At 37.6% G+C, this 71,833-nt stretch overlaps 5 protein-coding genes across 16 annotated transcripts; 1 reads left to right on the forward strand and 4 right to left on the reverse strand.

The window, feature by feature from the left end:
• Window positions 1-3,336: 3,336 nt before the first annotated feature.
• On the forward strand, window positions 3,337-7,408 carry LOC110739689 (ACT domain-containing protein ACR4-like). Of its 10 annotated transcripts, XM_021920148.1 has the most exons (6): window positions 3,337-4,352; window positions 4,479-4,700; window positions 4,991-5,036; window positions 5,716-6,228; window positions 6,397-6,567; window positions 6,732-7,408. In XM_021920148.1, the coding sequence occupies exons 2-5, from the start codon at window positions 4,672-4,674 to the stop codon at window positions 6,448-6,450; spliced, it is 642 nt and encodes a 213-aa protein (XP_021775840.1). In that variant the 5' UTR covers window positions 3,337-4,352; window positions 4,479-4,671; the 3' UTR covers window positions 6,451-6,567; window positions 6,732-7,408. The 10 variants fall into 10 exon arrangements, 3 of the variants coding, with proteins under 3 accessions (XP_021775840.1, XP_021775839.1, XP_021775841.1); XR_002514866.1 differs by having other exon boundaries at window positions 3,337-4,700; window positions 5,326-6,228; XR_002514865.1 differs by having other exon boundaries at window positions 3,337-4,592; window positions 5,326-6,228.
• On the reverse strand, window positions 7,217-12,799 carry LOC110739688 (SWI/SNF complex subunit SWI3A-like). Of its 3 annotated transcripts, XM_021920145.1 has the most exons (8): window positions 12,596-12,799; window positions 11,937-12,487; window positions 10,013-10,543; window positions 8,800-8,969; window positions 8,673-8,719; window positions 7,837-8,000; window positions 7,511-7,694; window positions 7,217-7,434 (listed from the first exon to the last, which is right to left on the reverse strand). In XM_021920145.1, exons 1-7 carry the CDS (start codon window positions 12,708-12,710, stop codon window positions 7,524-7,526), a joined length of 1,749 nt encoding a protein of 582 aa, XP_021775837.1. In that variant the 5' UTR covers window positions 12,711-12,799; the 3' UTR covers window positions 7,217-7,434; window positions 7,511-7,523. The 3 variants fall into 3 exon arrangements, with proteins under 3 accessions (XP_021775837.1, XP_021775836.1, XP_021775838.1); XM_021920144.1 differs by having other exon boundaries at window positions 7,217-7,694; XM_021920146.1 differs by having other exon boundaries at window positions 7,217-7,694; window positions 10,013-10,540; window positions 12,596-12,797.
• Window positions 12,800-27,356: 14,557 nt separating this feature from the next.
• LOC110739623 lies at window positions 27,357-30,562 on the reverse strand. The gene is made up of 4 exons (XM_021920073.1): window positions 30,540-30,562; window positions 29,703-30,440; window positions 28,733-29,228; window positions 27,357-27,479 (listed from the first exon to the last, which is right to left on the reverse strand). The coding sequence occupies exons 1-4, from the start codon at window positions 30,560-30,562 to the stop codon at window positions 27,357-27,359; spliced, it is 1,380 nt and encodes a 459-aa protein (XP_021775765.1).
• An 892-nt stretch (window positions 30,563-31,454) lies between these two features.
• On the reverse strand, window positions 31,455-33,899 carry LOC110739625. Its single transcript, XM_021920074.1, has 3 exons — window positions 33,037-33,899; window positions 31,796-32,403; window positions 31,455-31,693 (listed from the first exon to the last, which is right to left on the reverse strand). The coding sequence occupies exons 1-3, from the start codon at window positions 33,897-33,899 to the stop codon at window positions 31,455-31,457; spliced, it is 1,710 nt and encodes a 569-aa protein (XP_021775766.1).
• Window positions 33,900-37,807: 3,908 nt separating this feature from the next.
• LOC110739626 lies at window positions 37,808-40,550 on the reverse strand. The gene is made up of 3 exons (XM_021920075.1): window positions 40,235-40,550; window positions 39,691-40,174; window positions 37,808-39,608 (listed from the first exon to the last, which is right to left on the reverse strand). Exons 1-3 carry the CDS (start codon window positions 40,548-40,550, stop codon window positions 37,808-37,810), a joined length of 2,601 nt encoding a protein of 866 aa, XP_021775767.1.
• Between the last annotated feature and the right edge of the window lie 31,283 nt (window positions 40,551-71,833).

The following is a 71,833-nucleotide window of genomic DNA, read 5'->3' on the forward strand; positions in this document are numbered from 1 at the left end:
ATCGACAAGGAAGGAAGATCAAGAAGCTACGAACGGACAATGGGCTAGAGTTTTGCAAAGACGAGTTTAATCAGTTCTGTGCAGATGAGGGTATAGGTCGGCATCATACTGTCAGGAAGACACCACAGCAGAACGGTGTAGCAGAACGGGTTAATCAGACACTGCTAGAGAGAGTTCGATGCATGCTCTCTAATGCAGGGCTTGGGAGGAGGTACTGGAGTGAAGCTGTGTTAACAGCTTGTTATGTCATTAATAGGGGTCCTCATTCTGGAATTGATTCCAAAATTCCGTTTGAGATCTGGAGTGGTAAGTTGCCTAATTTTTCGAATTTGAAGATTTTTGGTTGTGTTGCTTATTATCATGTTATTGAGGGTAAGCTGGATCCACGAGCCAAGAAGGGGTGTTTTGTTGGGTACGGGGATGGTGTGAAGGGGTTTAGAATTTTTTCACCTTCGGAGGGTCGGGTCATTCTTAGTAGGGATGTTACTTTCGATGAAAACACCATGTATTCAATTAAAAATGCAGAGATTTCAGATTTGAGAAGGGAAGGAGACAATTTATTACAGACAGATGGGGTACTTGAGGTACATCAGTCTACCATTGCTGATTTACCTCGGGTACAATATATTGATGATGATGCTGATGTTCCAGTGCCGGGTACTCCTGAACCTGAGATTACTCCTACTCATTCTAACTCTGGGGATGAGGTGGAGCAATCTAATCAGGGGTCATCTAGTCAACCTGACACCATTCTTGAGATGCCTAAACGAGTTATCAAGAAGCCTGTTAGATTGATTGAAGAGATGGAGGGAAGAAATTGCTGTGTTGATGCGATGACAGGTTATGCATTGAGTGTAGCTGATGATGTAGAGTCATTTGAACCTGCCACATATAAACAAGCAATTAGTTGTAGTGAGTCTGCGCAATGGCTTGCCGCAATGGGTGAAGAGATGCAGTCCCTTTACAAGAACAGAGTGTGGGAACTAGTAAAGGTACCGGAAGGGAGGAAGCTTGTGGGTTGTAAATGGATTTACAAGAAGAAAGAAGGGTTGTCGGAAACTGAGCAAATACGTTTTAAGGCTAGGCTAGTTGCTAAGGGGTTCAGTCAGGTAGAAGGGGTTGATTTTGTTGAGATATTCTCACCTGTGGTTCGACATACTTCTATCCGTGTGTTATTGTCAATTGTAGCACATTTTGATCTTGAGCTGGAGCAGTTGGATGTTAAAACGGCTTTCCTTCATGGCGATTTGGAGGAGGAGATTCTGATGAAGCAGCCCGAAGGATTCGAAGTTCCTGGAAAGGAACACTATGCCTGCAGATTGCTAAAGTCATTGTATGGACTTAAGCAATCCCCCCGACAGTGGTACAAAAGGTTTGATTCTTTTATGGTTTCACAAGGTTTTGACAGGAATTCATATGATTGCTGTGTGTATCATAGTAAGCTGGATAATGGTTCCATGATTTATCTTTTGTTATATGTTGATGACATGTTGGTTGCCACAAAGAATAAATCTGATATTGCTAGATTAAAGGAGATGCTTAACTCGGAGTTTGACATGAAAGACTTGGGTGCAGCTAGGAAGATTTTGGGTATGGAGATCTACAGGGATCGGGCTAGAGGTAAGCTTTTCTTGACTCAGAAAAGCTACATTGAAAAGATTCTGTCTCGTTTTGGGATGGAAAAATCGAAGCCTATAAGTACGCCAACTACTGTTAGTTGTAAGTTGTCTTTGTCTATGTCACCTCAATCAGAGGAGGAGTTGTCTTATATGTCTAGAGTTCCATATGCAAACGCGGTTGGTTGTTTGATGTATGCTATGGTCTGTACTAGGCCGGATATTGCGCATGCTGTTAGTGTTGTAAGCAGGTTTATGGCTCGACCTGGGAGGGAACACTGGCAAGGGGTGAAAAGGATTTTTCGCTACCTGAGAGGGACAACTGATATTGGTCTTGTGTACGGGAATGGTAGGGAATGCTTGGTCACTGGGTACAGTGATTCTGATTATGCAGCTGATGTGGATACCAGGAGGTCTGTGACTGGTTATGTGTTCACTTTGGGTGGTTCTGTGGTTAGTTGGAAGTCTACATTGCAGTCATCAGTTACGTTGTCAACTACTGAAGCTGAGTATATGGCTCTAACTTCTGCAGCTAAGGAGTCTATTTGGCTCAAAGGCCTAGTAGGTGAACTGGGTATTGCACAGGATTTTGCTACAGTGTATTGTGATAGTCTAAGTGCGATTTGCTTAGCTAAAGATCAAGTACACCATGATCGGACGAAGCACATTGATGTCAGGTATCATTTCTTACGTACTGACAAGAGGATTAAGGTGAAGAAGATTGGGACTGCTGACAACCCGGCTGATTTCTTCACTAAGCCTGTTCCGTTTAGCAAGTTTAAACATTGCTTAGACTTGCTAAATATTGATTACTACGTGATGTAGTAGGCCCTGAGGGGCGAAGTTGGGGAGCTCCTGGTGTAGGTGTGTTGGCATTAAGGTGGAGCTTGCCCGGGGCTTGTGATGCAGGTGGAGCATTATGAGTTGTTATACTTGGAGACGAGTATGTGATGGGTCTTGGTTGAAGACTTATCGGGATGTATGGCTTATGCATGAGTCCTGCATCGGGTTTGGCTTGAGATGTTTTTTCACTATGTCTTGATGGGGTCGTTTGCTGACTACGAGTTCTCGTCAAGGTGGAGATTGTTGATAAGTATATTAGGTGACTCGTACTTCGTAGCTTTGTCCGCCCGATCGGGCGGACATTGCCCGGTCTGACCGGGCGGAAGAAGAAGAGGTGCCTGGCAAATTCGTTGAAGAAGCTGCTCTCGCGCCCGACCGGGCGAGCCTTCGCCCGACCGGGCGAGCCTTCGCCCGATCGGGCAGACCTTGCCCGGTCTGACCGGGCGGTGGGGGTTGGATACGTTGAAGCATTCGTATGGAGTTTTCTTCTCGCGCCCGATCGGGCAGACCTTGCCCGGTCTGACCGGGCGGAGAAGGAAAAATACGGAACGCGGATTTTGCGGTTTTAGGTTATCTTATTTTATTATCTTTTTGCCCAAGTATCTTTTAATTAGGGATTAATATAAAACCTCCCTAATATCAGTATTAGGGTTAAGAGAGACAGAGTAAAAGCCGTTCTTGAGAAATACAAGAATCATCTTTGTAATCTTTGCAGTTTATAGTGAAATCATTCGATCTCGGTGCCCGTGGACGTAGCTATCACATCGATAGTGAACCACGTAAATTCTTGGTGTTGTTCTTATTGTTTGCATTGAATTTCTTTATTGTTTTCTTGTTTGTTTCCGACCTTTGCTTCCGCTGTCGCACAACAAGAATGCCTGCACTTTGTGCTGCAAGAGTTTTTCAGCTAACAAGAGAATTGGGTCATAAAACTGATGGTGAAACTATTCAATGGCTGCTTCAACAGGCTGAACCTGCGATCGTTGCTGCTACTGGTTCTGGTACTATTCCAGCTTCATTTCTTACCGCCTCGGCTTCTGGGGCATCGTCTGTGTCGCCGCAGGGCGCGTCTGTATCACTGGGGTTGCACGCTAAGATCAATGAATTGAGGGCTGGTGTTGAGGTGGGGAATCGGGCGAATTGGGCGAATTTTGGTGATAGTTTGGGAAGATCTCAAGTTGCTGGTACATCGATTTGGCCGTCTATTGGAAGTGGGTATGCACAAGTTTTTGATGGTTGTTCTGCTACTGCTTCGAATTTAGTCAGTCAAAATTCTGGTTATGTCACAAATTTTCAATTGCAAGGAGTTGGAATGCCTACTGCTAATATGGGTTTATTGAGTTTTACTCCGATTTTGGCTCGGGGAACTCAGGTTCCCGGCCTTCAACTCGGGCTTTCACAAGATGGGCATGGTGGTGTTATTGGACAAATTTATCAGCAGCAGCAGCACCAACAGCAACATCATCACCAAGCGCAGGATCATGAACAAAATAATAATTCAGGTGCTGCTGCTGCTGAAACCGTGCACCCGCATCAGCACCAGCATCAGCAGCAGCACTTGCAGTCGCATTCTAATGATGACAATTCAAGAGAGCAATGAATTCATATTGCTTTCTTTGTTGTTTGTTTGCATTTTATTTTTGTTTTTGGTTTATATATATTGTAAGTATGTTTTGTGAATTGTGGAAATAGGGGGATTGTTGAGGAATGTTTTCATTTTCGGAAAAAAAAAATGGATTAAGAGGGTTGCATTTAATTCTCATTTAAATCCAATTTTTTAGATTATGATTTGACTATTTTTGGGATTTTTTTATGGCTTCTTGGTTGTTGTGTGTGCCCCTTTTACAACTTTCATGGGGATTATCAGAACTGTCCTAAACTTTTATATTTAAGGTAATGATTTTTCTCTTCTTTCTTTTTTATTAATATTAATGAATTTTTTTAATGGTTTATACCATACTAATTTTTGTTTATTTAAATTATCTTTTTGACTTGAGTTATTATATCATATCTTCACAGCAACAAATGCCTGCATTTCATTTTCAATATTTTTCGAGTGTGCGTAAAGCTGTGGAACTCTTGAAGTAGTCAGATGTATTGGCAATGTTATAAGTACTAAAATTATTACTCAAGGTAGTTTATTTTCTTGCACAAAAACGATTTGAAGTTGGTTTTCTTGAATTACTATTTCTGGTTATAAACTTTGCACAAAATGGTAACATCTCAAGATCAGAATAAATGGTGTGCTTATGCTACTCTTCAATACTAATCTTCTCTTGTTTATTGCTTTAATTTCGTGGAATTTCGCATCCTTCTCTTTGATTAGAAATATGTCTGATATGTTTTGGGAATTTGATCTTTTAGGATTCACATTCGTTTTTTTATAAAAAATTATAGATTTGTTGGCCTTATGTTGTCTTCCTGGGAATCTTTTGTATAAAAAACATTATATTTTCGGGTTTCGTCTTTCCTACTTAACCTACAATTGTTTATGATATTCTCACATGATTTGGCTTTTGGTTTCATTGCAGGGTAATAATTGACAATGATATTTCTGAGAGTGCCACTATAATACAGGTAGATATATCCTTAAATTTCCAGCCTTTGTTTTATCTTTATAAATGGTTTATTTTGCATCTTTAGAGAACTAGCTCAACATCTCCTAAATTGGAAATGTGGAATATGTCCCATTGTCCCAAAAGGGTGCATAATAATTCGGCCTTTTGCTATTTTGGTTGTTGATCAAGAATATGTTTTTAGGCCAAGGAATATCACTTATTGTAGTTTTGGAACATGTTTGGATATTATATTATAGAGGACTAACAGTTTGATGTATCTGAAAGTTTGAAGTTTCGGTCCTATTCAGTTTAGCAGTGTGAGGCATGAGATTTTTTTCGAAACAATCCAAACCCTCACCGATTTTAGTCTCATATTGACTAAAGCTTATGTTTCAGGCGAGGATGGATGGTTCATGGATGGTGAGTAATATACCTAGCTTGTTTAACTAGCAATCAATTTTCAGGGTTTATGATGACCTTCTGAATATACTTCTGATTTACCAGTATGGGCAGAAAATTCAAGATAAAGGACTCATTGACCATTTATGCCAGGCTAGATTCTAAACATTCAATTTTTGCTACAAATTTGCTTCTCAGGACTAATATAATGATGATCTGACCTTTTGCCATTTCAACTAGTTATAAGCTCATTCCTCTGACCAACCCTTTCTGATATAGCATTTACATCAATGTTTCAGGCTCTTGCGGCTAAAAGTTGTTTGTTCAATTCCGCAAATGAGACAGTTGAAATGTTTCCACATCAAGGGTATACTATGATTCTGATGAGTGGCATTGATAGGCCAGGGTTACTGTATGAGTTGTCTGAGATTTTAACGCACCATGGAGTTCATATCGTAAATGCTGACTTGTGGACTCATAAGCATCATGCTTCAGCAATGATCAATGTTGTAGATGAATCTATGGGATTAAAAATCAATGACAGTAAAAAGTTATCTGGGATCAAGAAAGATTTGGGTCATATAATTAAACCGTCAGTCAAGTTCAGGTCTCCGGAGAATTGGAATGTTGAAGACAGGAGTTCTAGAACACGTGTCACCGCATCAAACTGCAGTTACCGAGACTATACACCCATAGATATACGGTCTGACAACAGAGTAAATCTCTTGCTTGATACGATAAGTACTCTCATGGTTATGCAATATGTTGTGTTTCATGGATCTGTAGCAGTAGGAAAGATAAAAACTTTTCAGGTACGTATGGTATAATTGTACTAGTCTTGTGTTTCAATTTTGGCAATTTCAAGTTCATGATGTCTTATTATAAGGCTTGGTTTTTATGTTGAATGGTTATCATATCCTAGAGCAGCTGTGTCATGATCACTGATTTCTCTCATTTGGTGTAACTATTGTTCATGGTAGCATGAGGCTATGAGAACCACTTATAGATTCGTGGAATACAATCTCACAAGGTGAAAAAGATACTTATATTCCTACAAACGCAGACACGTCGATGGGCGCTCAATCAGCATAATTGAGGAACGTGAGGAACTGGAGGAAGCTCTTGAGCAAACCATTAGCCCAGACTCAGAGGTGACCTCAAGATTACATATAGACTAACATTTTGGCACTTTCTGAAATTGGATATGACGATTCTCCATGCTAATTGCTACAAGAAACTGTTCAATGCTTCTTTCTCAAGTAGGAGACTATGATGTTAAGCTTGAAAGAATCTAAAATGGCTACTCATTCTGCAGGGGGTTGAATTTGCTTCGACGGCTGGCTGATACAATTGTCTAAATTTATGACTGTACTTAAGAGATATAGGCTGTTGGATTAAGAGAGCACACATTTCTACTGTTGATGCGGAAGTAAAACATATATATTGGGTCACTGATAATAGTGGTGAAGCTGTCGATCAGCGGACCATTGATTTGATACAGGAGCAGATAGGAGAAAGCACGCTACCGGTGAAAAAAAAGCCGGTACAGTCCCGTGGGACTCCAACAGAAGGCTTAAGGCTTCTTGTTTGGTAACTCAATGAGGCGTCTAGCTGCACTAATAAATGATTTCTTCACAGCCAACTGTTTTGCATGATAAGATTGATACTGTATTTTCATACCATGGGATCAATAATTTTAGGGGTGACAATTTTGTTAGAAGTTCATTGTTAATTTATAAACAATAATATCGCTACAGTTTTTGGTGTTGGTAATGTGATTTTGTGAAGCAAACTGAAAAATAGCAACATAATTGTAATATTTACATGATCTGTTTGCATTTTGAAGCTCAAATATTACATTGTTACTCAAACTTGTCCAGCAGTTCTAAATGGAAAATTTTATGGATACAACACGGAGGAGATCAAATTTCTACCTCCCATGGCATTACAGAGAAAAGAGGCAATCACCTTTCAAAAAAAAGAAAAAGAAAAGAGGCAATCACAGGAGCTCCGCATTCCTGGAAGCCAGCCAAAGCTTAGAATAATTATCTTCAAAGCAAAAGCATTACCAGAAGCACAGGTGTTTTAGACTACCTGACTGCAATTTTTACAAATTATGATCCCTTGGACGGAATATTCCGGCATCAAATTTTTTTTGCAAAGTGGCCAATCTCTGTTCAATTATATCGTCTTTTGACTCCTCTATTAGTACATGTTCCTTCTCCATCATATCTTCTAGATCTTCCATGTACTTCACTTTGCATTGCAATTTCTTCAACTGCTCAGCATTCACAAAAAAATATATAGGCATAAAAGAAGCGACACATTGCAATTTGTCAAGAAAATTATATAAATCTGAAGTTCAATGTTAATCAAAACAAGTTCAAGAGTTGAAGAGGAATTAGTGACAAAGTTTCTACCTGGGCCTCAACAATGAAGGCCATCCAATGTTCAATCTCCCTCTCTTCCTGGTCAGCCAATATCTTGGCATGAGCAGCAGCTGCTCCAAGTGCTGTAGCAACTGCTGCTCTCATCCTTAGTGCTATAGGGATAGAATCTCCAATTTGCGATAGTTTGTCAATCTCTACAAAAGGCATTTGATTGACTGAGATAACGGATATTCAAAGAAAACATTTAGGATATGATAAGTAAATCTCACGCAGCAAACAAACCCCATTACTTGGACCATTATCCTACACACACCTTAATATGGTACATACACACCTCTTCATATGGTTACAGGGGTATCGGTTAGTCATAGGTCATATAATAGACTGAAATTACAAGGGCGTAATACTCCGCAAATCATACCAAATTTTTTGGTGGTGGAAAATAGAGGTGGAAGAAAAAGTAAAAAAAAAAAAATATAGGAAGGGAAACTTGCACAACATTCTCTTCATCTGAGGGGGGAGCTGGGCAAAAACGGTTAGAGACCAAACAAGAGAAATGGAGTCATAAGGTGTTGTTGTTTAAAGTAAATGATACATTAAGGAGTTACTTCAAATAAGGAAAAAAAGAGAGAAGTACAACTGGTAGAAATTAGACTGGAACTATAAAGTGAGATGCACACACCCTTTCTCTCACTTTTGGTAATAATTTATGTATATTTAGCTACATGCATAAAACAATATGCCACCTGGATTTGTTGAAGGTTTTTATTTTTTATTTTTTTTGAACACTAATATGACGATTGGCAAGCCCCTTTTCATAAATAAATCAATCTGGTGATTCAGTCATAATATACTGTGTAATATACCTGAAGGATGAGAGGTGTCCATTTCTTGATCTTCAGACTGAAAAGCCCTGGAAGTTTCAGTAAGAAAGCATTAATAAATAATAATATAGCATTATGATTCCGAGTCTGTAAGGAAAACACTAGATACCTTTCCATTTCCATATCAAGATTGCCACTTTTATGCTTGTCTATGGAAATATGGTCATCTGAATAGAAAATCTCTCTCAACAAGGGGTTTCCATCACATAGAACTGAAACTGCAGCATCAGCAGCTGTGGCTGTTATTTGAGGAGCAACCATGGTCGAAATGAGAGCTACCTGATTGAAGAAAATAATATAAAAAGTCACCACACATGAGCAGAGCTACTAGTCACTACCAGGGAAGTTTTAAGCTTAGAATTATAAGAGGATATATCGAGAACCTTGGTGAGAACCTATGTTTCTTATTGTTTAAGAAGACAGCTTCTGAAATCATGAGTTATTAATCTTTCTATAGTTGTTGATGAAAGGCAACATGCACTTGCCTCCTTACCCCTCCAAAAAGAAGGAAAAATAGCCAGGAAATCTTAAAGGGGAAAATAATACATACTTCATGATGTCAAAAACATTTATGAAAACTATACAGACTGTTACCATGAAAACTATAAAGGGGGAATTATTATGTAAAAATTAATTACTGAATACTATACAGAGTGTATCATACAGCCTACGTCTCAAGCGTTGTTTCATGATGTCAAAAACATTTATGTTACCATGAATTTGACAATGGTCAATGAATATGCACATACATACAAGTAAAGAATTTACCATGACTTTAGTAAGACATTGTTCAACTTCTAAAATAAAGAAAGCAAGTTCTCTATAAGGGGTTTTGCTATTAAGGATAACTGGATAAGCTCATAAGCACATACACTAACTAAATAGACACTGAATTTTCACCCAAACTACTAGAGCCTACAAGAAGCTCAAGGTCAAGAAGAGCTCTCAAGATAACCCATTCCTCCATTTCATTTATGCTAATCCAGTAACTTTGGCGATGTAATTAATGATGGTCAAGCACAGTGCATGAAAATTCTAGTGATAAATGAAGGTGAAAAAGGTAAGTGTATGTTAAGAAGTGAAGACAAAATTTTCTATTCCATTTTGTATTTTAAGGTAGCTGGATACCCCCATGGATTTCCATCCAAGCGCTTAGGCGTAACAGAAACAGGTTGCAAGGTATGACTGGATATGTTTTACTGTCATAAGCTCATAACCCATGAGCAACATAAATTTTACTGTTCCTACCCGCCCTGTAGAGTTAAGTTATGGTAAGACAAAAAAGAAAATTGGTAGAAACCTTTGAAATTAAATGCTCTAACCTGCTCCATTAAAGATCTACTAGGATCTGAAGAGTCAATGCGACTTTTCTTTAAAGGAGGCTCCAGGTTCTCAATGTCCTCCGCATTTTCTCTCACAACAATTTCCTGCTGATGATTATTCTCCTCCTTATGATGATTGTTCTCCAGATGTTGATTGTCCTGATGATGGCAAAGCTCCATCTTGCTATTTTCTTGGTATAGACCAGAGGCCTTCTGCTCTTGACCAGCATCAAGTGCCCTGGCAGAACACTTTCCCGAGGAACCCAGCATGAGCTCCCCAAATGGCAACTCAATAAGCCGTGAAATACATTCAAGTTTTGTTTTGGTCTTCACATTTTGAGCAACAAGTTCCCAATCATCTCCATGCTTCAGGATGGCTTCCAAAAGAAGAAGTGTCTCTGTCTCAGTCCACACACCACCTTGATCAACACTGCTTTCTATGCTGTCATTCAACTTGAAATCATCTGAAGATTTGTTTTCTCCATATTCACCTTTCTCAAAGCACTTCAAGCATAGTATACATTTATCCTGCTAAAATTAACATTCTATGATAATATGTTCATTCTATGATAATATGTTCAGAAGTACATCAATTATAATTCAAAAAGTAAAAATTGAGCTAAACAATGGTGGGAGGAAGGGTCCCCCAGCAGTCCATAGAGGCAACTGTGAAAAATAAACTGCTGGGAGCTGGACGAAAAATCAAATTACCAAAGCGAGAGTTTCCTCACAAGAAGTCCATGGGATATGAAAAATCCCCTCATTGAAAGGCAACAAAGAGAAATGAATATTAAACTGCTGGAAGCTGGATAACAAAACCAAGCAGTTCAATCAACAAGAAAATTTCCTTGTAAGAAATTAATGGAGATGAATCAATCCACCAAAAAGCTATGAATCCAATTTCACAATAATTAACTGCTTCCAATTGCACAAACAAAACTGAGCTACCAAAGCTCATAATTGAAGAGTAACACAACACTAACTGATATATGAACCCAGATAAAGACCTATTTAAAATAAAGGAATTTTATTGGAAAATACCTTTAAATATCAGTTTTTGCGAGAAACAACCTTACAAAAAAAGGTGGCATGAAACTACCTTCTATCAACTTTTTTTGCGAGAAAGTATCTGACATCAAAATCCAACCTTCAACAGCAATCGGCATTGACCCTCATGTGCATGGCACGTAACCTCATTGAAACCCCAATTTCCCTCATTTTTGGCTCTTTTTCTTCTTGTTACTCTATCTCTCTCTTCTATTTTGCAGACTAAGACTCATTAACACTGTTTCTCTTCTTCTCAACAATTAATTCAATCTACCATGGCTAACAAACTTCAATGAAATGAAGCTTAAATCGATTACATCGGCCCTACAAAGCAAGGGCACATAATTGGCCCTAAGAAGATATGACAGATTTGTTTGAATCAACTGCATGAACCAAATAACAGGTTCAGTCATAGAACAGGACCCAACATTGACTTCCTAGTGTGTTCACCACCTCCGTTAGCTTGAAATAGAGCTTCTATGATTCGGAATATGTAAGGATATGTCACAATATTACACAACCAGATTCCACCGATAAAACCATATGTGCATGTCTCATCTCTAGGCTAAATTTCCACCAACACTAACTAGATATATCATATAATTCCAAGATATTATGTTTTAACAAACTATAGTTCAATGAAAATCATTAACATTTTCAATATACAAATCGAAATTTCAAATTAGAAGCCCACAGTTTCGGAAGCATGATAGCATGAATGTACCTCAAACTTGAGAATATAACCAATCAACCAAAAACTCTGGCCAATTTCCATCACTTATAGCAACATTTACAATCAAAACTAAATGCAAATATGGGAAACTCAATAAAAATCAATTCACACAAATAATCATAAAAACAGGAGAGAATAAATTACCTTAGTGCATTCATAGTACTTGGATTCACACTTCTCCTTACAATTCCCACATGCCACCCCTTTCTCTCCCTCCAAATCCTCGAAAACAACCGAATACGAAGCCAATGGCGGCAACTTAAACCCATTATCAACCCCACCACCACCATCGGCTCCGGGCGCAGACAGCGGTTCCTTCAATGGTTTCAAAGTATTCGGGGTTCCGACAACCCGAACCCCAATTGGGGGTCCCTCTTCAACCCTCACCTTCACCTCCTCATCCACCCCTTCCACCACCGCCGACGTCGGCGGCGGTGGCGGCGGCGCACCAAAATTAATCAAACCCCATTTATCCAAGAAATTAAAAACTTTATTAAGAATACAAACATCACCCACTAATGATTTACGAACCTCAGTAAATGTGAGCCTTCTAGAAGGATCTTCTCTATACTTACAAATGATGAAATCCCTATATTCTTTGTAGATTTTAGGGGTTCTTGTGAATGAACTCCCATCGAAAAACTCTCTCAATTCGATTCTTTCTGTGTCGTGAATTGAATCCCATGAAAACCAAACTGCAACAAAAAACAAACAAAATAAAATAAGGTTAGGAAAAATAAAATTGGAAAATGGGATTTGAAAAGTTAGGGTTTAAGAAAAGAGGAGAGAGAAAGAGAGAGTACAGGAATGACTGGGGATAGTGTAGAGGTCGAGGTGAGAGGAAATGTCGGGGGGAAGAGAAGAAGATTTAAAAGAAGAAGAAGATGAAAGTGGGAGACGATCTGTGTTCGGCTCCATCTTACACACTCCCAATTTTTTTTTACGAGTTGTGTGGTTAACTACTTGTGTTAGACTTATGACCTTGTTCTACGCTGTGTTAGTCATTGGTAGGCCCCGTTTATTTTACTCTATTTTTGTTGAATTGAAATTATTTTTATTGAAGTTAAATTAATTATACTGAAGTAAAATTATTTTTCCTGAACTGAAATTATTTTTATTGAACTGAACTTGATTTTACTTAATATTATTCTTTTAAGGTGAAGTGAACAGGGCTGTAGTCATTAATTATTTTCTCCGTTTTTTTAGTTGACATGTTTTAACTTTTATACTTTACACATATTCTAATTTTGACTTACTTTTGTGATTTATAGTTACGGTAAAACATAGTCACGTGGGATCTTGTTAAAACCGTCAATATATTTTCAAGATACCAACTTTTATAATTTTAAATTTTTTACATATCGATAACTAGGGATATTAAGAATTAAAATAATGCATCACAAGATATGAAGTACCCATAAGGAATATGGTTAGCACGAATTGTTATTGGATTGATATGGTTCAACCTAATAGACGTTTGATTTGTGGCTTCTGTGAATGATATATAAAATTCTGATATGATTTAAGTATTAATCGTTTAATGTGAATGATCTTTTATATTATTTATGTGTAATGAAAATAATTAGTTTGAATGTTAGAGGTGTCAAAAATTCTTCGACTTTAAGTGAGGTGTTTTCAATAAGAAAAAGTGTAATAGCCATATAATTGTAGGTGATTTTCAAAATTCTAATTTTGACTTGCTTTTGTGATTGATTGAAAGAAAAAGTGTGATCCATATAATTTTATTGCTATAGAGAACCACGGTTTTCTCCAAATGGAGTAATAGCCATCTTTGTAGCAAAACTTTGGAATATGAATATTTTCGAATTATTTACCTCAAGGCCATTGCAGTGGCATGTGGGTTTATTAGAATTCCTCAAAAATCTCTGCAACAATAATTGTTTTCAAGCACGAAATTGCTTCACTTCATTAATAACTTATTTAGCTCTTAATAAATCATTTATGTCCTTTGTTATTTATAGTCCAGCTCAAGAGATGTTAATGACTTTTTTTTTCCTTTTTTTTTGGAAGGAGGTAGGGGTTGCTGGGTAGGGGTTATAACTTTGTTCTCTTCACCTTAATTTTATTAGTTGTTCTTGTTAAAATCAAATCAAATTAGAAAATTTTAGATTTTACCTGACAAGATTATTAGATTAGACCAGAAATTCAAACCTCATCAAACCAGACTTTAAATTCATACTAGAATATCTTATTTCAGGTGAAGAGAACAAAGCCTAAAGACTATATATATCTTAGAAATTACTTACTTTCTACTACTGTAGTATATACAAGTAAAGGTTGGATTATTTATATCAATTTTTTCTAAAGTTCTAAAATAAATTTACTCCAATACATAAACAACAATTTTTACTTACTAAAATGATATTTGGGTTGAATCGTAGTTTAGTATTTATTCTTTTTATAATGTTAATAATAAAACTAAGAGTAATGCTATATGTAAACAAATTAGCATTAAATATATTTCATTAGTTGCCTAGTTGGTATTAGTTTAGGAATGCATGATAAAATCACGCACAAAACATTAATACTTTCCTCTTTTAACTTCTTATACAGAGCTCTTAGAAGTGTGTATACTTGTAGAAGTCATTCGAAACACGCCTACCTAAACATGTGTGAATATTTTTGGCAATCATAGGAAGTGGAATTTGACATATACGATTAGGGACAACGATGAGGGACAAATAAAGTAGGGAGCCGCCAACAAATTTTTAAGGAACTTGTAAACCGTTCACGGATCATTTAAGGCAACCACGAATAAGGGACAACGATAGGCAACAACGATTGACCCGTGAAGGTTACTCCCCATTCATAATCCATGAGATTACTAACTCCATATGGTTCGGAACCATGAAAGGAGGATCGGGGATGATTGTACGAAGTGAGTCATGGAGTCACATTCGCCCGTATTGGCCTCTACTCGATTCTTATCGTGAAAAGTATTTCCTGCGATCTCAAAGGCATAAAACATAGATTCAATTTGCTCCAAACTAGATTAGGCTAAATTGGTTGAAATTAGTGCAACACATAATTCTAATTATTAGTGACCACTTGATTAAACAACAAGATTAAAAAGGAAGCTGAATCGGTCGTCCAAATTATCTTATTAATCATGATTTTCAATTACATATTCCCTTTAAACATGCAATGTGGTGATCAACAATATATAAATAAACAATAACATTGGAAGCAATTTAACCATAATATCGTTAGTAAAATCATTAAAAATATAATAATAAACCTAAACATGATACTAGCAATAAAAATAATAATAGTAAGTAATTGAATAAATTACTCACGTTCCACGCTTCTTTAAATTGCTACATCATGAATAAATCGTTAGTAACTTCAAAGAATAATAAATCAAATTGAAATCAAATTAAATTAAAGTAGAGTTGATTTGGTCCAAACCCTCAATCGATTCTACCTTTCAAGCCTTGGTTTAAGTACGAAACTTCGGGTATAAATCAAATCAAATAAGGTACCAGTACCGTGACAAGACACCCAGTATCGTGCCACGACACCCATTGGTGTGCCACAATACCTTTTTTTTTTTCAGCGGCGCTCATTTTCTAAGGTTCCGGACTGCATCCTTCACATTTCCTCTATAAATACGAAGCTCATTTATGAGTTTCAAGGCAGCAACATCAATTCTCTCTTCCTTCTCTCATACTTATAATTATTATTCTTTCATCATTCATCCCCCAAGCACTCCAAGGAGCCCATACAATACCCGAAGTTTCGAACTTAAACCAAGGCGTGAAAGGTAGAACATATTGAGGGTTTGGACCAAATCAACTCTACTTTAATTTAATTTGATTTCAATTTGATTTATTATTCTTTGGAGTTACTAATTAACGCTTTATTCATGATGTAGCAATTTAAAGGAGCGTGGAACGTGAGTAATTTATTCAATTACTTATTATTATTATTATTATTATTATTATTATTATTATTATTATTAATATTATTATTATTATTTTTATTGCTATTATCATGTTTAGGTTTATTATTATATTTTTGATGATTTGACTAATAACGATATTATGGTTAAATTGCATCCAATGTTATTGCTTATTTATATATTGTTAATCACCACATTGCATGTTTGGGAATATGTAATTGAAATCACGACTAATAAGATAATATGGACGACTGGTGTAGGGAATTTTTCACCTCTGCGCCCTACGTGTGGGTCATGTTTTTAAGCATGACTACGCTCCAAGGAAAAGAAGCTAGAGAAAAAGAGTCGCCAACAAGTTTTAGGCACTTGTAAACCGTTCACGATTGTGAAAGTTACACCCCATTCACAATCACAGAGATTGCTAACTCCATAGTGGTCCGGAAACATAACTGGATGTTCGGGGATGATGGTACGAATTTGACCTAAGAGAAGCTAAACCCGCCCTAAGTAGGCCTCTACTTTATTCTTATTGATATTTATGCGCGCTTTTCGATCAACATACATACATCAAATTAATTTTAAACATGTTTAATCTATGTTGGTTGATTATTAATGCACAATTAAATCTAATATCGATGATCACTTGAATTAATATCATATTAAGCCTAAATCAAATTATTAGCTATCTTATTAGGCATGATTTCAAGTACAAATTCCCTTTAAACTTGTAAAAGGGGCGTGATCAAGCAATGTCAATAAATCATGAATAATCAAGCAACATATGATTAATATAACAATCATCATCATAAGAACATCATCAAAACATTGTTAGTAGTAAGATCCTAGGTATGATACTAAACAGGTTAATAACAACCCTAACATGTCACTAATAACAAAATCAAAGCGTTATCTTAAACATTTTACTAGAAATCAAAATAACATCCTAAACATGATTTCTAATAATCAAGCGTTAATCCTAAGCATGATTCTAGGAATCAAAATACACTAGTAGAAAAAATGCTATTTGTAACTAACAAAAACGGGCTATTTGTAACCAACATTGGGGGTTACAACTGCTGGGGTTACAAATAAACAGTCATTTGTAACGGACATTGTTCGTTACAAATAATTACCTATTTGTAACTGACATTACAATTCTCCATTACAAATAGGTGCCTATTTGTAACGAACAAATTGATATGTCCGTTACAAATAGGCACCTCTTTGTAACGGACATATCAATTGTCAGTTACATATGCTTATTTTGGAAATTAAAAAAAAAAATACCTTGCAAATAATGTTAGGTTGAGATGTCACGTTGAACCTGAACCCGAGATGCGCAATACCCTTGCCCATGACCCAAACCCACCCCACTGCTCCAACTACGATCCACTATGCCACACCACGAACCATCCTCACTACCACCACGACCCACCAGGCCCCAACCCCGTAACCCACACCACTACCCACTACCAAGATAGCCCAAATGCCCCTACCCAACCCCGTAACCCACACCACTATCCACTACCAAGATGGCCCCAATGCCCCTACCCAACCCCGTAACCCACACCACTACCCACCACCAAGATGGCCCCAATGCCCCTATCCACCCACGAATCCCACCACCCTAACTCGTACCCCTTCTCCCTTACCCACGACTGCTGCAAACACCACTAATACTCACCAAGCGCCACCACCAAACACAAAAAAAAAAACAGATCCATCATATACAAATAAAAAAACCAAAAAATTATACACAAATATTACGAAATTAAAACAGAATTATCTACAAAATTAAACAAAAAAATTCAAAAATTAATAGAAATTATATACAAAAAAAAGTCCAAAAATTCGAAAGGAATAAATAATTATACAATCATCTAAAAATTATAAATTAAAATTACAATTACATCAAAAAAATAATTATAATTAGAAATTTAAAATAAACAAACCTAGATATGATGTCTAATCTAAATCAATATAATATCTAAAATTCAAAAACCTTGGGTTGACAACGAAATCTTGCGTTGATAGTGGATGGTCGGCTCTTAAGCGGTGTGTGCAAGTGCGGTTGTTAACAGGGTGGATTGACGGTGAAGCTCCATTATTGACGATAACAACTCATGGGTGGCGGTGTGTGCTCGTGGATGCTCGTGGAGGAGAGTATTGCTAAGACATTGAGGGAAAGAGGAGAGAGAAAGAGGGAGGAGGATAGAGAGATTCGAGAGGAGCGAGAGAGGAATAAAGGAAGAGTGAAAGAGGGGAGGAGGATAGAGAAGAGAAAGAAAGAAAATGAGAAAGAAAGAGAAGGGAGGAGGAGAGAGAATAGAGATGAGAGAAAGATTGAAAGAAGGGGGGCGACTATTTGAGTGGTAGTTAGGGTTAGGGGAGTAATGGGCTTTGGGCGAAAAAATATCCTTCCTATATATTGTTCGTTACAAATAGGATGTATTTGTAACCAACATTATGATGTGCGCTATAAATAGGATGTATTTGTAACCAACATTTATGTTGTCCGTTACAAATACTATCCTATTTGTAACAAACATAGCTAATGTTGGTTACAAATATAGTATTTGTAACTAATAAAAACTTGTTTGTTACAAATGAGGCGTTACAAATAGCATTTTTTCTACTAATGATAACATCCTAAATATGATTCCTACTTCAAAATCAAAAGAATAATAAGAAGGGTAATTGAATTACTCACTTTGATTCCTAAACCTTCTTGCTATTAAAACAATACACACGTTAGTAAACTTTAAGAAAGTTAAATCAATAAAGTAAATAAATCAAATATGAATTGAAATATATATTTGGGACCAAACCCTCATAACTATCAACCTTTCACGTCGAGGTAGAAGGCAACGTCGAGTATAGCTTGGAGTATTCGAACCATGTAAAGGAAGTATTGTGTTTGTTTTGGGGGTGTTTAGACTAAGAGCATTGGAATTGATGATGAGATTTTTGAGGCTAATTGTGACTGATTTTTGATGATTTGAAAATGGGGAAACTGACCTCGATTTATAAGAAAAAAAGAGAGTCTGACGATTAGAAAAGATCAGAAGTTCTAAATAAAATAGAACAACTTTTAACGCGACGCGACAAGATTGTTGCGCCACGCTGGGTGCTGTCGTGCCGCGTCAGGATTATCACAGTGCGATGGTCCTGACGTTGTGCGCTTATTCTATAAGATTGGAAAGTTGTACGGAGTTTGATTTCTAATGGAATTATGTTTGCAGAAGATAGTCGAACGTCTTCGCATTTGAATTGAACAGGGATTATTTTATGAGAAGTTTTATTCAATCTCGAACTTCTTCGATCTTTATCTTTTCAAAAAGGATAGATTGAACCTTCTAGAGGATTCTAAAAGACCTTAACTGATTTAGGATTGGGAATATGATCATATAGGGTCTAAATAAAATATTTGGACTCCATATAATCATTGGGTCGTAACTAAGGATGGTCCTAGGCTCGCTCGGTTTGGGCTTGGTTTAGTATTTTGGCCATAACTTAATTGTTTTAAGTCGGATTTGGGCTTATTATACATTGTTCGAAAGATCTTTTCAAGCCCTATCCAACTAATCAATAATTAGACTGAGAAAATGGCCACGTCAGATTTTATCGCGTGATGATAGGTCTGTCGTGACGCATCAAGTTTGTCGCGTCACGCTGGAATCGCGATTCCAATTTTTAAACCCTTTCTTTTTCCTTTTTTGGGTTTTCATTTTTGTTCTGCTACTCGTTTTGTCGCTGCTTTAAATCACTCGTTCTCACTCATTTTTGCACTAAATCGCCTCAAATTTGTTGCAAATCTTCACATTTTCTATCCCTTACACCGATCCATGTAAGTTTTTTGAATTATTTTCAACTTTGGCTGAAATTTGGCTGTGTGAAAAAACCCTTAAAAATCGAATTGGGGTTTCTTATTTTGTTGATTTTTGTTGAAATTCTTGTCCCAAATTTGCTTGTATATGATTGTATGTTAGTTTGTGAGCAATTTGAGGCTAAGATTGCTTGATTTGGTGAAGAAATAAGCAATTCACCATTGTTGAACACTCTTAGTTCGTGAACACAATGTGGCTTGTTCTTCATGATTCTTCTTGTTTCTTTGCTCTTGAAATGTTGCAATAATTGTTGTATACTTGGGAAAAAAAAATTACTATGTCATGCAAATTTGTTGTTTTTGTGCAAATTGAAATCATGCTCTGTTTTGCATATTTGTTACTCTGTTTCGAAGAACATAATATCATGCGGCTAGGCGAACTTAGACTTTCTTAAGAATTGATTCATTGTTTCTTCATTAAAATAGTATGCCTCGTCGTGTCCGTGGTTCTGGTTCGCGTTCTCGGTTTACACATCGAGGGGATTTTCCCATTCGGGAGAATGAGGGTTGTGCCTCCACTAGTCGGTCGTCAGGGTGGACCCCTCCTCCTTGGGATAGGCACATGCTGGATTTCATCCCGACTCACCACATTTCTCACCGAGTTTTCTCGGGTTTGACTGAGGAGGGCTTACGTCGCCATTGCTTGGGCAACGAGCTCATTATGACTTTGCACAAGCGCATCACCTGAAATAATGCAACTCGGGTGCTTTGGGAGTCTTGTGGGTTGACTCCACTACTGCGCGTTGTTGAGGCTTTCCTGACCTTCAAGGAGAGCCCTTTCATTGTTCGAGGTCTCCTGGAGTTCTTCTAGGATACCACAAACACTTTTCACTTTCCATGGGGTGAGATGACTATCACCCCGCTCGACTTCTCTATCATCAGCGGACTCGAGTTCCACTCCTCCTCGGTTCCTATGAATGATAAGATGTAGCTGACGTCACCAGAGGTCGAGGGTCTGCTGGGTCCTATAGTGCGTAAGGCCCAAGTTGAGGCGAGGGTGAAGAGGACGAGCATGAGTTCAGTTCGCTCCAAGCTGTTGGCCAAGAGTTTCAATGACCAGAGTACTACTCCGGAGCAAAGAATCTGGATCTTTCTCTTCATCCTTCTGTCGGGGACTATCTCTTCTGAAGAGGGAGTTATTCTTTGCTGTGCTACTTGGGCGCCTTGCGCGATCTTTCCTTGGTCGGCACTTTTGACTGGGCCACTATCGGTTATGGTAACTTGCTTTTGAGTCTACGGCAGGGGTGCTGTCAGCTCAACAGGAGCACAGAGGTCACCGTTTCAAGTCTTTGGAAGGCCGTAGAGGTGCTTCTTTCTCTAATCTTTTGATTTTTTCCCGAGTTTCATCATTCTCATCCTTAGAATTCTTTGGTTCCTCGGAGGTTTGGTTCTATGAGTACTTTCCTACCTTGGCCCAAGGAGGCCCAGTGATAGGGCGTTCCTGGTAGCCGTTAGTTGGCATGGCCGCCCAGCTGAATCTGCTTCTACCACAGCCGCTGTTAGAGACGCTATACTTGAGGTAAGGATGTTTCTTAACATGCCTTTTGGTTTCAGCGCCCTAAGGTACGATATCGCCCATGGGCTGATTTGGGTGATTTCCGATGAGCCTTTCAGATGACGGCAAAGAGGCGTATCTTCTAGGGCACAGCTCACCCTGTGTGGTATCTGGGTGAGAGAGTGGCTAGGCAGCACTCTTCAGATGTTCCTTTAGTTCCTGATGATCCCCCTCGCTCGATGATGAGCCAGGAGATGCTCGCGGAGTACGCTCGCAAGGGCGTCCTATCCATGGATTTTTGGGGGCTCATCGTCTTTGACGATGTCTATGGGGAGATGCTGATCCCCAGATTGGCTCTTCTGCCTTATTGTGATGAGGTTTGTAAATCATCCTTTTTCTTCTTTTGTCTTTCCAATAGCCCCAAGAGGCATTGATTGTTTGATCACTTTGCAAGAGGAAATGGACCCTGATGTATTCGAGCCCCCAAGAGGAATGGTCCTATCGAGACGATCCCTCCAACTCCTGAGGAGTGGCGGATGGTTGAGCGATCTATTCTTCGTTCGATGAGATCGGTGAGCTTAAACCTTCATCTTGGTTATATATATATATATATATATATATATATATATATATATATATATATATGCTTTCTGACCTTTTCTGGTTGTTGTAGTTTTCTCGGGAGATCGTGGTGCGGTTGGCGGCTGTTGTTGATGCCTATAGATACCAGCTGGCAAGGTGGAGCCATCGGATTTCTTGTCGGAGTACAGACGTTGTTCAGCCAGTATGACTATACTCACGAGTTATTTATTCATTTTATTTATTGATCGGTGGATAATAGGTCGTTACTACTACCTAGATCAAATATACAATTTTTGTCTCCTAACCTAGATCTATCAATTTTAATTTAGATAGTGGCAAGTTAGGGTCGAATCCCAAGGAAACGGGGGTATTGCACAATCAATGCGAAATCTAGGATATATTGCAAGTGACAAAAAAAGGTTATTATGGTTTGTTTTTGAAGAGTTCTATGATCAAACTATCTACCAAAAGGGACTAAATTAAACCAACATTAAGAAGATTAAACAAGACACTCTAAAATGAAGATGAAGAGCAAGATTATAGAGATAATAATGGCAAAAAGCACTAGGGAGAGGGGGTTCCAATCATGACCACAAGGCACTAATGAAAATCAATAAGGAAATATACCAAGGAGTTCAAACTCTAATCAAAGCAATTCATTCTCACGCAACTACTTAAAGCAAGTCGATGAAGTCAATCAACCCTAAACTAGATCATTCTCATGCATCTAATCTAGGACTAAAACATTGGGGTTATAGGTGCACACAATAACTCCAAGCATATTTAAGCACACATCATCAACTCAAGGTAAAATCCAATTAATAATCAATAGGAACTCAAATAAACATGATTTTCACCCTCTTCCCTAGCTAAAAATCTAAGCTTGAGAAAGGGGAATAGCCATGACAACTAAACCTAACATGTATTCAATCCTAATACAACCTAACATGATTCTATGTCAAATAGAAATCAATGAAACCAATAAAGCATGGAAATTTATGGAAGAAAGCATAAATAAGAGCAATAGAACTAATAAAACTAAAACTAGAGAATAAGGAGGAAAGATTACTATTATTAATGTTGAAAGATTACCCAATCATCAAAGTAGTTGCAACCATCAGAAGAAAGCTTAAATATTTGATTACAAAGATTAAATCTTGAAGACTAAGTGTTTTCTCTCTCTAAAAGACATGCATTTTCTCTCTCTACAAAATGTTTTGATGCCAATGGAATAGTTGATGATTAAAAATTCAAGCTCAAGACTATTTATAGTCTTCTTTTATAATGAAAAAAATGGGCAAGGGAGAGGGCTCTCCGAACAGGCTGCCGCGCCCTCTCCAAGCTGGGTAAGAAGTTCGTCAAACTCAGATCGCCGCGCCCGCGACCCTGATTATCGCGCCCGTGGGTCTTTGCTGCCGCGCCCGCGGCTGGCCATCTCCAGAATCTGCTTCATAGCTCAGTATCCCCCTGTCCGCGCCCGCGGCTAGCTGGAGCAGCGCACCCTCTCGTTTGCAGCATCTCCTCTTCCCTTGACGAGCCTCCTTAGCAACTCCACTCCGTCTAGCAATCCAAAATTCGCCCACGAGTGCTAGGAGCTATCAAAACACACAAATAAAAGGTAAAAAGTAAAAGAAAAGATAAAAGGAAACGGAAAACATGAGAGGGAGCTAAAGTAACTAAAATAGGAGTAAAAACGGTAAGAAAAGGTGCAAACAAGTGACAAATCGGGGGAATTTACTAATGATAGAGGTTGAGATGGTGGCATAAATGCCACTCATGAAAATCCCCCACACTTGCCTCTTGCTTGTCCTTAAGAAAAACCAAGAAAAGAAAGACAAAACAAACACTACTAAGACAAACATAATATGGCATGGCTTATTAAAAAAACAATATCAAATTCCAGGGTGGACAAATGCTTTATTCGGACTCAACTATGATAAACAACGTCAAAGAATACTAGCCCTTCTCAATTACATGATGCATGCACGCCTCAAGATGCTAATGGTTGCAAGAGTCAAGCCTAAGCTAAGCATAGAGAACTAGTGAGTCATTCTCCGCCCTAGTCCCCTCTAAACGGTCCGCGTTCTCCCCACTAGTTTCAAATCATCCCCCTAGATGGCTCCTTATGATTCTACGAAGGAATCGGGAAAAGATTCATTTTGAGGAGGTAAAAGATCAATCCGATATCTCAACTATGCACGCTCTCTCCATAGGGTTGAATACCATCTCCCTCCACCGGTTATTGACCACGCACTCCTAAAGTCTAAGGGTCTTTATTAGGGTTGTAATGACACGGCTCAAGGTAGAGGTAGGGAGAACATTTGAAAAAGTGGTGGCAAGTCCTAAGTGAAGCAAGAGAATGGCCAACTCTCATAGACAAAACTCAAGAAACAACCACAACTCAAACGAACATCCGTCATTTCGATTTCAACACATTACCAACCTTATTCAAATATATACAATTTTTTTTTTTTTTTTGTTGCATCACTCTTCTTAAGCTTTTCTCGCATGCTCATATTCAAGCTTACATTTCAAATCTTTGTTCCAAACCAACTCTCCATTTAATTCACGCTAATAATCACAACGCTCATTACATTACCCTCACATGCCAAATGCTTCACTAACTAAAAGGGTTGGTAAAACATAGGTCATTAGGCTTGTAATGCGGTTGAGACAAGAATGGGAAACATTAGGCTCAAAGTGGTTGGCAAGAAGGTTGATGCAAAATAGAAAATCAAATTTGTAACTAAATAAAAGAGAAAATAAACAAAAATGAGAAATGGTGCCCTTTTCCTCCCCTAAAAGTGCTAGGTCACGATCTCGGGAGCTAGTAATCAACACAAGGATTAAGACACGCATAGTTGAGGATCCTAAAATGCCGCACAACAAATTGATGAAGGCTTGAACAAAATGCCAACTAGAGGGCTTCAAATCCACTACAGGGAGCAACTCCATCTTACCACATCCCATGAACTAAGGGTTCAAACGCCCTCATAAGTTCTTACCCTTGCTACCTTAGCTAAAGTTTGTCTAATTCAACCAAAGGCAATCTCAAAACGTGCATCTCATCATAAAGTTAAGAAAAGACAAGCATTCTAGGGTGCATCATCACGGAGATAGAGTCCAAATGTAACAAGCAAATTCCAAAACACAACCATATCATCATGCCATAATCATGTTTGTCACACAGAAGAAAATGAAAACGGAACAAAAGAAGGAAGAAATCAAGGAGGTTCAAACATGAGGCATATAAATTCAGATAAATCCCAATCGACATACAAGTGATCGTTCGGTATCAATACCAACGATCCCAGGTTCCTTGGAAGCGCATGCAAACATCCTCGAACCATTCAACTCCTTCCTAAACTAAATCCTAAACTAAATACAACACAAGAAAGAAAAGAGAAAGTAAAGGAGAGATCTCACCCATGTCTCTTGAAGAAAAGAATATAGCAACCTTGCAATTTACCATTTCTCCATATGTTGCTTCGAAATTTCTTCTAAGCTACAGGTGAGAGAAAAGAAAAGAAAACAAACACTAGAGAGAGAAAAATGTTAGTAAGAGAAAGAGAAAAATCTATGAACTCAAATATTTGGGTATAACCTACTACCCAACACATCATTATCATTATCAAATCATCATCATCATAAAGATAGACATCGTCAACAACTAACAACAACAATGCTACCAAAAGCTTACCAACAACACCTAAACCCAAACCCCTAGACATTCCCCTGAGTCTTAGGTGCCTTCCCCCACACTTATCCAAAGCATACCCTAACACTCCCTTTTGACTCAAACACCCCCCCACACTAGATTAAAGCATCGTCCCCGATGCTTCACATGCACATGGAATAAAAGGGAGGGACAACAAAGGGAGGGAACAAACAGACCGAGAGGGAAACTAGTGGCTACTAGGGCCGGCACCACCGTCATCCGCACTCCAACTATCGTAGGAGAAACCCGAGGGGGGGCCATGGGGGTCCCAACCTTTGGTGTAGCCGGGGGGCCACCTATAATGACCCTTGAAAAGGTCTAGTTAGGGTGCGGACAACTGGTCATATGGCTCGGGTTGAATTAGAGGTGATGGGTGAGAGGGATCAACATAGGGGTAGTTAGGGTCATCCCGATAATCACTCCCACCCGAAACCCGGTATTCATAATGACCGGACTCGTCGGGGAAATCAAGTCTTCGCATATTAGGGTCCGAAGGACCCTGCCAATAGGGGTACGTAGGTTGGTTATCACCCCCCCAAGATGGCACGGGCCCTTGTTGAGCCGGCACATAAGGGTAATTAACTGGGGGAGTGATATCCCCTCTACGTACACTAGCATCATATAAAGCGTTAGTTTGGAAAGAATGGTGTTGTTGGGAGGCGAATATACCTTGCATGTCGAGTTGCATGCTTTCCATTTGAGCCCGCATCGCTGCCATTTCTTGTTGGTAGTCAAATTGTTGTTGATTTTGTTATTGTTGTTGTTGTCGATGTCTTCCTTGCCCTTGTTGAAATTGCTGTTGTTGTTATTAACTTAGAGGGACGACCCTCTCCTCGTTCTCATCCTCCTCATGACCAAGACCTTCGCTAGATCCTTCACCCATCTCCATCCTTGCACTTGGGAGGACACCTGAATCCTTCTTTACCCACCAAGGGTAATTAACCCCCTCCCTCATGAAAGAAGTGAACTTCGGCTTGGGGAGGAAGCAATAGTGCTCGTGGGAGACTAGCAAACTCCAAGTCCTTCCTCGATCCTCCGTATTCGCGATGAATTTCATCGTCTTTAATTGACCAAGATCGAGCCAAATATCACTCCCATCATTCTTCCCCACGGGGGTGCAAGAACCCAACTTATCCATATGGCCTAATTTCTCGGCTATCCGAGTGATCATCCCACCAAAATGAATCTCCCCTTTCTTTGTACCCGAGAGGACACCTTTAATGCACTTAGTAAATAGAAACCCAAAGTTCATTTTATGCCCCAACTCCGGCTGCGTAGCTAGCCATAATATTCGGATTTCCTCAGTTGTAATCTTTCCCAAGTCCTGCTTATTAAAAACCATGTACCTCAGCAATCGATGTAGGAGTCTGATGGCGGGGTGCATGATCTGACTGGCCAAGGAGTACTTGGAATTGAAGGCATCCATCCTTGAGATGACCTTCCACCAATGAAGGGGTTCATAAGCATGAAGGCCCTCATGCTCGGGGAAGAACATATCGGTGTCCGGGTTTAGGTCCAACAATTGGTTAAATTGGCGGAGGGTGAGGGTTTCTTTTTTGTTAAAGTGTTGGAAGGAGATGGTGAGGTCCTTATCCCCCGCGGCATGACATTCAAAGGAGGCTAGAAACTCAAGAGTCAGCTCCTTGTAGGTTCGGTAGGCACTTGTTACAAAGGAGCCTAGCCTAAGGTTGTTGAATAAGAACCAACAATCCTCGTTAATGTTGAGCTATGTGGTGGAGGGTTGGTGGTAGTGTTTTGTGGGTCTCAATTTTCTTCTTTGGAGGTTGTCAAATATGGGTTTGTTGTTTTTATTGTGGAATTTGATGGGTGGTAGGGGTGGTGGAGTGGGTTGTTCATTTTGTTGGGGGTTTGAGGAAATAGAATTTTGGGGTTCTTTCCCACTTTTTCTTTTCTTTGTACCAAAGACCATTTTCACCAACACCAAATTGCAATCAAACACCTCAACAAATCACCACAACAATCACACCACAATAGTTCTCCAACTTCAAATATCCAACACAACAAGCACACTTCCAACAATCACCAAGCACAACCACAACCAAGCAATCTAGTTCAACAATCAACTAACAAAGACAACAACAACTCAACAATTAAAAATGCTTAATAGGATGAATTAACACAAAATAGGCATGCAACCATCAAAAATCCCCACATGAAAATCACAAGATACCAAATTATCTTAACCAAAGAAACTACTTCAAATTCAAAGTAAAGCTAGAGTAAGAAAGAGATATATACCAACAATGAGTACCAAAGACTTCTCCAAGTAGCCCTTTGAAGAAGAAATTCGAGCACACCTTTAAAAACCCTTCAATGGTGGAAACAAGGTCTGTTCAAGGAAGAACACCGAAATTTGGGGGCTTGAATGGTGAAATTTCAGATTTTGGTGAGGAAAATTTGAAGGAAAGTGAGGGAATTTGATGGATTTTGATTATTTTTGATGAGGATTTGTGGTAGAAGGAGTTAGGGTTTGAAGAGGAAAGAGGTTTAGAGAGAGAAAGGGTCGAAAATTCTGATTTGGGGGTTATGAGTTTCGGTTTTTTTGATGAGGAAAACCAATTAAAATTCGCAGGCCCCGATAACCGCGCCCGCGGGTGAATAAGCCGCGCCCGCGGGTTTTGATGTCGTGCCCGCGGGTGGGCATCTCCGAGGCATCTCCTGTTTGTGGGAGGTTCTGAAACGGTGCCTGCCGCGCCCGCGACTTCGACTGTTCGCGCACGCGGCTTGATAGTCCGCGCCCTCTCCCAGACATCTCCTGTTTGTTAGCAATTTCTGAGATGACCCTGTCCGCGCCCGCGGGTCTTAGGGCCGCGCCCGCGGGCCTTCATGGAGCGCCCTCTCCAGGGCATCTCTATTTTGTTTTCATCCTTTCTCCTCAAAACTTCCAACCTCAAATTTGTAGACAAAAATCCAAAGATTTGAGTACCTACAAGAAGAACAAAGCATACACAATTAGAACTAAAGGGAAATCATCCAAGATTGGCTAAACAAAAGAAATACAAAACCAAAAGAGTTTGAGAACTCGGGTTACCTCTCGAGAAGCGCTTTTTTAAGAGGTTATTAGCTTGACCATAATACATCATCATAAAAAAGGTGGCTTAGGATCCGATAGATCGAGCCTCATGCACTCAATTATGCTAACTTGATCATTGCAATGGTAGAGCTTCAAACGATGGCCGTTGACCATGAACTTGTTCCCTTCCGCCTCCAACTCAAAGGACCCCTAGGGAGTAGTCCTCGAAATCGTGAAAGGCCCCGACCACTTGGACTTTAGCTTTCCGGGAAACAATCTAAGCCTAGAGTTGAATAATAACACCTTGTCCCCAACCTTGAAGCTCTTGTTCCTTACATGTCGGTCGTGCCATCTCTTAGTCCTCTCCTTGTAGAGCCTCGAGTTCTCGTAGGCGTCATATCGGGGCCCCTCAAGTTCATTGAGCTTAAGCAATCTCTTCTCACCTGCCAAGGACATGTCCATGTTAAGCTCCTTGATCGCCCACCAAGCCTTATATTCTAATTCAACCGGCAAATGACAAGCCTTCCCATAGACCAACCGGTAGGGGGTTTTGCCAATGGGGGTCTTGTATGCCGTCCTTAAGGCCCAAAGTGTGTCATCAAGCTTGAGAGACCAATCTTTTCTAGACTTGTTCACCATCCTCTCAAGAAGGTTTTTGATCTCTCTATTGGATACCTCCACTTGCCCTTGAGTTTGAGGGTGGTAAGGGAGACTAAACTTGTGATGAACCCCATGTCTCTTGAGGAGAGCTTCGAATTGTTTCTTGGAAAAATGAGAACTTCCATCACTGATTAGCACCCTAGGAACCCCAAATCACGGGAATATGACCTTCTTAAGAAGCTTGAGCACAACCTTGTGGTCGTTGGTGGGGGAGGGTATAGCTTCAATCCATTTGGTCACATAGTCCATCGCCACCAAGATATATAGATTTTTAAAAGAAGAAACAAAAGGCCCCATGAAGTCGACCCTCCAAACATCGAATGGCTCCACCTCCAAAATGTTTTGTTGAGGCATCTCATCCCTTTTGGTTATGCCACCACTTCTTTGGCATTTGTCACACCTTGAAACGAACTTGTGGGCATCCTTGTGCATTGTTGGCCACCATAGAAGAGATTGAGAGATCTTCGCCACCGTCTTTTCTACACCTCCATGTCCTCCACACGACAATGAGTGGCAATGCTCAAGAACTCCTTCGATCTCATGGTCCGGAACACATTTCCGGAAAAGGCCATCTCCACATTTCTTGAACAAGTAAGGGTTATTCTAAAAATACCTCCTCACTTCCTTGAAAAATCTCTTCTTTTGTTGAGAGGAGAACTCCGGAGGAACGACTCCACAAGCGAGATAGTTGGCTATGTCCGCGTACCAAGGGCTAGACGTTAAAGCCATAGCCATGAGGGTTTCAAATCCCACCTCCTCATTAATTGGCACATCCTCCTTAGTCTTAAAAGGAAGCCTAGACAAATGATCCGCTACATAGTTCTCCGCTCCCTTTTTATCCCTCATTTCCATGTCAAAATCTTGGAGCGAAAGAACCCAACGGATGAGACGCGGTTTTGCATCCTTCTTGGTCATAAGGTAGCGGACCGCTATGTGATCCGTGTACACAATCACCTTGGAACATATAAGATAGGATCTAAACTTGTCCATGGCAAACACAACCGCAAGCATTTCCTTCTCCGTTGTTGTATAGTTCTTTTGAGCCTCATCAAGCGTTCTACTTGCATAGTAAATGACATGAGATCTTCCTTCCTTCTTTTGCCCAAGTACCGCACCTACTGCAAAATCACTCGCATCGCACATTAGCTCAAAAGGCAAGCTCCAATTCGGAGCTTCCACAACGGGGGAGGAAATGAGAGCTTCCTTGAGCTTTTGAAATGCCTCAAGGCAAGCCTCATCGAAGCTAAACACAACATCCTTTTTGAGTAATTCGGTCAAAGGTTTGGCGATTGATGAAATTTTTTGATAAATCTCCGGTAAAAACCGGCATGCCCTAGAAAAGCTCTCACTCCTGTAACGGAAGTAGGAGGGGGCAACTTAGCAATCACCGAAACTTTGGCTGAATCAACTTTAATGCCCTTTTTTGTTACTTTATGGCCTTGAACAATACCTTCCTTGACCATAAAATGGCATTTCTCCCAATTTAACACCAAACTCGTCTCTTGACACCTTTTCAAAACTTTTTCAAGATTGTAAAGACATGTGTCAAAAGATGAGCCACCAACACTAAAATCATCCATGAAAACTTCAATTTCATTTTCAAGCATTTCGGAAAAACTGGAAGTCATGCATCGTTGGAAAGTTGAGGGAGCATTGCATAACCCGAATGGCATTCTTCGGTATGCAAATGTCCCATATGGACATGTAAAAGTAGTTTTCTCTTGATCACTTGGATGGATATAACCCGAATAGAATTCTTTGGTATGCAAATGTCCCATATGGACATGTAAAAGTAGTTTTCTCTTGATCACTTGGATGGATATGGATTTGGAAAAATCCGGAATATCCATCCAAGAAGCAAAAGAAAGCATGATGGGAGAGTCTCCCCAACATTTGGTCCATGAAGGGGAGAGGAAAATGGTCTTTCTTTGTATTTTTGTTCAACCTCCTATAATCAATGCACATCCTCGACCCGGTCACCGTCCGGGTGGAGATTTCCTCTCCTCCTTCTCCCTTGACAATGGTCATTCCACCTTTCTTTGGAACCACGTGAACCGGGATAACCCACTTGTTATCGGAGATAGCATAGATTACGCCCGCTTCACGCAATTTCAAAATTTCTTTCTTGACAACCTCTTGGAGGTTGGGGTTCAACCTCCTTTGAGGCTCAATTGAGGTGGATTGATCATCCTCAAGGTGAATACGATGCATGCACAAAGAAGGGCTAATACCCTTGATATCATCAATGCTATACCCTATCACATCTCTATATTTTCTCAACACATCAAGAAATTTTTTCCAAATCAAGCCCATCTAGGGTAGCATTGATAATAATAGGGTATTCCCCTTCATTTCCAAGATAAGCTTATTTCAAAGATGGGGGAAGGGGTTTGAGTTCTACCTTGGGAGGAGGCTTGGAACTCTCTTCCAATTTTTCCTCCGCTAGTTCGAGGTCATCATCCCTAGGATCGTCCTCTTCCTCCTTTTTGGCTTCTTCAATGGCCATGACAAACTCTTTTGCTTCTTGAGAGTGATACTCTTCTTTGCATGTAAGAGCTTCAACCATTGGATCTTGAGGGATCATCACAACCCTTCCCAAGCGATCTAATTCTTCATTCACAACATCAACTCTATAGCACTTCTCAACCATGGGGGTCTTGAGTAACTTAGAGAATTCGAAAACAATATTTTCATCGGCTACCTCACATGTAATGGTGTTGTTTTTGCAATTGATTACCGCCCCCAAGGTCTTAAGAGCTTCACGGCCCAAAATCAAGGGAGTATCCACATCCTCCTCCATATCCATCACTACAAAATTACAAGGCACATAGATATGCCCAACTTGAATAGGGACATCTTCAAGCACACCACAAGGTAGCTTCACCGAACGGTCAGCTAATTGAATGGTTTTCCTTGTGGGGATCATCTCAATATTAAGCTTTTGAGCAATTGATAGAGGGATCAAACTAACACTCGCTCCAAGATCGGCTAAGGCGCCCCTAGCTTCCATGTTCCCAATCTTTACCGGCAAAGTGAAACTTCCCGGATCTTTTTGCTTCTTGGGCATCTTATGTTGAACAAGTGCACTCACTTGATGGGGGAGAGTGATAAGCTCATCATTAAGATTCCTCTTGTTGGTGAGAATGTCTTTCAAGAACTTAGAGTATGAAGGCATTTGTGTGACAATTTCAATGAAAGGGAGGTTTATGTGCAAGTTCTTCATCACACTTAGGAACTTTGCAAATTTGTCATTCAATTTTCTCTCTGCAAGTCGACTGGGAAAGGGAACCGGTCCATCAAGATTTCTAGCCTCACTAGAAGTTGAGGATGTCACCACATCCTTAGACTTGTTTTTCTCCATACTTCTCTCTTTCTCATCAGCCTTCTCTTCTTCAACTTCTTTATCTTCACTCACACTCTCTTCTCCTTCCTTATTTTCCTTGCTATCCCCCTCCTTGGGACCCTCATAGGATGTCCCCGATCTCAATGTGATTGCCTTGCAAGAGTCGGGTTTCACAATGTTGGAAGGGTTGGTTTGTGATTGTCCGGGTAGAGTAGAAGGTGAGTTGAAAGGAACTCTCTCGGCCAATTGAGCTAGTTGTGAATCAACCATCTTGTTATGAGCCTTGACCTCTTGCATTTGTTGATTCATGGATTGAAGTTGTTGAAAAATTTGGGTTTGAGTAGAATCGGGTTGAGATGCTTGCTCTTGACTCCTTGGAGTCGCTTGATTTTGATTGTGGTATTGGTGTTGATTATTGTGTTGGTGGTTTCTTGGGTAGTTTCCCCTTGGGTTTTGGGTTTGGAATGGAGGTGGGTTTTGGTATTGGGGGTTGGAGTTGTATGGTTGTTGAGCTTGTTGATTCCATTGTTGAGGTTGGGTTGCAAATCCGGGTGGTGGTTGTCTCCAAGCTACTCCACCGCCACCTCCCCTATATCCATCTTGCCTTGTGTTGTATGCCGCTACATGCTCCGGGCTCAAACCTCCAAAATAAGATGTATCGTGGTTTGTGCCACCACAATTTTGACAAGAGAAGGAATTGACTTGGGAGGAGCTTTCCCCACTAATGACATTCGTGTTTAACTTTGCAAGCCCTTTTGTCAAGAGTTCGATTTGATGTTGCAATTGATCAACCTTCACTAATTCATACTTTCCACCCTTCTTTGGTGCATTCCTCCTTCTACCACCCCAAGAGTAGTTCTTCACTACCTCTTTAATTGTTGCTTCAACTTGATTTTGAGGGACTTTAATCAATTGTCCACCCGCCCCCGCATCCAAGTTAGCTCTAGACATAGGTTCCAAACCATCGTAGAAGAACCTCATGAGCAAGCTTTGATTGTATTCATGATGAGGACATGCTTGAACCAACTCTTTAAACCAACTCTCATCCGCTTCTTGTTCAAACGATGCAATCTTCCTTCTCATCTCGGCGGTCTTTTCTTCGGAAATGAATCTCTTTAAGAATGCCTTGACTATCTCCTTCCATGTTGTGAGAGAATTAGGCTTGACTTGCTTGAGCCACTTCTTTGCTCTACCCGCAAGAGATTGTCGAAATAGATGCATGCGGATGTATTCTTGAGAAACTTGATTGGTTTTTATCATGGCACAAAGCTCGAGGAATCTATCAAGGTGCTCAATAGGATCTTCACTTGGAGAACCCAAAAATTGCTTCGTTTGAACCATTCTAGTGTATTGAGGATGAATGGTGAAGTTGGTTTCCGTGACGGGTAGCAAGATCCCACCGGTGAGCTCATAATCCTCCGGATTACCGAACTCATGAAACAAAATATCATTCTCTTGCCTCGCCATTTCCTCGCTTTGAGAACTTGAAGACCAAGAATCACTCTCACTATAAAAAATTGCACCAAAACCTCGCCCCTCTTCTTGATAAAGTCTTCGGACTTGTCTCAAAGTGCGGTCGATTTAGTGGTCAATGTAGTGAGTAGGAGGTCCTTGAGATCTCCTTTGCATCCACCAAAGCTAAGCAAACAATTAGCAATGACTAGCAAGAGGGTAAGGGAACAAAATAAAAAGGCAATAAATCTAGTAATAACGCAATAAAAGTGCAAAACAAGCCGTTTCCCCGGCAGCGACGCCAAAAATTTGATCGGTGGATAATAGGTCGTTACTACTACCTAGATCAAATATACAATTTTTATCTCCTAACCTAGCTCTATCAATTTCAATTTAGATAGTGGCAAGTTAGGGTCGAATCCCAAGGAAACGGGGGTATTGCACAATCAATGCGAAATCTAGGATATATTGCAAGTGACAAAAAAAGGGTGTTATGGTTTGTTTTTGAAGAGTTCTATGATCAAACTATCTACCAAAAGGGACTAAATTAAACCAACATTAAGAAGATTAAACAAGACACTCTAAAATGAAGATGAAGAGCAAGATTATAGAGATAATAATGGCAAAAAGCACTAGGGAGAGGGGGTTCCAATCATGACCACAAGGCACTAATGAAAATCAATAAGGAAATATACCAAGGAGTTCAAACTCTAATCAAAGCAATTCATTCTCACGCAACTACTTAAAGCAAGTCGATGAAGTCAATCAACCCTAAACTAGATCATTCTCATGCATCTAATCTAGGACTAAAACATTGGGGTTATAGGTGCACACAATAACTCCAAGCATATTTAAGCACACATCATCAACTCAAGGTAAAATCCAATTAATAATCAATAGGAACTCAAATAAACATGATTTTCACCCTCTTCCCTAGCTAAAAATCTAAGCTTGAGAAAGGGGAATAGCCATGACAACTAAACCTAACATGTATTCAATCCTAATACAACCTAACATGATTCTATGTCAAATAGAAATCAATGAAACCAATAAAGCATGGAAATTTATGGAAGAAAGCATAAATAAGAGCAATAGAACTAATAAAACTAAAACTAGAGAATAAGGAGGAAAGATTACTATTATTAATGTTGAAAGATTACCCAATCATCAAAGTAGTTGCAACCATCAGAAGAAAGCTTAAATATTTGATTACAAAGATTAAATCTTGAAGACTAAGTGTTTTCTCTCTCTAAAAGACATGCATTTTCTCTCTCTACAAAATGTTTTGATGCCAATGGAATAGTTGATGATTAAAAATTCAAGCTCAAGACTATTTATAGTCTTCTATTATAATGAAAAAAATGGGCAAGGGAGAGGGCTCTCCGAACAGGCTGCCGCGCCCTCTCCAAGCTGGGTAAGAAGTTCGTCAGACCCAGATCGCCGCGCCCGCGGGTCTTCGCTGCCACGCCTGCGGCTGGCCATCTTCCAGCCATCTCCAGAATTTGCTTCATAGCTTAGTAACCCCCTGTCCGCGCCCGCGGATTTGAGGCCTGCACCCCCGGCTAGCTGGAGCAGCGCGCCCTCTCGTTTGCAGCATCTCCTCTTCCCTTGATGAGCCTCCTTAGCAACTCTACTCCATCTAGCAATCCAAAATTCTCCTACGAGTGCTAGGAGCTATCAAAACACACAAATAGAAGGTAAAAAGTAGAAGAAAAGATAAAAGGAAACGGAAAACACGAGAGGGAGCTAAAGTAACTAACATAGGAGTAAAAACGGTGAGAAAAGGTGCAAACAAGTGACAAATCGGGGGAATTCACTAGTGAAAGAGGTTGAGATGGTGGCATAAATGCCACTCATCATTTATTTGCCCTTGACTGACTTGCATTTCTTTGTTTTTGTTTCAGCCGGCTGCTCGGCCACGCACTCGCTCGAGGCATGATGGCTTGAGGGAGGCGAGACGCTGTTGAATTTCATTAGAGGTCCTGGATCGACAGGAGACCACTGGCCAGGCAGGGGGCAGTGGTGAGGCTAGGGTTGTCAATGGGTGGGCCGGGGCGGATGTTGGCTTTCCTATCCCCATCCCCACCTAAAAATTTTCATCCCCATCCCCATCCCCGCGGTGGGTCCAAAATTCACTCCCATTCCCGCCTCGGTGGGTACAATTCCAAAACCATCCCCGCCCCACCCCCACTTGGATATCCACCTCCACCTAATCCCCACCCAAGACCCGCCTAATCCTCGTTTCACATATACACAATCCTACATAATTAATATAGATACAATTTTTTTTTTTTTTTTTTTTTTTTTTTTTTTTTTTTTTTTTGTAAAAATGCAATGTCAATATTACACATTTTTTTGTTTATAATATAAGTGTATTACAAAGTTTTATTTTTACAATTTTATTTTACATAATTTTTTTTATATAAAATAGTATAAAAAGTATATAGTTTTGTTTTAAAAATTAAATAGATGTGGGTATGGGGTGGGGATGGGGCGGGTACGAAGTGGGGCGGTTAGGGCGGGGCGGGTATGAAGTGGGGCGAGTGGGGTGGGGCGGGGCGGGGCGAGGATAGGGCGGGTACAACTAAAATCCACCCCCGCCCCATCACCCATGGCGGGTATGGTTTTCATCCCCATCTTCGCCCCACCACCCGCCAAACCGAGATCCATCTTCGCCATGGGGCGGGGATGGGGTAGGTCTCCTACTTGACCTGCCCTACTGACATCCCTAGGTGAGGCGAGCTCGAACCGTGAGTCTTCTTCACTTGACGTGTATCCGCCGAGTTTTGGCCCTTTAGTGGTGCGTCCGCACATCATTCCCGAGTCGTTCGGAGCTGACTCGTTGTCTCAGCCTTACATGCCTCCACCTGAGTTGGCTGGCGGGACTTTTGAGGTTGGCTCGTCTTCTCAGACGTTTGTACCTCCTCCTCCATTTGCTGGTGGGAGCTTTTTTCCGTATGACATTCAGGGTGGTCCTCAGTTCACTCAGTGGACAGGTCCTACGATCGTGATCCCCACGACAGGCGGTGGTAGTTCTAGTTAGGAGGTGACTCCTCGGTCTCGGGTATGGAAGAGTTCATGGGTACTTCTTGGGAGCCTCATCCGCCATGGGCTTAGGGTGCCTGCACTTGCTTTACTTTTGGACTGTAGGACTTGTGCTCATGTTTGTATATATTTGTCGACTCTTATGACACTTATGTACTTTTTTAGACTTTGTACATTTTTACATTTATTTTATGTGTGTATGAGTGTGTGCTATAAGTGTTGCTTTGTGCGAGTGAGACTCGAAAGCACTAAAAAGCAAAAAAATTTCGTCATTCTTATCATAAGTGGAGGGTATTCGACTTTCTCCCAAAAAAGAAAGAATGAAAGAAGGAAATGAGTAAGTGTGAAAATAATTAATTTAAAAATTCTAAAAAGAATTCTAAATCATCAAAAAATTAAAAATAAAGAGTTTGAATTGTCATAGAAGATGGTAAGAAATAAGTAATTTGGGATAATATGGGAAAGGTGGATAAATTTAGTTTGGATTAAAATCAAACAAACTAAGATATGCACGTCATGCGTGCACAAAATAAGAAATACATATATGATATTTTATGAAAATCAAGAGTCGAAATTATTTACGCATACAGATTGTACATATACTTGGAGATAATGCTATAATAAAATTACAATATTAAAAACATAAAAACAAATATCCTCAAGAGTAGCATGAGATGTTTTTGCTTCCATGCACTTTTGATGCTTAGTTGTTGACTTTTATCATGCTTATCTTGCTCCCTGATAAGAAGATAAAGAAGTCACTTCATAGATGTTTATGACTTAAGAAGCTATGTATGCATGTATAATATAGATGTTTATGAATTATGACTATCAAAAGTTACGAATGCATGTTTAATATTTATGATAATACTTGATAATTAGGGTTGTGGCAAATGAGGCAGGAGGACTTCTTTGTAAACTACATTTTTTGTAAATACACCACATCTACCTCGAGTATCTCTTTTGCTAACCAAAACTCTAGTTGTTTCTTGTGAGGTCCCTCTTGATAGTGCAACATATAACTGTCCATGGTTGAAAACATGTTGGGGGAGATATATACCAACATGAGGAATGGTTTGCCCTTGCGATTTGCTTATGGTCAAAGCAAAACACAATTTCACAGGAAATAGTTTTCGGATCATTTCAAATGGCAACTTCACATCTTCTGCTGTTTTTAAAGGCATATGTGGAATGAACACTTGTGTCCCTTTATGACTTCCGGTCAAAATTTCAGCTTCAATCACATGGATCCTTAACCGACTACATATTAACCTTGTTCCATTACACAATCCACTACTTGTATTAATATTTTTCGAAAGCATGATTGGCGAGCCAACTTTCAACTTAAGAATATGTGGTGGCAAACCACCAAAGGATAATGAATTCAAGAACTCCTGTTGATAGAGATTTTGACGATCTTCTGGAACAGAGTCACATGAGTAATAGGTTTTTTCTTCTCCCACAAACTCTTTAAGTATCTTCTCATTCAGCATGTCAACTTCGTCATTTGTTGGAGTTATAATAACTCTTTGCACCATGTATGACACATCACCTACGTGCTTAGTTAGGTTTGGGAATATTTGATGGATTAGATTATCAACTGAAATTTGATCACCATTTCCTACACATATTGAAGATGGTAACTTTATCATGTCTTCATTAACTGTAGGCTCACATCCATCTCCAACTCTTAAAAGAAAGGCTGCAAATTCTGGATCATGTATTGATCTCATATTTTGAGTGAGATGAAGTAGCTGAACATGTCTCCATAGTGTTGACCTGACCAAACACGCATCTATAGTTTGAGCCTTTGTTCCTTTTGGTACAATGGGTAAAATTTGTCTAAAATCTCCACTAAACACTACGACCTTGCCGCCAAATGGAACATCAACCCCTGTTAGATCTCTTAAACTATGATCAATTGCTTCATACGCATGTCGATGAGTCATTGTTGCTTCATCCCATATTATGACAGCTGCATACTTGACCAATTGCGCCTCTACATCTTGTTCTATAAACTTCCAAGTTGACGAAGCATGCAACGTAACCGAAATACCAAGAGTTTTATGAGCGGTTTTTCCTCGATGCAATAGTGTGGCAGAAATACCTGAGCTGGCTACTGGTAATCCATGTTTCCCTCTAAGCTTGACTGTTGCAAGTATGGCTTGATATAGATATGTCTTACCTGTCCCACCTAGACCATCTATAAAGAAAATTCGACCATTCTTTACAGCAATAGCTTCCATAATAATATCAAATGAAGACTGTTGGTTGTTATTAAGATGCTCAGCACAATGCACATCTTCAGGGGGCACTGGTGCTGATAATTCATCATGTATGGCTCTAGCTACTTGTACTTTTCCATCCAACCGCATGTTTATTTTAGGTAAGTCGAAGTCATTGACACTCTTTCCTAATTGTTTTAACATGCAATCGATGTCATAGAGAACTGAATCACGTACCAGATATGGATTTGTTGAAGTTGAATATAAGTAGTCTTCACCCATGTAATGATAAAATTCATCCCATAGAGATCGTACCCTAGTTGGTAGACAATAAACGAACAACATGATAAACAATCTACTTAATGATTTTGACATTTTAGAGTTTGATGCTTCATGCAAACAATCACGAATGCTTGCATCATTCTCCATAAGACCTAGTTTTTTAGCTGCTTCTCTAAAAGTAAAATAAACAATTCCATTGACAGTTCGTAGATGCTCAAATGATTCGGGGCCTTTAACATGATCCAACAACAAACGTAAGAAAAAGTCTTTCTCCTTCCATTGGTGAGGCTGTATAGATTCTATTTATCACTCTTTGTGTACTCATCCTTTTTCTCCATGTTTTTGTAGCCGTCAGCCATCGATAACGTTGAGGAAATTCTCTATATAGGTATGTTTTTGCCTCTGGATCTAAGGAATTCATCTTGAAGAACTCTGTGAGCATAGTTCGAGAGTTTTGTGGCATTTGAAGGATGTCTTCAATAGATTGATTTGTACTTAATCTAACCATTTGCCTATCTTGCAAATGTAGTTGTAATCGATCAACAGATGGACACATTCGAGTAATGGGGAACTGATATATCCTCCATAAGGCTTCAGGTGCACATACCCACCTAGCATCCACATATTTTTGAATCTCATTGTATTCAGCCCCTGCTCGAACTTCCATTGAAACACGATCTACACCCTTATGCACATACTTGTACAAATATTTGACACTCTTGATGCTACTATAGATCTCTACGTTGATATGACAATCATATTTTATTAGCAACTATGAATTATATGGAATAACCCAACCATTATCAATGAAGGTTGCACTATTCTCATGTAAAGGCACTGGCGGACGATCACCACGACGACGATAAATAGGATATGAGTTCTTGCCTTGGACTGTGTTTTCTGCAAAGGGTTTAGCAAATTTACGTTTACAAACCCCATTTTCCATGCAAGAAGAATTTTGACGACCTTCACCACACGGATTATGGATCATATGCTTGAAAACAACATCGTATAACCGTGATTCTTCATCTCTATCAGGTATCTCGGCTCTCACAAATGTGTCATACTCTTCTGGAGATTTTGGTTTATCTTTATCGTCCAAAATGAGTAGCATGTGAACATGTGGCAAGCTTGAAACCCAATGACATAGACATAGGCAATAACCTTCCCAAGAGTGCCTTTTTCTACAACGTCCATCTTGAATTCCTCAAATTTTGCATGGAATATTCTGGTGATCAAGTCGGGATGATCTTGTGCTGTTTGACTTGGCAATAACTCGTCTACAATTTCTCTCCACGATGGGTTGCATGCCATTGTCAAAAAGAGGTCTGGTTTTCATAATGTGTAACTAATGCCATTGCATCTTGAAATCTTTGATTCATGTCTCTTGGACGCCTAACAAACGAAGAAGGTAGAATGGTTGATTTTCCGGCATTCACTATAATTACAATGTACCGTTAATTATATTATAGTACATAATAATAATAGTAAAATTAAAATTAAAGGCAAACAACATATTTAAGAAAAGAACCTGGATTGATTTCTCCGACATCTAAACAATCTTGAAGTCCTTGATACAATTCAGCTATAATTATATCTTGATTATCTCGAATCCACCTTAGCTTATTTGCCTCAATTTTCACAAACATGTCAACAATGAATTGTTGAAATAAGCGCCCTGCCGTTAAGATGATGGTTATGACACATTGTCGTACCTACAATCAATAAAATTAAAATATGAGAAAAGATATATATATATATATATATATATATATATATATATATATATATATATATATATATATATATATCCATGTATTAATATGTGAGGGGAGTGTACTTTACTTGAATGATATAGGCATAGAATGCTCAGCAAGGTACGATTCTTCCGTTATTATCGAGACTATTTATTGACCATCCATAAGAACCATATGGAAAGAGTAATGGATACTAAAGAGGATCATAGTATCCAACAATATCCAACACAGTCATTAATTAAGTTCACAACTTCTTCTCCACCGACAATCACAATCGCAACTTGAGAAGCAGTAGAGAGACAATATTGCGGTCGATCTGATGGTTGTTCGTTATTACGGAGGGCACAATCTTGTACGTTTTCTTGTTGAGCCAAACTTCAAAGATTATGAACAAAAGGATTACATTGATCAAGAATGGCTTTAACTCGTTCTACAATATCTTGTCGTAATGTGCTATTCTCTACAAGACGATTCTCAACCTCGTGCTCAGTGTCATATATGTACAACTGAAGGAATCGTGGCCAAGATTCCGATGTAGATGGGAGTAGCCCGCCTATCTTATGATATATAGAACCTTGAGCTCGAAAAGTATATACTCCGTGTTGAGCATTAGCTAAGCTCTCATCTAAGTGCACTCCCATGGATCTTAAAGCAAATAAGTGATTAATTTTTCTGATATCACGCTTAAAATGCAATCCAATAGGTGTTTGATCATTATATAAAGAACGTAGATCTTTGGGAACAGGTAAGGTTGGCAAGGTAATCCTCCCAGACAAACAACATATTTGGGATGTTTCATTATGAAAAAGGCGAGCTTGGCAAAATGTACATGTTCTCGGAGGTGACAATTGAACGGTCGGGACTCCTCTTTGCTCATGAAAGTTTATTTCACAACGATGACATACTCTTTCTCTATTTCCTTGAACATTGTTGCTATGCATGAAATTAGGACCTAAGGCCTCTTGAATGCCACTGTTGCCAAAACTTGTACTTCTACCTCGGTTACTTCGTTGACCAAAACATGTAGAATTGTGCGATATGACACTTTGACCATTTTGAATTGCTGGATTATGAATTAATTTTATTTAGTATGTTTGATGAGAAAAACAACATGTCACATAATTTTTATATTTAACTTTATCAAGCTTCTTACTAAGTTAATGTATTTTTGTTCATCTTGCAAAATACAAATATGGATCTTAGACAATTTTGATGCTTAAGAACCAAAATGTGCTGCATAATCAAGAGCAACATAGCTCATTAAATGTTACAGTGTATTTTGTTATATTTCACTTCGTATTTTATGTTATAACTATATATTGAATTAGTGTAGACAATTTTTTTTTTTTTTTTTATATTGTTATACTTCATTAACTATCCATATATCTTTACTATTTACAAAAATATTAATTTACTATTGGTTAATGGTTGATATTAATGTAATGCCAAAGGTTTCACATGATATGATGCATGCTCTATTTGCAAATCATAAAGAGAATTATTTTGGAATGAAAGAACATGTGTAGATTGCCGCAACTATAATTCTCAAACCATTTAAGGGTAAGTGGGCCAATTTTTTTTTAAAAATTATTATGTGATATAGCTAATAATTTATTTAATATAATCATTATTAGTAAGGCGATTTTTTTTAGTACGCACATTATAAAGTTTTCTTTGACATTGTTTGCTTTCTATAAAGTAGTAGAAAAACTAATTTTGTTAGACATAAGTTAACCAATTTATACACAAAATTGTAAAAATATATATTTTTCGATGTTATACAAATGGATTACTATAACACATATTGATGTCATATAAAAGGACAATAACTGTATTTAATTACAATGCCAAGAAGGCTATAAGCATAATATTACTCAACTCATGTGTGCATCTTGAAGCACGATTTGAAGTAGTGTATGTGCCAGTTGTGATGTCTTGATTAGTAATATCTGATAGACTAGAAGAACCGGCTTGTTGTTGAGCATTTCTCCTTAAATTATAAGTAGAAAAAACCGGCTTGTTGTCGAGCATTCCTCCTTAAATTATAAGTAGTCTGCCTTCGAGTATTTCGGGCAATAGCTTCTTGTTCTAGTTGTTCAAGTGTCATCTTTCTCTGTGTCAAATTTCGATAGTATGACGTAGATGACATCTGATTTTCCATACCTAGTAACATAAAAATATATAAGAAAAAATCAATGATGTAAATTAATTATAATAACGGAATGCTATAGAAAAGGTGCATGATATAGAAATCTAAAATGTTTAATTTGTGTGTACGAAGTATTTCATGCATAGTTATCTTTCATGTTGCTACTCCATTTATTTGGTCCAATGAAGTTGGTACTCTATCTTCTACAGTACCTTATTCTTTTTTTACTTTTCTTATAAACTTTTGTATATATCATTTTTTTTAAAGTCAAATACAGGGGAAATTAGATTTTGTATATATCATATATGCATAGTTATTTATAAAAGAAATAAGAGAAATTCTACATGAAAGCCCCCAACTTTAAAAAATTCTACATGGTGACATGATTAAACTGTTACTCCCTATTTCATAATAAAGTAATACTTTACTTTTTAATAATACACATAGTGACTTTATTAATTTAAGCAAATTTCATGGCTAATTTATCATACACCTAATCATCCTACCCCTAGATCATAATTATTACAGAATTATAAAACAAAGAATTGGAACATCAAAAGTTATCTTATATTCTTCCTTATTTTTTCTAAGTGTGAAGGTATGAAGGAGTGGTGGAAATTGCTTTGTACAGATGTTCATCATGCAATTGATTTCATATGAAATTGTCAGGATTTTTCTCATAAATTTACATTATATGAAAACCTTAAAGCTAAACCATAAGAAACAACCGTAGAAGGTGAGTACAATGCTGCCAATTTGTCGTTTAGAAACATGAAGGTGTAGCAATAATTTATAATTTACATTTTTATACTTTTATAGGTGAATTGGGAACCCATCGTAGTTTATTGTTCAATTAGTAAATTAATCTAGAATTGCAGTAAATGGTTTACCTTTGTAAGGATAATGTCACTTGTGCACAAAAATAAACGTTCGTGAATTTGCAATCCTACTTGAGTTCGAAGAGAGGAGAATTATTGATGTGCACCATAGTCAAACGATCAACAATCCCTGCAAATTCAAACAATATTATGATAATCGATTATACGAAAATAAAATAATATAGCTGACTACTTTTGTTTTATTAAAAAAAAAAATTAGAAGACAACTTGAACGTAGAAGGAACAAATGATAACTTGATTGAAGGCATGGCAAATGGCGTTAATGGTTTATAATAATTTTTTTTATAAAGATCAAATATGTTAGTATAATAAATGAACAATTACAAATAGTAAGAATTGAAGATAAATATGTTTGGAGAGAACTGGATATGTAAAAAAAAAAATATTGAGAGAATTGTATATTAAAAAAAACGAAAAAAGAAGTGGGTAGTTTTGTTTTTAAAAAATAATAAATAAATAAAGTGGTTAACTGTAAGGTAGTGCATACACAATATTGGCAAATAATTAGGGATTGTTGGTAATTGTATATTGAATGTGGGTAGTTTATGTGATAAATTTTAAAATATATTTTATATTTTATTAATTTATAAAATATCCATGGCTAAAAGATTTTCTTGTAATTAATAAATTGTTCCAAGTTATGTTGTAGAAAAGTTTTAACGTATGTAGTATAAAAATGTTAAATCTTGTGATATGTTTTTATTTTATCCAAAAAAAAAAAGAAATAAATAAAGTTAGGTGCTATGTTTTTTTTTTTTTTTTTTTTTTTTTTTTTTTTTTTTTTGACGGTTTTGATAAATGTAAGAAAAAAAAATGTAGTTATTCTTATTTTATTTTTCTTCTTTACAGCTAAAAATTTAGTTATTGTCCGTAAATAGCATATACAGTTATCTTTAAAATACTTTTGTCAAAGTAGTGTTTTTTTTTTATCTTTTTTTTATTTATCATGGCCAAAAAATTAGTGGCGTTATGAAATCATAGGATGAGATATAATTATCTTTCATTTTTTTAAGTTAATAAAATAATAATGCTAGTAATTCTTGATTTATTCAATGAACATGTATAGGAGGTAACATATAATCCTATTTGCTTTCTTATGTAGATAGATATTTTTTGTAAGGAAAAAATCATGTTGAATGAGTATTGTAATATAAATTACATACGAAAACTCTTAAATAATATAAAAACTGAATATTTACATACTACACAAAGTACAAAAGTTGTGTAATGTAAAACTTGCTTATATATATATATATATATATATATATATATATATATATATATATATATATATATATATATATATATATATATACACAATATACAAAGTGTTAAATAGTTTCTTTATGGAACAACATTAACAACGCGTTGGCTTCGTGATTGAGCTTTAGTCATTTCACATCTCCTACAAAAAGAAAATAAAAATAAAAATAAAAAATGAATACATATAGTGAGTATAGTATAATTGTGTAATTGCATTAAGTTTAAAAATAAGTTTTGGATACGGTCACCTTTTAAGTAAATATGCACACTCTTCCTCCCAACTAACAAATGTCACATAAATAACTTTGTAGGGTGACGATCGAGAAGTTTGGGATGTAAGGGTAAAAACATATGAGTTATCATAACATAAATGCAGCAGCTTCAACATCTCTTTCTCATTAACCTATGAATAATATAATATATAATATTGTTAGAAAGATAAATTAATGAGATGTCAAATCAAAATTTTATTATATACATAAACCTGATCATGCAAGTCATTCAATTGGGACACATTAGCTTGAAAAAGGAATCCAATTTGTTGGTCGAACAATATCAAATGCACTAACCTAATCGAGTCTTTGATAGTAATCTTGATTGATACACTATTTACCAAGACAAATATATAATAAAATAACTAAATAAATAAAAAGATTCAAAATAAGTTTGTAATTGATATATACTAAAACTTATTTGATAATCTTACCTTTGAGTGATTTGAGGATTATATGTGCAACAATTTGTACATGTGCTTTGATCAACAAAATAATTCACTTTATAATTGCAAATAGAGCATGCATCATACCATGTGAAGCTTTTGACATTAATATCAACCAACATTCCAAGAACTCTATATACATTTCCCTATAATATATAATAAATGTTATTTGAACAATTTATGAAGTGCAACAATTGCAACATGTAATTTGTATAAACCAATAAAAGATATATAAACAGTCTAAGAAGGATAAAATAATAAATTATGAATTATTAACAAATAATACTATTAGAAAAGTAAATCTATGTTAATATTGTAAGATGGTAAGATATTACTCTTGGCCTTGATGGAAACTTGTATGTTGTAGTACGACGGGCATTTGATATCAAAGTGTCTGATACAACGAAAGACCACAAATTTGTATCCATTTAGCTTTTGCTATAGCAAAGGTATCATTGCAATAACTATAAAAAAATTAAGATTGAATTAGATATTTTATGCAACACATTGGCCGTATAAAAAAATTATATTATTTTTAATGTATAAGAAAGTGGCAGTTGATTTGGTGACTCTAATTAGGATAAAATTCTTAAATCTAAAAGATGGCATGATGCTACCCTAAGTAATAGATAACAAGTGGTGATCGACGCTAATTCATTATTTATCTATAATAAAAAAAAACATTATTACTAAAATAAAAAATAGAAGAAAAAATAGTGTACTATTACTAACCATTTTGCTATAGCGTCGGAAGTAGAGTCATTGTAGTTGATATATAATCTTGTATATCTTCTGGATGTCAAATGCAATGTACCTAAAAGGTGAATTTAGAATAACAAAATTAATATAAAATAATCTTTTGTGATACTTAAACCATGGTATTTTATAAAAAAAATTATAAGTAATCAAATTTACCATTATAATTTTGAAGTTGGTCATATTCTTTTATTGCTCGTTCACCAATTTCCTTGACAAAGTTATTCCATATCGTCAATCTCATAGCAAAACAACTAACAAAAATGCATATAATTTAGTATTTACACAGAAATTGAAATTAAAGTAGGATCAACATTGAAAGTAGCATAAAAGTAGGATAAACATTGATAGAAGTATCATACTTCAAGTTAATATAAAATTTATACATCTTATACAAAATATACTAAATATCTTAGCTTTTTTTTTTTTTATTCTATAAATTTAGAGTTAGGTGTAGTACTATTTTTTTCCCTAAGGCTATGTATATATATATATATATATATATATATATATATATATATATATATATATATATATATATATATATATATATATATATATATATATATATATATATATATATATACACATACCTTTGATATAGTAGAATAATATAATAGTACCCGTAAAGTCATTTCGGTGAACCACTTGCATATATGATTAGTCCCGCAACATCTACCTCCCAAAAAAACATAAAAGGGTAAGGTATTAATTAAAGAAATATTGAATATATTCATAAGAAAATTAATAATTTATAATTAATAAAGGTAGTATGAAAGGTGGTATAAAAACCTATCACAATTCCTTCAGTGCGTTTGAATGACTTCACACCATATAAAGACACCAAGCTGTTAGAGTACTTTGGAAAATCTTCGATATCAGTATCAACATAGGATATTTCTGTTTCCTTAGTTATGTTGAGTTGATACATATAATGAACTATTCGTAACCAATCATCAGCTTGAATAATTTGTACCCTTTTAAAACAATACACTAAACCTTCTTGTAGTTTGCCAATATAATTATCAACATCCTTTGTAAATATAACACCTTGAATGAGTTCTCTCTTTAAAAAAAAAAGAAAAAGAAATGAGTAAGTATGTGATTGTGGAATAATATAACAAAAGCATTGTAAACTTGGTTTGATAGATTATTTAATGATATGGATCAAAAGAAAGATAATGAACTAAAGATAATGAAGAGTAATAGATCCTAACGTAACTACTTAATCATATATTATATTTTATATATAAAATAAGATTGCACTGTTAAGAGAAAAAATAATTTTTAAAAAAATGTTTACATACTGTAGCATAAAGAAGAACCATCTTCCAATTTTTTTTTTTATTATTTTTGACATGCTGAATTTCGTATAATCTAATTATCCTTGCCTTCACATTCCAAAATTTTTAGTACGGGTTCAAGTACATGAAAGGAGCGTATGCAATTGACATCCTGTTAATGAAAGATATGAAAATGTAATGAAATCAAAATTTTCTAGCCAAAAATTCTGCTATAAACGGAAACCAAAAACATTGATACGGAAATTAAAAAAAAAGAGAAGTAGATACCTTGTACCTACTTTACATGTATATGTAATCTTGTAAATAGCACATAGTAACACATAGTAGGATTTAATATTAAGTGAAGAATGAAAAAATTAGAGTTTGGATGAGAAAAGGATGAGTAGTAATGCTTTTCTCATATTTTGTTTCTATAAGGAGGAAGTTTACTGGTAATTTGATAGTGGGGGAGGTTACGTTCTTATTTATGATTTTTTTATTTATCTATTAATTTTGTTTAATTAGTTGAAAAGTAATCGTAATTTATTTATTTATTTATTGTTTTAAATTTCATTAATTTTATTTTGTTTGTAATTCAGTAACTATTTTAAAAAAAAGTGCAATATTTAAATTCTAAATAAAAAGTAATTATAAAGAAGGGTATTTTTGGAAAACAAAAATTCCCAACCAAAAGTGGGAGTTCACTTTAAAGAGTAACATAGATACTACCTCCGTTCCACAAAATATTGCAACAAGGATGAAATTACGCGTCCCAAATCACATTTTATATGTTAAATATCTATAATTATATAAGAGAAAAAATTATAATAAGCTGATATTATGAAAGTATTTCATGAGACGAATCTAAGAAGACCCCAAATGACTATATTTTACTTTAAGTATAAATCATAATATGTGGTCAAACAAGCGTGATGAATAGTGCAAAAATCCAGTTGTTGCAATATTACTAGAACAGAGGAAGTATGGAATAGTACGAGTTGTATTAGAAATAAAATCAAAGAGCATTGGACGCAGCAATTTTGTAGCAGGACGTTAGGGTCCATCGTGGCGCGACAGGTCTTAACGCGGCGCAATGATATTGTCGCGGTGCGAGGGTTCCAAAAATCAGATTCCGTTTGGAAGTTAGCTTTTGCGTCGATTTTTTGGTTATAAAAGCCCCCAAATTCGTTAGATTCAGCATAATTCGACATCCAAATTTTAAATTCTCATAAACTTTAGCTTTAGCAATTAAATTCGAGCGATCATGGCTAAAAATTTCACCGAGATTACTCATGAATGGTGTTGGTCATTGACCAATGGTGAGCGAAAAAAGCTTGAATATTTGAACATGGCCTTTTGGGTCTTAGGAGTGTAGAATTTGATAATGACTTTATCCGTGTTGCAATAGAATGTTGGGATCCTAACACTCACTGTTTTAGGCTAAGAACCGACGAAATTAGCCCTCTCCTGGAGGAATTTGGAGCTATATTTGGCTATCCTACTAGGAATCTAGCTGCAATCCCCACAATATATGAATATTATTATAAGGATTTTGAGCGTTTCTACAATCTTAGGGAAGCCGATTTAGATTTCATGGTTCAGGAAAAGAAATAGATTTAAGAAAATTCGCATTTTTTTTATTCAATCGTCCTAAGTCTAGTTCTTTTCACATTTATAGAAGAAGAGCTTTCTTATTTTGCTTGTTTAGTCAACTTTCGTTCACCAATGGTAGTAATCTCATGGGTTAAGCCATACTAGTATTGGTTATGGAACAAGTTGATGCCGGGAGAAATCCTATGCCTGCAATCGTTGGGGAGACAATGATGAGCTTAAATGAATTGAAGAAGAATCCTAAAGCACCAATTCGAGGATCTCCTTTATTATTACAGGTAAAAATAAATACTTTTAATTACATACATAAAAAATATTTAATTTTGTAATGTAACAATATTTAATTTCTATGCTTGCAGATCTGGCTAATGGAGCGAATGGGATTAATCAACCCTCTTGATGATGTTTTAAAATACACTCCAATTGCTTTGTGAGAAGGAAGAAGCGTTTTTCTATAAAGATGGGCTACTAGGAGTGGAGTAAAATCTTCCAAACTCGCGATTTCTCCATCAAGTGGGTTGTCCCTTGGTGGACGATTGAGAATATGATTGGAGTCAACAACCAATCTTTCTGTCGCATCCCAAGCTTGTAAAAGTTGACCTTTTACTTCTCTTCTAGAGTCATGAGACAATATGGACTTGAGCAAACCATTCCTACTGGTGATGATTGTCGTCCTCATAAGTATTCTCTTTCAAAGAATTTTGAGAGGTTATATGATTATTGGTATTTGAGACCATTATGGACCATTGTGTCTAATAGAGCCCCTCCTCCATTGTCTCGGGAATACAAACAATGGTTACTTGCTCGAAACAAAAAGGATAAAACTAAAGCTCGTAAATTTAATCCTAAGGGTGCAGAGAAGAGTAGCATAAAAGACCGTCTAGGGGACAAGAAGGCTCCACCTAAAGATCGTCTGGGTCCAGGAATCGTCTTCAAGACTCCTATCATGCCTAAAAGGAAAAGTGTTATAGAGGGTAAAGGGAAGAGAAAGGCTACTCCTATAGAAAAGGAAAAGAAGGTTTGGCTGGAAAAAAAAGGTAGAGGTCTTTGCAAAAGGGGAAATTTCCTCTTCAAAGGTTTCAGTTCGCTCATCTAAGGGTTTGCTACTGGTAAAAGAATTATCAAATGACGAAGACACATATAAGAATTGGAAAAGGTCTCATAAGGAGAAGGAAGAATAGAATTAGAGTATTTTTTGCTTTTAATTTCATTAGACATTTTAATTTGAAGTTTATTTCTATTTTAAATAAGGTGTAATGCCATTAATAATGTAGTTTCTAATTCTTTAATTAACTATCAATGCAATTTTAGCCTTTAATTAAATTCATTCTCAATACAACTTTATTTGAAATAATTTCCCAAGTACAGAAGTTGGGAGCAATGGAAGAACTTGGGGGATATGTCACATCATCCATGACTCGCATTGTTGCTGCATCCTTTTAAACTAGAGGGTCCATACAGATTGCCATTGATGAAACCGAGTTGCGCCCCAAAATTTTTGATTAATTTAAATTGATCTACTCTCTTTGGGAATCCCAAATATGAGTTCAATTGCTTATTCTTGACTTTGAAATTTCTTGAAAATTAGTTTACACATTTGTGTAATTTGTCAATCATGTAATTTTGTTCAAAAATAATCCGAGTACTGAAATTAGAAATATTTCGAACTAAATCGAAGGCGTAGAGGCTATTGGTAATTCGCAATTAATCGGCACGAAGCTCAGAAACTATCGCAAAAACTCATGTCTGGCGCGGGCGTCAAGGCCATCGCGGCGCGTCAGATCTGACATGGCGTTATGTGCCTGTCGTTTTGCGATGGAGCTTGCGTTATTTTCTCCGTCTTTTCTGATTTTCTGTATTGGGGAAGTGTTTTTAAAGACAGGTTTTTTGAGTTTTAAAGTGGCCGCACCCTCCGGAAGGGTTGCCTACGTATCCTTATTAAGGAATCAGGCCAAACGTAGCTCTCTTAGGTACGGAACCTGTTAGATCATGGGTAGAACTTCTTTAGTTGGTTAAGGTTTGTCAAATTCGAGAATTCATTGCCTTCCATGTTTGTTAATTTAGCTGCACCCCCAAATAAGATGGCCTTCACAATGTATGGACCAGACCAACTGGGCCTGAACTTCCCTCTTGGGTCTTGTACTTTCTTTCTAAGGGCTTTCAAGACCTAGTCTCCTTCCTTGACGTTTCTTGTCTTGACCTTTTTGTTAAAGTGTCTAGCCATGCGATTTTGATAACATTGGTCATGATGTAAGGCTTCTAATCGTTTTTCATTGAGTATGATTAGCTCTTAAAATCGTGCTCTGGTCCATTCGACCTCGTCGAGTTTACTTTCCAATGCTATCCGCAAGGAAGGTATTTCTAGCTCTACAGGTTGTATAATATCCATTCCATAGACCAGAGAGAATGGCGTAGTTCCTGTGGATGTACGGATTGACATGCGATAACCCCAAAGAGCAAAATGAAGTTTAGCAGGCCAATCTTTGTAGTTCTCTGTCATCTTTTCGCTGATTGTCTTTAGATTTTTGTTGGCTGCTTCCACTACGCCATTTGCTTGAGGTCTATATGGCGGTGAGTGATGATGTTAAATACCATACTTATTAAGCAAGTCTTCACAATTAGCTTGAAAGTGAGTACCATTGTCACTTATCATCTCATTTGGGACTCCATATCGGCATATGATGTACCTTTCTATAAAGAGTGCCACATGTTTTGCGGTGAGTTTTGCATATGATGCTGCTTCAACCCACTTGGTGAAAGTGGGTATCATTGTCACTTATCATCTTCATCATCACTGATCCAAACTCCATTAACAAGGGTATCATTGGAGGTAGGATTGGTGTTACTCTCTGCTGGGATATTCTTAGTGATGTAAAGCTTCTTCTCACCTATGAGTTTTTAGACATAGTCTTTCAACAGGAAACAACTTTCAATTGTGTGACCTCCAGCTTGTTGGTATTTGCAATACTCCCGTTTAAGGGATTCAAACGCTGAGGATTCTTTTAGTTTGAGAGTTTGACCATACCCCTGCTATGGAGCATGTCAAAAGCTTGTTCATAAGTGATGCATATAGGTGTGTAAGCCTTTCTAACTTTTCTCTCTTGTGGCTTAACAACATTGAAAATAAATGACTTCCTTTCAACGGTATTTAGTCCACGAGAGGAAGAAGGAGGGTTACATTGGCATTAAATGTTTACCATTCGTCTAACAAAATCTTGAACTGCGACCTTTCTTTGAATAAGACAGTATTCCATGATTACCATTTGCCGTCTAATAAGATCCTCAATTGTGGCCAGGGCTTCATCAAGATCATTATGGAGACTAGACATGTCTTCTTTGGTAGCCATGTTATTAGGAAGATTATCAAAGTCATCATTGGCAGCCTTATCCTGGAGGTTGGTCATGGTATTGAAGAAGACCTCATCCTCTTCTTCGAGGTCTTCTTTAATACCAGCGACCTCTTCCATGGAAGGTTCTTCGATAGGCTTAATGACGAGTGATGGATAAAAAGGAGTTTTATCCTCAGAAGGGGCCAATGCATCAGAAAGTGGAGAGTTGTTGATGCTTGGCTTACCAGCAGGAGGCACAGGAAGCTTGTTGTTGTCAATCAAATATTGGATGGCTTCCTTTAGTCGTTTCCAACAACTCTCAGTAGTATGACCCCTTCCTTGATGATACTTGCAATGGGCGTTGGGATTCCAGTTAGGTGACTTTTTTTTTCAGGCACTGGATCTTGAATAGGTCCGATGGGAGTGATCAATCCTTTGGCATGGAGACGATAAAAGGCGGTGTCATAGTTCATTCCAATAAGGGTGAACTCTTTCCTTCGTTCCCTCCTTGATCCTTGATTATCCATAACTAAGACATTGTTAAGAGTGTAGGTGCTAACATTGTTACTAGAGCGGGTGGTTTTGGAAGAAGAAGGATTGTCGTTCTTCTTTCCTTTCCAGCCACTGTTGTTAGTATTGTTAGCAACTTTCGATTTCATAAGGTCATCTTCAATTACAATGCCTATGTTATAGCTGGCTTTGAAAGTGTTTAAAAGTTGATACTTTAGATGCTTCTGGTACATTTCTTGGAGGTTTTCAATGAATATTCACACAGATTCTTTCTCATTTGGAACTTCGATCATCTTGGCAGAGGTTTCTTTCCACCTATTGTAAAATGCAGTGAAGCCCTCGTTTTCCTTTTGTTTAAGGATTTCGAGCTCTTTATAGATAGTCTCTATTTGGACATTATACTTGTACCTAGGAAAACAACGCATACAAGACTCTAGATAATTGGACTGAGAACATGGACCAAATAATCAGGTTTGGACGTTTTTATAATTTGGACATGAAATGAATTATTTTAAGGACATAAAATGAATGATTTTGGATTAAAAGACAATCAGGTTTAGGTTCCTCTTCAATCTTGTTGTTAATTAAGATCACTAGTATTTAAAATTATGTGTGCATTAATATTAAACCAATTTAGCCTAATTTAGTTTGAAACAAATTGTATCTTTGTTTTCATGCCTTTGAGATCGCAGGAAATACTTTTGCAATAAGAATCGAGTAGAGGCCAATACGGGCGAATGTGACTCCATGACTCACATCGTATCATCATCCCCGATCCTTCTTTCGTGGTTCCGAACTATATGGAGTTAGTAATCTCATGGATTATGAGTGGGGTGTAACCTTCATGGGTCAATCGTTGTTGCCTATCGTTTTCCCTTTATCATGGTTGCCTTATAATGATCCGTGAACGGTTTACAAGTTTCTTAAAAATTTATTAGAGGCTTCTTATTTTTCTCTAATCGTTGTCTCTAATCGTATATGTCAATTCCCACTTCCTATGGTTGCCAAGCATATTCACACATGCTTAAGTAGGTGTGCTTTGATCGACGCCTCAATTTGGCGACTCCATTGGGGAAATGGGCTAGGAAATGTGTTGGACTAAGGCTATGGTTTTAAGTACTCTATAGATTCAATACACAACCCGACCAATAATGGCGGTGAAAGGGTTGTTCATCATCGGGTTTGGTTTTGGGGTGACATTTTTTGGTATCTACAGAAGCCCCAACTTTGACTGAGTTTGCAGCAACATAAGTTTAGAAAACGATAGTCAAAGTAGTCGATAGGGATGGAGAATGATTTAAGACGTTACGCGATCCTAAATCACTTTGTATACGTCAATACTTGCAGAAAAGCATTAGTTCCACAGATAAAAGAGTAAAGGGATATAATGCGTATCTGACACCAGTGCATCGGCACGAAATACGTTTGGTAGCTTTCTACGCCTCTAGAAATTTACAAAATGTTGAATGATAGTCTTCCGTGCCTCAAGAATCCTATCGTGAATCACTACGCCTTGAGCGATCCACTAGATGAAAGGGATGTTAAGTCTCCGCCCCTTGGGAAACATGCCGTAGACTCCTGCGCCTCGAGTAGTCTACTGAATGAATGATAATCTTTCGCGCCTCGGGAATCCTATCGTGAATCACTGTGCCTCGAGCGATCCACTAGATGAAAAGGATGACAAGTCTCTGCACCTCGAGAAACATGCCGTAGACTTCTACGCCTCAAGTAGTCTATTAAGTGAATGATAATCTTCCGCGCCTCGGGAAGACTATTGGATGATGAATGATAGTATTTCGCGCCTCGGGAATCCTATCATGAACTCCTACGCCTCAAGTAGCTCACAACATCATAAGTGCAATTCCATGCCCCAGAAATCACACCAAAAAAGGTGTCCGCGCCTCGGTACACAATTGCGAACCTCTACGCCTCGAGATATATGCAACAGTTGACCATTTTTCGCGCCTCGGGAAAACATACCTGATGATAAAAGATTACAAGTCCCCGTGCCTCGAGAAACTTGCAATGTGAATATATGAGTAATAGTCCTCCACGCCTCCAGATGATCACTGAATATTAATAAATGTGCCTTCGATTGCCCTCGAAGAGAAGGGATATTTGATTATCTCCGAAAAGAAGCTGTGGATGATGATAATAGCGCCTTCAAGTCATGTGCATCTGATTGTATAAGCGTTGGTGATGATGAAATGTCGATGGTTGCACTTTTAAGTCATGTGTATTTGACTGTATCGGTGTTGCTCGATACCTTCAAGTCATGTGCATCTGACTGTATAGGTATTGGTGGAGAAGAGGGTACGACATTGTTCGATTGCCCCCGTATAGAGGCTGTTTTCTCGATTGTCCCCGAACAGAGGTTGAAGATATGTTTGCTCGATTGTCCCCGAATAGAGGCTGATGAAATAGTTGTTCGATTGTCCCTGAACAGAGGCTGATGAAATAGTTGTTCGATTGTCCTTGAACATAGGCTGATGAAATAGTTCTTCGATTGTCCATGAACATAAGCTGTACCTGAGACCTTGTAGACACTTGATTGTGTCTCCCCAAAAACCAAACCCAGTGATGAGTACCTTTCACGTCTTTGATTGACGAGTTCAGTAAAGAGTTGAAGAGTCTCGTGAAATTTCCATAAGCCTTCACCATATCCTAACCTTAACTAAAATGTTTTTATTCGAAACCATTCATTTCGTGCCTTTAAACCCAAAATAATTCATTTCGTGTCCCTTCAAAATCAATCATTTCATGTCTAACTTATAAAAATGTCCAAACTTGATTATTTTGGTCCATGTTCCCGGTACAATTATTTTTTAGTTGGATGGGGCTTGAAAAGAGTTTTCCAACGATATATTATAAGCCCAGATTTGACTTAAAACGAATAACTTATGGCCAAAATACAAAACCGAGCCCAAACTGGACCCAAGTCAACCTTACCTACAACTTACTAATCATGTGAGGGTCCAAATACCTTATTCCTAATCCTAAACCAGTTAGGATTCATTAGGACTCTTTTAGAAGTCTCTAGAAGGTCCTAATCTATCCTTTCCGAAAAGATAAAGATCAAAAGAGTTCGATGTCGCATAAAGTTTCTCTTTTGATAGTCCTTATCCCGATCAAATTCAAAGACGTTCGGATATATTTCACAATCATAACACATTAGAAATCAAACTTCGTACGAATTTGTTATCCTTAGAAACCATCGCAGGACGACGGAACCAATGCGTGGACATTTCTTTCAAAGCTCCTTTGTTCAGAGACGCGCGGACATTTCTTTCAAAACCCCTTTGTTCAGAAACGTGTGGACAATATTCCCTTCAAAATCTTCTTTGTTCAGAGACGCGCGAACACATTGACAGCGCTCCCTGAGATGAGGAGGTTGTCACCTAATTTGAGAAGATGGCTCGAAGCGAAGTGATCTTTGACGGTGCTCCTTGAGAATGTGGAGGTTGTTAAACAAAATTGATTAGATCTCACATAGAGACGTTTGCTCGGCAAACCCAGATACGCGTTTCTTAACTCCTTTATTGTAGAACTCACGCTTTTTGTAGGTATCAGCGTTAAAAAGGATGATTTAGGATCGCAGAACGTTTTGAATCATTCTCCGTCCCTATCGACTTACTTTGACTTTTGTTTTCAAAACTTACGTTTCTCCAAACTCGGACAAAGTGGGTGCTTCTGTAGACACTTGATTGTGTCTCCCCAAAAACCAAACCCAGTGATGAGTACCTTTCACATCTTTGATTGACGAGTTCGGTAAAGAGTTGAAGAGTCTCGCAAAGCTTCCTTAAGCCTTGACCATATTCCTAACCTTTCCTAAAATGATTTAAATCTAAAATCATTCATTTCGTGTCCAAATTATAAAAACGTGAAAACATGATTGTTTTGGTCCATTTTACCGGTCCAATTATTTTTTGGTTGAATGGGGTTTGAAAAGAGCTTTCCAACGATATATTATAAGCACAAATTCGACTTAAAACGAATAAGGTATGACCAAAATACTAAACCGAGCACAAATCGAGCTTAGGTCCACCTTTAGCTACGACCCAATGATTATATGGAGTCCAATTATTATATTTAGTCCCTATATTGTCATATTCCCAATCTTAAACTAGTTAGGAACTTCTAGAATCCTCTAGAAGGTTCTAATTTATCTTTTCCGAAAAGATAAATATCAAAGAGTTCGAGATTGAATAAAACTTCTCTTTTTGATAATCCTAATCCTACTTAAATTCAAAAAATATTGGATATATTTCATCATCATAAATTCCATTAGAAAACAAACTCGGTACAAGTTAGATTATTTGCTGAACCATCGCGCCACGTCAGAATTATCGCATCGCGATAAGCCTGTAGCAACGAGACAGAACCCAGCGTGGCGCAACAAACCCGTCGCGTCGCGTCAAAAGTCGTTCTATTTTGTTTAGAAATTATGATCTTTTCTGATCGTCCAGACTCTCTTTTTTTGTTATAAATAGAGGTCATTTTCCCCATTCCAGATCATGGACGATAAGCCACAATTAGCTATAACCACCTAGCTCCAATCATCATCAACAATCCTTATCAAACACCTGTCATCAATCATCAAACACCTATGCTCTAAGCCTTATCCTAAACACAATCCTTGATACACCCCAAAACAAATACAATACTTCCTTTGTGTGATTCGAATAACTCCAAGCCATACTCGACGTTGCCTTCGACCTCGACGTTAAAGGTTGATATTTCTGAGGGTTTGGTCCCAAATCTAAATTTCAATTCATATTTACTTTATTGTTTTTGCTTTCTTGTACTTTACTAACGTGTGTATTGTTTTAATAGCAAGAAGGTTTAGGCATCAAAGTGAGTAATTCAATCACCCTTATTGTTATTCTTTTGATTTTGGAGTAGAAATCATGTTTAAGATGTTATTATGATTTCTAGTATCATGTTTAGGATAACTCTTTGATTTTGTTATTAGTTACATGTTAGGATTTGTTATTAATCCATTTAGTATCATGCCTAGGATCTTACTATTAACAATGTTTTGATGATGATTGTTGTCTTGATCATATGTTGCTTGATTATTTATGATTTATTGTTGTTGCTTGATCAAGCCCTTTTTCTGCAGGTTTAAAGGGAATTTGTACTTGAAATCACGCCTAATAAGATAATTAATAATTTGATTTAGGCTTAATATGATTTTAATTCAAGTGAACACAAATATTAGATTTGATTATGCATTAATAATAAACCAACATAGATTAAACAGGTCTAGGGTTAATTTTATGTATGTATGTTGATCGAAAAGCACACATGAGTATCAATAAGAATCAAGTAGAGGCCTATTTAGGGCGGGTTTGGTTTCTCTTAAGTCAAATTCGTACCATCATCCCTAAACATCCAGTCATGGTTCCAGACCACTATGGAGTTAGCAATCTATGTCATTATGAATGGGGTGACACCAACACAATCGTGAACGGTTTACAAGTTCCTAAATCTTGCAGGTGACTCTTTTTCTCTAGAGAGTCAGACTTGTTGCGTGGCGATAGTGACCAACGCCAGACGACTGTCTTGTCGCCGGACATTAGTCCCTGCCAAACAGCGACAGTGTCTGGTGATTTTGCGCCAGCCTTCTGTCTTCGCGTTTTGCCTGGTTCTAGCATCGTTTCGACGATTTTACTTCCTGATTAAGTTTTTTCGACCTTTCTGAACCCTCATGTGTTTTACATGTGGTTTTAGCCCTTGGGATTTCATGCTCCGTCCACTCTAAAAACGCTCCGTGTAATAAAGGGTGCATCCGAGGTTGTTGAATTCACCAAACCATGGAGTTGAGTTTAACTCGCGGAGTCCCATCCATCGCGCCAACCCTTCTAAGGTAAGGCTTCTGTGCGATGCATTTGAACTTATAACCATGGATCCTCTTGGACACCATAATTCTTGACCTTAGAGAACTAGAGCCATGGTTAGGTTGCAAACTCATTGCATCATATTGTGACTACTTGACTACTTGTGCATACCTTGTTTGTGATTAAACTAACCCCTTGTTTGGGATTACACTAACCCTTTGTCTTGACTTGATTCTTGTACATATGTCTATACACACTAACCCAAAGGACCTTGCTTAATTAATTTGGTAATTAATATGAACCTAAAATATGAATATGCTCGACCTAGAAGACTTTAGGCTTAAACCTTCAAAAGAACAACTGAAAACAGATCATTGTAATACTCCAGTACTGGCGTATTACTTCAAATCTGTGGCCCCTGACGAGGGTTTCCGCGCGATGGGACCAACGCCACACGACAGTTCCATCGCTGTGCGATGGTTTGGCCGTTCTTTTCGAGTCTTCACAATGAGTCCCACTGTATTGGTTAACCACTTTAATGTCTGTATATGGTCTTTCCCTAGCCTTGTATAAGTCTAATCACATGTTCATGACACGAGTCTTGTAAATACCACTTCCACTCACAAGTCTTTGCACATACCTTTTTTCACACCATGACCATGTCTTAGGTCCATGCATGAGTCATACTTCCCGTCATTCGAGTTGAGGGTCCATCCTATTCCCAGAAATATCCATATCCTTCCACCAATACATCTTCTCCCTTTACATCACTTTCCATACATTACATACCTCACACTTTCTTTATTAAACACTTTCCACATTCACATACTTTCCCCTATACACATATACTTTCTTGAATACTCTCCTCTCACATGCTTTCCCCATACATATTCTTCTCCCTTACACATCATGTTCTTTTTTGGGAATTTCCCTATCTATGCATGTTGAATCGAGTTCAAGTCATGTGATTGACAAGAAATGTCCATGGTTTCCTTTTCTACAACCTTTGGTCAAGGAAAACACAAAGCACGAGGCGGGCTTCAACGACAAGATTTCATGATTTTTTTCTTATTATTGTTTTCCCCTTCCCCAATAAGTACAATCTAGCATAGGCATCCCAAAGACATTTCTCCTTATGTATTTACTTCATGATTTTACCCTTTCCTTTCAATAACATGAGCATTTATTTCCTTGCATATGATCATAACATTGCATTGCATTTCATTTTAAAAAAATATAAAAATAAATGAATAAATAATAAATAAATAAAATTTTCGCGCTGAATTAGACACATGGTATACCAATGATTTGAGGCACCCTTGTAGCCACATCATATCACCTTTATCCTTTCAAATATACAATCTTTTCTTAATAACCACTTTGAGCCTCGTCTAACGATTGACCTTTCATTTTTTCAACCCATGTCTACCTAACCTTGGGATGGGAAGGTGTGCAACTTATGTAATTTCCAAAGCCAAGTGCAAAACCTTGAGTGATTTTTATCAAAATTCCAAAACTTTGAAAGTTCAGAAAGCAATAAAAGTGTGCAAAAGGGCAAGTGTTCCAATGTCTTTGATATGAACATGTCTTGGATTACGTTTCTTATCGATTGCTCGGTACCATGTTTGAGAAACATGAATTCCAAGTGAGTGATAGACCACATGATCGGGATTTCCCACACTTATCCAAAGAAGATTCAAATACAAATCTTAAATGCAAAAACAAAAACAAATTCAAAAGAAGAGTGAGAAACCTCAAGCATACAAATACCAAGATTCAAATGCAAGGTTGCACAACTTGGGGGCTTATTTTTGGTCTTGAGCCTTTATCCTTTCTTCTTCAACCTTTATCCTAACCTTGTTACAACCCTTGAAAGACCTCCTTCAGGTGTACACACACTTGTGCAAGGTTCAACTAGAGCTACATTTGGCTTGATTCCTAACGGATATGTAGGCAACCTTGCAATGGGGTGCGGTCGTAATAAAAATGCATTCACTCATATTCACATCATGATCATATAAAGGGATCTCCAATGCTCATCCCTATCCATTTAGAGCTAGACTTGGGGGCTTTATCCCTGCATCATTAGCTTACCCAGCCTAAGAGTCACCATCATTTGGCTCTTTTCAAAATATTTCTCCATACCGTTAACTTTTACATCCTAGCCTTAGTGTCACTCTCACACACATCACAAATACATAGCTAAATAATCCTTCCCTTAGGAACCCTTTGTCATGAAATCCTGATACAACTCTGAAGCATGCCTTGTCATCTTAGAATCACTCATTATCAAAATCATCATTGCATCACAAAGTATGAGGTACTTAGCCTCCGAGCCTAAGTTACCTGAACACTTTCATCATTGAGATATTCTAGGATGCTACAATCCTTTCACCAAGAGATACAATGATTAATACATACGCTTGATTAAGCTCATTCAACACGCATCATTACTTGATTCATTCTTTTCATCTTTTTTCGTTTTGAGGAAGTTTAAAAACTTCGTTTTTCACCAACACTTTACCTCCTTTTATTTTCACGTCTTTCTTTTTGGGAGAAAGTCGGTACCCTCCACAAAAATGACGAATTTTTTTTTGCTTTTCTGCATTTTCGAGTCGCAGGAGCACAATCACAACACGATGCACACACAAGCCATGCACATTGAGTCATGTCGTGTCACCATATCGATTTGAGTCCACGCTACACACACGAGTCTGCACACACAAGTCATGCACCTTAAGCTAGGTAGTGTCGAAACACATCGAGTTGATTTGAGTACATTGAGTCACACAATCAGTCAAGTACACAAAGTCTTGGGTCAACCTCAAGAAAACCATCAGCAAAGTCCTTTGACAATATTTGATTTTACAAGATACACCTATTCACCGAAGCTTCTGTTCACAGCCAATCGAACATTCTCACCATTCGTCACCAATTCATTGAAGCTCCTGTTTGCAGCCAATCGAACACTCTCACCATTCGTCAGCAATTCATCGAAGCTTCTATTCCCAATCAAGCGAACACTCTCACCATTTATCATCCCTTTTAAATCTCTTTTATTCAGAGACGAGTAAACAATCCCTTTCAAGCTCTTTTGTTCAGAGACGCATGAACATTCCTTTTAAAAAAGCTCTTTTGTTCAGAGACGCGTGGACATTCCTTCCAAAAAAGCTCTTTTGTTCAGAGACGCGTGGGCATTTATTTCAAAGCTCTTTAGTTTAGAGACGCGTGGACATTTCTTTCAAAGCTCTTTAATCATAGACGCGTGGACATTTCTTCCAAATGCTCTTTTGTTCAGAGAAGCATGGACATTTATTTCAAAGCTCCTTTATTCAGAGACGCGTGGAAATTTCTTGTGAAGCTCTTTGTTTAGAGATGCGTAGACAATCCTTTTCAAAGCCCTGTTGTTAAGAGACGCGTGGATATTCCTTTCAAAGCTCTTTGTTCAGAGACGCATGGACATTCCTTTCAAAGCTCTTTGTTCAGAGACATATGTACATTCCTTTCAAAAAGCTCCTTTGTTCAAAGACGCATGGACATTTCTTTCAAAGCTCCTTTGTTCTGAGACGTATGGACATTTCTTTTAAAGCTCCTTTGTTCAGAGGTGTGTGGACATTCCCTTCAAAAGCTCATGGGTACAGAGACGCGCGAACACATTGACAACGCTCCCTTAGAACGAGGAGGCTATCACCCAAATTGAGAAGATGGCTCGAAGCAAAGTGGTCTTCCAGGGCGCTCCCTAAGAATGTGGAGGTTGTCAAACAAAATTGATTAGATGTCACCTAGAGACGTGTGCTCAACAAACCCAGATACGTGTTTCTTAACTACTTTATTTGTAGAACTGACGCTTTCTGCAAGTATCGGCGTTAAAAAGGATGATTTAGGATCGTAGAACGTTCTGAATCATTCTCCGCCCTTATCGACTTACTTTGACTTTTGTTTTAGAAACTTACGTTTCTCCAAACTCGGAAAAAGTGGGGGCTTCTCTAGACACTAGATTGTGTCTCCCCAAAAACCAAACCCAGTGATGAGTACCTTTCACGTCTTTGATCGACGAGTTCGATAAAGAGTTGAAGAGTCTCGCAAAGCTTCCTTAAGCCTTGACCATATTCCTAAACTTTCCTAAAATGTACTAAACCCAAAATCATTTATTTCGTGTCCTTAAAATCATTTATTTCGTGTCCTTAAAATCATTCATTTTATGTCCAAATTATAAAAACATCCAAACCTGATTATTTTGGTCAATTTTCCTGGTCCAATTATTGTTTGGTTGGATGGGTCTTGAAAAGAGCTTTCCAACGATACATTATAAGCGCAAATCCAACTTAAAACGAATAAGTTATGGCCAGAATACTAAATCGAGCCCAAATTGAGCTTAGGTCCACCTTTAGCTACGACCCAATGATTATATGGAGTCCATATATTATATTTAGGCCCTGTATGATCATATTCCCAATCCTAAACTAGTTAGGAACTTTTAGAATCCTCTAGAAGGTTATAATCTATCCTTTCCGAAAAGATAAAGATCAAAGAGTTCGAGATTGAATAAAACATCTCTTTTTGATAATCCTAATCCTATTTAAATTAAAAAACGATCGGACATATTTACCATCATAATTCTATTAGAAAACAAACTTTGTACAAGTTAGATTATTTGCTGAACTATCGCGCCAAGTCAGAATTATTGCACCGCGATAAGCCTGTCGCGACGCTACAGAACCCACCGCGGCACGACAATCTTGTCGCGTCGTGTCAAAAGTCGTTCTATTTTGTTTAGAACGTCTGATCTTTTCTGATCGACCAAACTCTCTTTTTTCCTTATAAATAGAGGGCATTTTCCCCGTTTCAGATCATGGACGATAACCATCAATGATAAGCCACAATTAGCTATAATCACCTAGCTCCAATCATCATCAACAATCCTTATCAAACACCAATCATCAATCATCAAACACCTATGTTCTAAGCCTTAGCCTAAACACAATCCTTGATACACCCCAAAACAAACACAATACTTCCTTTGCGTGATTCGAATACTCCAAGCCATACTCGACGTTGCTTTCGACCTCGATGTGAAAGGTTGATTGTTCTGAGGGTTTGGTCCCAAATCTAAATTTCATTCATATTTACTTTATTGATTTCGCTTTCTTGAAGTTTACTAACGTGTATTGTTTTATAGCAAGAACGTTGAGGCATCAAAGTGAGTAATTCAATCACCCTTATTATTATTCTTTTGATTTTGGAGTAGAAATCATGTTTAAGATGTTATTATGATTTCTAGTATCATGTTTTGGATAACGCTTTGATTTTATTATTAGTTACATGCTAGGATTTGTTATTAATCCGTTTAGTACCATGCCTAGGATCTTACTATTAACAATGTTTTGATGATGTTCTTATGATGATTATTGTTGTCTTGATCATATGTTGCTTGATTATTTATTATTTATTGATATTGCTTGATCACGCACTTTTCTGCAGGTTTAAAGGGAATTTGTACTTGGAATCACCTAATCAGATAATTAATAATTTGATTTAGGCTTAATATGATTATAATTCAAGTGATCACCAATATTAGATTTGATTGTGCATTAATAATCAACCAACATAGATTATACAGGTCTAGGGTTAATTTGATGTAGTATATTGATCGAAAAGCGCGCATGAATATCAGTAAGAATCAAGTAGAGGCCTATTTAGGGCGGGTTTGGTTTCTCGTAGGTCAAATTCGTACCATCATCTTTGAACATCCAGTCATGGTTCCAGACCACTATGGTGTTAGCAATCTCTGTGATTGTGAATGGGGTGTAACCTTCACAATCGTGAACGATTTACAAGTTCCTAAAACTTGTTGACGACTTTTTTGCTCAAGTTTCTTTTCCTTGGAGCGCCTGCTTTAAAACATGACCCACATGTAGGGAGAGGGCGGAAAAATTCCCTACAAACCTGTAAAATGTAATTTGCCAAAGGATTTGTATGGACTGCGATTGACTCATGACTGACTGACTCGACAAAGCTTGACTTGACCCGATATGACACGTGTATGACTTGTGATTGTGTATGATCGTGTATAACTTGAGTGTGTTTGTGTATGATTAATAACTCAAAAAATTTCCATAATTTTTCATAAGTGGAAGGTACCGACTTTCTCCCGAAAGAAAAAAAAATCAGAAAAAGAATAAAAATATACTGAGTTTTACAACTTCCCCAAAAGAAAATGAAATAAAAATGAAGTAAGTTTTACAAATTCCCCAAAAATAAAATGAAAAATGGAGTAAGTTTTAAAACTTCCCCAAAATAAAATGATATGAAAATGGAGTAAGTATTACAATTTTCCTAAGAATAAAATGAAATAAAATGTAGTAAGTTTTTAAACTCCCCAGAAAAAAATGAAAAATGGAAAGAAGTCAGATTGAGGTGCTTCAGTTAAGAATGATATTTGCTCGATGCCTGTTCTTAGGCCAGGGGGCTAAGAACAATTACTTCATGTGACACGATCTGATGACGTTTTGTAGGGAATTTTTCAACTCGAGCCCTACTGTTGTTCATGCTTTTAGGCATGGCGGCGTTCCAAGGAAAATAACCTAGAGATAAAAAGAGTCGCCAACAAGTTTTAGGAACTTGTAAACCATTCACGGGTTTGAAGGTTACACCCCATTCACGATCACAGAGATCGCTAACTCCATAGTGGTCCGGGACCATGACTGAATATTAAGGGATGATGGTACGAATCCAACCTAAAAGAAGTTAAACACGCCCTAAAATAGGCCTTTACTTAATTCTTTTGATATTCATGCGCGCTTTACGATCAACATACATACATCAAGTTAATCCTAAACCTGTTTAATCTACGTTGGTTGATTATTAATGCACAATCAAATCTATTATTTGTGATCAATTGAATTAAATCAAATTGATCAAATTATTAATTATCTTATTAGGCGTGATTTTAAGTACAAATTCCCTTTAAACCTGCAAAAAGAGACATGATAAAGCAATATCAATAAATCATGAATAATCAAGCAACATATGATTAATACAACAACAATCATCATCATAAGAATATCATTAAAACATCGTTAGTAAGATCCTAGACATGATACTAAGAGGATTAATAACAAATCCTAGCATGTCACGAATAACAAAGTCAAAGCATTATCCTAAACATGATACTAGGAATCATAATAAGCATCCTAAGCATGAGACTAGGAATTATATAACATTGTAAGCATGATTTCTACTCTAAAATCAAAGAATAAAGGATAATCAAATTAATCACTTTGATTCCTCAACCTTCTTTCTATTAAAAAGATACGCACGTTAGTAAACTTCAAGAAAGTTTAGTTAATAAAGTAAATAAATCAAATATAAATTGAAATATAGATTTGGGACCAAACCCTTAGAACTATCAACCTTTCAAGTCGAGGTCGAAGGCAACGTCGAGTATGGCTTGGAGTATCCGAATCTCGTGATTGATTGGGATGTATCAAGGATGTGTTTAGGCTAAGGCTAAGAACATAAATGTTTAAGAACTTCTAGAAGTATGATTACTATGACTAGATGGTTGTTGATGGTAATCGTTGATGATGATTGGAACGGGGGAAAACGACCTCTATTTATAGGGAAAAAAGAGAGTCTGGACGATCAGAAAAGATCAGAATTTGGAACAGAATAGAACTACTCTTTCGCGGGGCGATAGAACTATCGAGGCGCAATGAAGCTGACGTGTCGCGTTGGTTTTGTCGTCCTGCGGTAATTTCTAAAGATGATAAAGCTGTACGGATTTTGATTTCTAATAGAATTAGATTTGTGAAATACATTCGGACGTCTTTTAATTTGAACGGGATAAGGATTATCAAAAAGAGGAGTTTTATTCGGCTTCGAACTCTTTTGATCTTTATCTTTTCATAAAAGATAGATTAGAACCTTCTATAGACTTCTAAAAGATTCCTAGAGAATTTTAATTGGCTTAGGATTGGGAATATGGTATTTGGACCCTCATATGATCATTGGGTCGTGGGTAAGGTGGACCTAGGCTCGGTTTAGTATCTTGGCCATAACTTATTCATTTTAAGTCGGATTTGGGATTATAATATATTGTTGGAAAGCTCTTTTCAAACCCCATCCAAATAAGCTATAATTCTACCAGGATCATGGACCAAAATAATTTGGTTTGGATGTTTTTATAAACTGGGCACGAAATTAATGATTTTAAGGACACGAAATAAATGATTTTGGGTTTAGAGGCACGAAATGAATGACTTTATGTTAAGGAAACTTCACAAGACTCTTCAACTCTTTACCGAACTCATAAATCAGAACGTGAAAGGTACTTATCACTGAGTTTGGTTTTTGGGGAGACACAATCAATTGTCTACAGTAGCCCCCACTTTGACTGAGTTTGGAGAAAAGTAAGTTTCAAAAACAAAAGTAAGTCGATAGGGACAAAGAATGATTCAGAACATTCTACGATCCTATGTCATCCTTTTTAATGCTGATACTTGTAGAAAGCGTCAGTTCTACAAGTAAAGGAGTTATAGAGACGAGTAGCTGGGTTTGTCGAGCGCATGTCTCTGGGAGACATCAAATCAATGTTTGTTTTGTTTGACAACCTCCACATTCGCAGGGAGCGGTGTCGAAGACCGCTTCACTCTAAGCCATCTTCTCAAATCGGGTGACAACCTTTTCATTCTCAAGGAGTGCTGTCGATGTGTCCACGCGTCTCTAAGCCAAAGAGCTTTAAAAGGAATTATCCACTTGTCTCTGAACAAGAGCTTACTTAAGGAATGTTCACTCGTCTCTGAACAATAGCTTACTCAAGAAATGTTCACTTATCTCTGAACTAAAGAGCTTCGAATGAAATGTTCACTTGCCTCTAAATAAGGGAGCTTTGGAAGGGATGTCCACTCATCTCTGAAAAAAGGAGCTTACTCTAGGAATGTTCACTCGTCTCTGAACAAGGGAGATTTTTGAGGAATGCCCACGTGTCTCTGAACAAAAGAAATTTAGAAAGGTGTGAGTGTTCTATTGGCTACAAAGAATTTCTTTTGGAATGGTGAGAGTGTTTGATTGGTTGCAAACAGGAGCTTCAAAGAATTGGTGACGGATGGTGAGATTGTTCGATTGGCTGCGAACATGAGCTTCAATGATTTGGTGAGATTGCTCATTGACTCCGAACATGTATCCTGTAAAATCTAATATTGTAAAAGGACTTTGTTGGTGGTTTTCTTAGGGTTGACCTAAGACTTGGTGTACTCGACTCATTATGTGACTCAATATGCTCAATTCGACTCGATGTGACGATGTGGTGAAATGACATGACTCAATGTGCATGACTTGTGTGTGCATACTCAACTCGATGTGGTGACATGACTCAATGTGCATGACTTGTGTGTGCACTGTATTGTGATTGTGCTCGTGCAACTCGAAAAATGCAGAAAAAGCAAAAACTTTTTGTCATTTTCGTGGAGGATACTGACTTTCTCCCAAAAAGAAAGACATGAAAAAAGGATGAAGTGTAAGGTGTTGGTGAAAAACAAAGCTTTTGTACTTCCCCAAAAGGCAAAGAGATGAAAAGATTGAAGCGGTGGTAATGATGCATGTTGAACAAGCTCATCCAAGTGTATGTGTTAATCATTGTTTCTCTTGGTGCAAGGATTGTAGCATCCTGGACTATCTTAGTTAATGATTCGATAATGAAAGTATTTGAGTAACTTAGGCTCGGAGGCTAAGTACCTCATACTTTGTGATGCGATGATGATTATGATAATGAGTGATTCGAAGATGACAAGGCATGCTTCAAAGTTGTATCAAGATTTCATGACAGAGGGTTCCTAAGGGAAGAATTATGTGTCTATGTATTTGTGATGTGTATGAGAGTGACATTAAGGTTAGGCTGAAAAGGCTAAGGGTGTGGAGAAATATTTCGAGAAGAACCAAATGACGGTGACTCTTAGGCTGGGTAGGCTAATGAAATAGAGATCAAGCCCCCAAGTCTAGCTCTAAATGGATAGGGATGAGCATTGGAAATCCCTTGATATGATCATGCATGAATATGTAATGAATAATTATTACAGTCGCACCTCAATGTGAGGTTTGGCTACATATCCGTTAGGAATCAGGCCGAACGTAGCTCTAGCCGAACCTCGCACAAGTGTGTGTACACCTCAAGGAGGTCTTTCAAGGGTTAGAACGGTGTTAGGTTAAAGGTTGAAGTAGAAAGGATAAAGGCCCAAGACCCAATATAAGCCCCCAAGGTGTGCAACCTTGCATTTAAATCTTGGTATTTGTATGCTTGAGGTTTCTTACTTTTGAGCTTGTTTTTTTGTTTTTTGCATTTGAAGTTTGTACTTGAATTTTCTTTGGATAAGTGTGGGCAATCTCGATCATGCGGTCGATCACTCACTTGGCATTCATGTTTCTCATGCACGGTGCCGAGCACTCGATAAGAGACGCAATCCAAGACATTTTCATATCAAAGATATTGGAACACTTGCCCTTTTGTACACTTTTATTTCTATTTGCTTTTGAACTTTTGAAATTTTGGTAAAAATCACTCAAGCTTTTGGCTTTGAAAATTGCATAAGTTGCACACCATCCTATCCCAAGGTTAGGTAGATGTGGGTTGAATAAATGAAGGTTTATCGTTAGACGAGGCTCAAAGTGGTTTATCAAAAGAAATTGTATATTTTAAAGGGAGAAGGTGATATGATGTGGCTACAAGGGGTGCCTCAAATCATTGGTATACCTTGTGTTTAGCTCGACATGGATTTTTTTTTTAATTTTTTTTAATGCAATGCAATGATCATATGCAAAGAAATAAATGCTCAATTTATTGAAAATGGAAAAGGTAAAATACAAACTCATGAAGTAAAATTTAAGAAATGACGGAGGGTGCCTATGCTAGACTTATTAAGGGAAAGGGAAATAAAAAATAAGAAAAGAATCATGAAATCTTGTTTTGCCTCGTGCTTTGTGCTTATCATCACTTGACCTTCTTGTTGCTCGAAGAAACATGAAGGCAATTCGAATCAATGAGGTCTTGGATACGATCCTTGAGTGTGAAACATTTCTCAGTAGTGTAATCGTTGCCTCTATGGTATTTGCAATAGAAGCTTAGATCCCAATTAGGAGACCGTCTCTCAGGTACTAAATCTTGGATTGGACCAATGGGATGAATGTAACCTTGGCCATGGAGATCGTCAAAAGCTTCATCATAAATCATTCCTATTGGTGTATATTCATTAATGGTCTATTTAACCCATGGCTTAGGAGCATTGAGTTTTTTCTTTAACCTTTGAAGGGAAGAAGAAGAAGGAGGATGGTCATTCTTTTCATTCTTCCAATCTTGGTGATGAGGGTTTAGTTCAATGACTGACATTCGATTCACAAGGTTTTCCACCATACTCGTAAGCTTGGAAATGGAATCTTGGAGCTTATAAATGTTTTCTTTTAGATTTGCTGAGGTTTCCTCGGTGGCATCTAAGAAAACTTCTTCATTCTCCTAGATCATGACCACTTCGTTAATGGAAGTTATATAGACTGCTTCGATCATTGGCTCATCAATAGGTGTAAAGAGGAGAGAAGGGTCAAAGGTTATTTGATCCTCTACGATGGCTAGAACCTCAGAAAGTTTGTTATCATCAATCAAATCTTGGATAGCTTCTTTGAGTTTTCAACATATCTCAGTATCATGACCTCTTCCTTGGTGGTACTTGCAGTGTTTATTAGGATCCCACTTAGGTGGTCTGGCCTCCGAGACTGGATCTTTGATAGGTCTTATGAGCATGACCAGTCCTTTGTGGTGTAGTTTATCGAAGGTTTTCACACTCTCTTTAACCTTTGGATTCGTTGCTTAGGAGTGTATATAGCATGTACTTCGTTAATGGGAGAGGAAGAAGAAGGATGGTCATTCTTCTTTCCTTTCGCATTATTATTTTTAGCAGCTACCAATTTCACAAGGTCGTCCTCAATTTCGATGCCTATATGGTAGACAGCCTTGAAAGTGTTTAAAAGTTGATATTTCAGGTCCTTTTGGTACTTGTCTTACAGGTTCTTGATGAATATTCTCACAGAGTCTTTTTCGTCTGGGTCCTTAATCATCCTAGCAAAAACTTCCTTCCACCTATTATAGAATTCAGTGAAGCCTTCATTATGTTTTTGTTTCATGATTTCAAGCTCTTTGTAATTAGTCTCTACTTGAACGTTGCGCTGGTATCTCTTGTAAAAGTAGGTACTATACTCTCCCAATAGCAGTGTCCTTGGAATCTAGGAAAAAGAACC

Source organism: Chenopodium quinoa, unplaced genomic scaffold (genome assembly GCF_001683475.1).
Source record: "Chenopodium quinoa cultivar QQ74 unplaced genomic scaffold, ASM168347v1, whole genome shotgun sequence".
NCBI classification, from domain to species: domain Eukaryota; kingdom Viridiplantae; phylum Streptophyta; class Magnoliopsida; order Caryophyllales; family Amaranthaceae; genus Chenopodium; species Chenopodium quinoa.

Bases quoted from the DNA above. Each gene is read 5' to 3' on its own strand.
- LOC110739689 (XM_021920147.1), top strand. From the start codon at position 4,672: ATGGTAACATCTCAAGATCAGAATAAATG. The intron at 4,701-4,990 runs GTGTGCTTATGC...GTTTCATTGCAG, and splicing joins TCTCAAGATCAGAATAAATG to GGTAATAATTGACAATGATA. The intron at 5,037-5,715 runs GTAGATATATCC...TCAATGTTTCAG, and splicing joins AGAGTGCCACTATAATACAG to GCTCTTGCGGCTAAAAGTTG.
- LOC110739688 (XM_021920145.1), bottom strand. From the start codon at position 12,710: ATGGAGCCGAACACAGATCGTCTCCCACTTTCATCTTCTTCTTCTTTT. The intron at 12,488-12,595 runs GTACTCTCTCTT...TTTTTGTTGCAG, and splicing joins CACTATCCCCAGTCATTCCT to TTTGGTTTTCATGGGATTCA. The intron at 8,720-8,799 runs GTATCTAGTGTT...TGAAACTTCCAG, and splicing joins CTTGATATGGAAATGGAAAG to GGCTTTTCAGTCTGAAGATC.
- LOC110739623 (XM_021920073.1), bottom strand. From the start codon at position 30,562: ATGCCATTTTATGGTCAAGGAAG. The intron at 29,229-29,702 runs GTATTTTTAGAA...TGGGGTTCCTAG, and splicing joins TTTTTCAAGGAAGTGAGGAG to GGTGCTAATCAGTGATGGAA. The intron at 27,480-28,732 runs GTGTTATTATTC...TGTCTTTGTTAG, and splicing joins GCTTCAAGGTTGGGGACAAG to TTGATTGTTGAACTAGATTG.
- LOC110739625 (XM_021920074.1), bottom strand. From the start codon at position 33,899: ATGGCGAGGCAAGAGAATGATATTTTGTTTCATGAGTTCGGTAATCCG. The intron at 32,404-33,036 runs GCAAGATGGATA...CTCAACTTCTAG, and splicing joins GTAGCGGCATACAACACAAG to TGAGGCTAGAAATCTTGATG. The intron at 31,694-31,795 runs GTGAGGTAGCCG...ATGAAGAATTAG, and splicing joins CAAAAACAACACCATTACAT to ATCGCTTGGGAAGGGTTGTG.
- LOC110739626 (XM_021920075.1), bottom strand. From the start codon at position 40,550: ATGCTACTCATTTTGGACGATAAAGATAAACCAAAATCTCCAGAAGAG. The intron at 40,175-40,234 runs GTTGGGTTATTC...ATATCAACGTAG, and splicing joins TGCAACCTTCATTGATAATG to AGATCTATAGTAGCATCAAG. The intron at 39,609-39,690 runs GTTTGTTGTTGG...TTTTACTTTTAG, and splicing joins GGAGAAAGACTTTTTCTTAC to AGAAGCAGCTAAAAAACTAG.